Genomic DNA, 68475 nt, shown 5'->3' on the forward strand with positions numbered 1-68475 from the left:
ATCTGGTTTGGTCAAGAAGACATGATCCAGAGTCAAGTAGACCAGTGAAAGTATCCAAATAGAAAATGAGATGAGGGTGGATACCATTGCAGTTTTTGTGCAGTCCCACACTGGGCAGGCCATGGTGAAATACTTCTCTGCAGAAATCAGTAGCATGAAAACCAAACTGGAGGTCAGATCAGTGTGCGCTATTAAAAATTCTGCTTATGATTAAGACAGTTGTGGTCCTGACCTGAATGACATCTGACAGGAGCAGTTTTATGGCAAAGATAAAAACTTAAATACAAAATGCATATTGGGAATTATGTTATGTGTTATTGTATGCATATTTAGCTGTGGAGCAGGAATAAATTCTGGAAATCAAACTCAACAAAAGACCATACACGGTAGCTGTTAGTGGTCACAACGGAAGGGCAAGTGAATATCTGCTGCGTTTTCTTTCCTCCACTTGTCTACAGCTAGATATCATGTTGGTATTAAAAACACACACGAGGAGGATTAGATTATTAGTCAGTGTGATATATTATGATATATAATTTCTTCTTGTCTGTAATTGTCTGTACAACCAAATTCCCCCCTGTGGGACAATTAAATGATTATTCTATTCTATCTATTCTAATGAAGCTCGTTAATGACAGTTCTCTGCTTTGTTGCAACCTCTGGTAGTGAAAGGCCACACCTGTACGGCTTACATTTTATAACAATGACAGTGCTGCACATGCTGCAAATATTTCATTTTTCTAGTTCAACAACTGCAGGCATTCACTGTTCCAGTGTCTTGAATGATACAAAGTTGAAAAATAGAAACATCAAATTTCATTTGCTTCACATTGCCTTGTGTTGCTCACATCACTTCCTGTTATCTAGATTGCATTATACCTTAGTTTGTAAAGGGAGCGCAGTACTCAGTGTTAAGGGGAAGATATTTGTTTTTATTGTTGTTAGGGGCCCAATTGAGCACCGTCCTGACACCTTTACATTCATACCACTCTCCAAAAAGAAGGAAAATGGGATAATGGTGGTCTGGCTGGACCTCGTAAATACCTACATGTCCTTACTCAAATAAAGGTAAAGAGACAGTGAGTGCTACCATAGTTCAGGGATTATGCTTGACTACTCTAACAACCTCATTCTGATCCTCTTGCCTTGTCATTGAGACTTACGTTAAAAAAGTGAGTTTTGGATGCACCATTTTACTCTTAAGAGTCTAGTGAATAAAGAGCCCTTTATGATCCATCCATCCATCCATCCATCCTAACCACTTTTCCAGGGCGCTGAAAATTATCCTACCTGGCAGTGGATGAAAAGCAGGGTACACCCCAATGGGCCACCAGTCTATCACAAGGCTAACCCACTAGATAGACAACCATTCAGGCTCACATTCACACCTACAGCCAGTTTCAAACCACAAACCAGTGAAGGAAAAGTGTTTGCAGCCTGAGAGACACACTATCCATCCCGGCAACCATGCAGCCTGGCAAGCCGCAGCAGAGAACCCAAACTTATTAGGGGAGGTTTAAGGCCTCTGCTGCTCAGAACCTACTACATGCTGGATATCACTGAGGCCAGAATTTGTTTTAACCATGGGTCCAGAGAATAGTCGCAGTTATGGTAGCACCACATGGGCACGAGCATTATCACCCGTCTGATGGTTTTAAGACCCAAAACATCCTATGATTTTAGGAAACATTACTGATTGAAGAGTCCTGGATATTGTACTTTCAAATTACTCATACTGTTAAGTCAGTTAATAAATAACAAAATAGTTTTTTTTTTGTTATTTATTAACTCTTAGCTTCATGCCTAATTCTATGAAGTTACATTGTCATTAAAAAACAATAACATTTGAATATTTCAGGAGCTAATTGGCTTTTGTATCTGACTGTGGCTTGTGTTTCTTGAATGGATGTGGCAGGTCTTTGAAATTTTGAACCTTTATTATAATGGAAAAAAATGGATGTCATCAGCTCTTGTAAGTGCACATTTCTTAGAGGTGTCTGTTAAAGCATGAAAATTACAGTAAGATCTCAATAAAGGAAGCTTCCTCCACATTTTTAGATTTTTCATCAGAGATGCCAGGAGAAAAATTGCAAAAATGTTCCCTTGACAAAAGTTCTGTGATTATTTGCTTTTCTGTGTACAACCTTGTGCACCGCATCTTTGTGCCGAAATCCAACCCAATCCATTTCTATACTGAATATTCTGAAGGTCGTGTTTTTAATTGTAAAAAAGGCTTGGGGAAGAAAAGAAGAAAAAAAAAACCCCAAGGTCTTCTTTCTCATGTCTGTGCATGGAAATGTTGGCAGAAATAAAACAAAATTACTTTGTGTAAAGCTGAAGACCTGTGTTTAAGAGCAAATAACGCACATATATTTGTATTCCTTAAGACAAAAAGAAAAATTAAATATAGAGGTAAATACCTCGCCCTTCTGAGCTTGCTGCATATATTGTTTGTTTTGTCCCCAGTATCACTGACTGAATGGTTCACGTTGATAGTTTTAATTGTGATGGGAAAATACAGTAGTATGCATGCATGCATGTTTCAACAAAAAAAAACAAACCTCTGTTATAAGTTCACTGGCCCGACAAAATCAGGTAAAGCAAAGCTCTGCTTCTGAATGACAAAAAACAAACGTATGGAAAGCGTTGGACATGTGGGACACACATGGTGTAGGACAGCTAGAGAGGAAACGCTTTATGTGACGCTGACATGTTTTAAAATGTGCAGGGACATGATGTAAACTCTAACCCTAAATCTTGTGTCTTCAGAGTTACCTAATCAATTCCCCTGCCCCACTCCCCCCACCTTTGCCCTTCCTCCCATCTCAGGATCAGCTGACCTCTCTGAGTGCAGTGAATCTGTTGGGATTAGCCTCCAATCGGCAGTCTGATCGCACACAACTCACGCACTCACAGATGGCTTTAGTCTGCAAACACTAGGAAGCTAACGGGTAAGGAATGACACTTCTGTGTTTTTTTTTTAGTAATTTCTAATGATACATAGTTGTTAGTTAAAACATTAAAGTTTTGGGGGAAATACAGAAAAGAAGAGCACGTGTAAAGGAAACTAAGCCAGCCATCTGTGTCAGATGATCTCCTGATCCCTCCACTGCAACAGCTTCAGTCTAAGTGCAGTTAATGCTCGTCTACAGTCAGTGTTACAACACCTTTGCTACTATTTTAAAGAAAAGGAACCACTATATATTATACCTAGGTTTATTAGATAATTGCTTTGTTTCATTTGATAATGTTTTAAATATCTGATAGTATATATTATTGTAAAAAAATGAAGAAGAAGAAGAAGAAGAAGAAGAAGGTTTTTTTTTGGTATTCTATGTCATTTCTAGCACTTTTAGTTGTGCTGATATATTCCCTGACAAAAGTGGATGAGGCCTTTCTGATATTTTTGTACACTTTCAGCATGTTTTCTCAGTAAAACCGCTTACTTTCTGAAGTATCTATTCATAGAGCACAGTAGGCAAAAGCCCAGTAGACAGGATTACTGGTCTGAGTGCACAGTTGGAGTGAAACAAGCATTCCCAGCTTGTCACCATTCCAGCGCTGCCTGTGTGTGGTTCTGTCTTGTGTTAGTCTTTCTTATACATCACACAAACATGTTAGTATGTACAGTTGTTGATATTTGTACGTTTTGTGTGTTTGCCGCTTAATCAATGTGCTTATTTGTTTTCGTCCTGTTGTATGAAACCAGTGTTTATAGTATCCTTGTTACGATGGCCTCCATGGATGAAGAGCTGACCTGTTCTGTGTGCCGAGACACCTTCAGCCAATCCCAGCCCCTGCCCTGTGGTCACAGCTTCTGTCCTGCCTGTGTCCGGGAGGCTTGGAGCAGCCAGGGTGAAGGAAAAGGTCGCTTCACCTGTCCCCAGTGTCAGGAGGAGCACGGTGAAGTGCTGTGCGACTGCTGCCCTCCCGAGGCAGAGAAAGGACAACCGCCGTTGGCAGTTAAGACCTGCCTGAGGTGTGAAGTGTCGCTTTGTGCCGAACATCTCCGGCCTCATCTTGAGAGACCGGTGTTTAGCACCCACCTTTTGGTGAATCCGCTGGGCGATCTGTCCCAGCGAAGGTGCCCTGCGCACACAGAGCTGTTCCGCTACTACTGTGCTGATGAGAGAGTGTACGTGTGTGGCGACTGTCTGCTGGAAGGAGGCCACGCTCAGCACAAAGTGAAAGCACTGAGGCACGTGGAGGATGATCTGAAGGTGTGCTGGATGGATAATCAATTAATGTATGTTTTTATGTTAACGTGTGGTTGCTGTAATACCTACTGGGTGATTTTTGCAGGTCATCCTTCAGACACTGCTTATAAAAGCAGAGGAAAAACTGAAAGATGGAGAGCTAATCCTCAAAGAGCGTGAGAACATCGATTCCACCATGGCAGTGAGTACACATATTTATCTGTGCAAAGGAAATCTAATGACTCATAAAGCTGTTCGTACCAAAATCACAAGTCATGTGGTTTGATTGCGTCTCAATCACTGATCTGCCAGCGATCCAGTATTCTGTCCTCATTGGTTCCAGGATTCTCTGAGGCAGGATGATGCCCAGGTGGAGCAGCTGGGCTCAGACCTGCAAGTCCAGGTCAACAAGCTGGTGGTGGCACTGAGAGACATCACCAAGAAGGAGAGGCAGCAGGTCATGGATCGTGTGCATGAAGACTGCTCCAAAGTGAGGGACCACATGCACCACACCCTAAGAATCCAGCACTATCTGGCCTTACTGCTGTCAGAGACAGACCCTTTCCTGCTCATCTGGGTGAGTGTAGCATTAAGTTTTTCCAGAACTAGGTCATGCAAACGAAACTAAATTATAGCTTAAGACAGGATGCACCAGTTTTCAGTAACGATCCAGTCCAATCTCTGATTGGGAGATTAACTGTTGTGCGACTGCAGAATATCATTTTTAGCCAAGGAAATCCACCACTGTAGTCCTGACTGGAATATGCTGCAATACCGTACACATATACACAGTGGCCAGAGAGTGAAGCTTTACGGCAGATCACACATTTGGCATGGCTACATATTAGGGCAATTTGAAAATGCAAAAATGTAGAAATGTAGGAATTTATAGAAAAAAAATCTACCTGAGCACATCCACATTCACACAGACAGCTGCTTTTCATTCTGTTGGTGCATTTTTCTCAGCTGTCCTTGACTTTTCTTTTCGCAGGCCTTTCAGTCAGATGACACAAAGTAAGTCCAGAACAAACCAGTCAGACTGAATTAGGACTCGTCCTGAGCTGTGTTATGTTGACGTGTGTTTGGGTTGTCATGTTAGGGAGTGTTATTACAGTGGAAGCTCGAGAGAAAAGAGAGATAGAGAAACAATGAAAAACACAAAATAATAAAGGCGTTATTTCATTTGTGCTTTTGATTTGTAGGTTATTAGCTGAGCTGAACAGTCAACTTTACATCCCTGATCCCATCAGCGCAGACAGGAAGCACATTCTGGAGGACATCGAGCACAAGTACCGCGAGTTCATCACTGCTACCCTCCGCTGTCTCAGTGACCTCAAGAGGGAACTCTGTGAGTGGAATGAATGCGTGACACTTACCTGCCCCGCTAATGATTTTAAAGGAATAGCTAGACATTTTGGGGAATGAAGCTTGTTAGCTTTCTTGTTGAACTTCAGAACTTAACCCACATGTCGGAGGTGCTCTGTTAGACTGAGATCTGGTGACTGTAGAGGCCATTTGAATTCCAGTGTAATGTTCAAGAAACCAGTTTGAGATGATCTGAGTTCTGAGTGACATGGTACATCATCCTGCTGTAAGAAGACATCAAAAATTAAATGGCATTTAAATAATGCTCTGTTGGTCTTAAGGTGAGGCTCCAGAGTGCAGTCATTTACATATTCAACTTAGAAGTGAAAGGTCAGATAGATAGATAGATAGATAGATAGATAGATAGATAGATAGATAGATAGATAGATAGATAGATAGATAGATAGATAGATAGATAGATAGATAGATAGATAGATACATAGGACCGACCAATGGCATCTTTGGTATGATGGACCGTAAGCAGTCTTCTATGTATGTAACTATGTAACACCTCTGTAGCGACCGTGGCTCAGGGAAGCGCATCTGTAACCGGAAGGTCGCTGGTTCGATCCCTGGGCTCTCTGTCGTTGTGTCCTTGGGCAAGACACTTCACCTACTGCCTACTGGTGTTGGCCACAGGGCAGCTGTGGCTACAACCATAGCTTGCCTCCACCAGTGTGTGAATGTGAGAGTGAATGAATAGTGGTATTGTAAAGCGCTTTGGGTGCCTTGAAAAGCGCTATATAAATCCAATCCATTATTATTATACGACCTGATTTTTCTTGACATTGTTTGGAGTTCATGTTTGATAAAACCTAAAGAATGTGTTTGTGGGTGTTTTCATTAACACGTAGATGTCATTAGCAAATTTTTCTCAGTTGGTTTCTATGGTTCACTGGAGGACACACTTGCCGACACTCAGAGACTGACAGCTTGAGCAAACAAAACAAAAGCTTTAATAAGATGCTGCTGGTAACTTACAAGAGTCTACGCAAATTCAAAAGCAGCAGACAACAAAATCCCAAATAAGGACACAAAATCTAAGCTGGCACTAAAAACAGGAAGACAAACATAGTGATCAACAAAGGCGGGGAACAGAGGAGCACAGACAAATACAAAGGTAGAGACATGAAGCTGAATACACCAGCAATCTGTTTAACAAACTCTGAGTCTAACGCTGACCTCTAATCCTGGGAAGAGAAACTCAGTTTTGAGTCCAGAATAGCAAATCAGAGTCAGTTCAACTCTAAATATGTTTGCCTTGAGCTAAATAAAGAAAGCATCATCAATGGAGTTAAAACCATGATGAACCATCTATGAATGTGTTGAATAAATAGCAGATGATGTTTATGTTAAAAAGTATGAGTTTAATGACCTGAATTTTCTTCTTTGGGTTATGAAGTTGGAAACATCATGTTTGTAGCGTTTAAGTTTAAATATATTTATTCAGATGTAACGCAGTGGGGACAAAATGAAGGTGACAGCAATTGAGGATGTAGGTGTGGCTGAAAAGCATATATTTATAAATCTCTGTTTTGCATTTTAAAAGTTCTGTTTTGCTCCATAGAAATGGGCAAACAAGTTTAAGTACTACGAGGAAAGTAACTAAGATTTATCTCTCTCCTTGCAGTAACCAGTCCCTTGAGTCTGGACACAAACGCAGCTCATCCTCTGTTGAGCATCTCAGATGACCTGCGCTCAGTTACACGAGTTAAAAACCGCCTGCCCTGCGCTGCTCATCCCGAACGTTTCGACCACTGGCCGCAGGTCCTCACCGTCCAGACCTTCTCCTCTGGGACTCACTACTGGGAGCTGGAAGCCGAGGGATTCTGGGATGTGGGCATCTGCTACCGAAGTATTGGACGGAAGGGCAAAGAAGGCAATGCATTTGGGAACAACAAGGTACAAGTGTGCCGCAGAGCCAGAGTGGTTAATCACACTCGTTCCAGTGTTAGATTTTGTGTTTTCTTTGCTAACTAATAGAATGAGCAGGAGCCTCTGTTTGATGCCTGTCCCTGACATCTCTCAGTCTGTTTGGCATCAGTGAAAAAGATGATTTTTTCCTCATCATTCATTCAGTCAGAGTAAAACAGTAAATTTGCCCTTGAAAAGTGAACCTTCTTTCTATTTTCCTCTGGTGCACTAAAGCAGTTCAACAATTGTATTCCAGTTCTATTCTTTCCTAGTCTATTCTTATGTGTACGTTTAATTTTATGTTTAGGTTTTTTACTAATATCACTGCCCTGATTTAACCGTCAGTGATCAAAGCACATTTTGCAGAAGGATGAGAACATTTACAGTGATACCTTCCTTGTCAACCACATGCAATTTAAGATATAGCCAATACTTCCTTGGAACGCTGCAGTGATTTTTGCTCAACTTAAAATATAAATCAGTTACTAAAATTATCGCCAGATCAATTTCCCCCACATCAGTAATTGTTTGATAGTAAAGTTTCAGCTGAAATGAAAACATCTTCCTTGATTAAACCCCTTGTAGGTTTCATGGAGCTTGACACAGCAGCACGATAAAAAGCTAGCTGCCTGGCACAACCGCAGGAAGACCCGCCTCACATACCAAATGACTGGGAACCGCGTTGCTGTAGCCGTGGACTACAGCTCAGGCACCATCACCTACTCAGAGGTGGGACCGTCTAACAACCTGATCCACCTCCACACTTTCTCCACCACCTTTACTCAGCCGGTGTGCCTGGGCTTTGGACTCTACAAAGCTGAGCTCAACAGTCGGATCACTATTGTTAAAGTCTGATGTGATGAAAAGGACAGCTAGGAGGATGATGATGATGAACTCTGTGCTGTTTTGGCCATTCCAAAATAAAGTGCTGTTGTTTTTTCCCCGTCTGTGTAACTTACGCAAACCTCTGTTGGAGTCTTTGCCATGAGCTGCTGTTTCTCTGCTTCCTGCTCTAAAACAGAGCTTTACCTCTTCCTTACCAAAGAGACAAAATTGTGTCTTCTAAAGCTGCGATCAGCTGGCATGTGAAAACATTTCCAGAAGACACCCAAAGGGAATTTGATACTTCCCTAAACACTACGGTAGATGGAAAGGCTCATTTTAAAGGGGACCAATTATGTTCATTTCCAGTGTTGGGCAAGTTACTTTGAAAAAGTAATTAATTATAGTTACTAGTTACTTCAAAAAAGTAACTGAGTTAGTAAATGAGTTACAATATTCTAAAAGTAATTAGTTACTTTAGTTACATTGTTCAGCACCTTGATTCCACAGCAATTAGAAATAAGGATGGCCTTTGTTTATAAAGTAATGTAGTTATAGAAAAGCTGGAAATTTGTTTGGCTGATATTAATAAGATAAACTTGAACCTTTTTCTCACTCCAGCCTTTCTTAAACATCTCTGAAGCTCTACCTCTGTTTTGTGATTTCCTGTCTGTATCTAGGAGTGTCTAGACATTAAGTGCATGATCAAAGAAAAGCACAAAAGCAGCATCTTTATGGATCAAACGGTGCTGCGGATCGAGGAATCCAGCTCTATTTACCACATGCATAAAGACCTGGAAATAAATCTCGCTGTCTTGAAGATGGTGAAGGATCTTCTGATTCTTGTGAGGAGATCAATGTTTTGTTTGGGAATTACAGGGGGGGGAAGGGGAGAAAACTGCCACTCACTTGCTAACTTTGCTCTTTGAAGCTGCTCACACTTATTTATCTTTTATATTACTGTAAACGTGAGTGGGCGGATGCAGCATAAAGGGTGAGAACGAAGCAGATGGAAAGGAGGGAGAGAGAGAGAGAGAGAGAAGGGAAGGAACAGGGAGACAGAGAGATCAGAGCAGTCTCTATCTTGGTTGTGATCAGCCATGCTGTGAATTAATGTGACAGAGGAGCGGGACAACAAGGATATTTCAGTCCTTCAGATATGGAATACACGATCCTTTGCATGGGAACAGGTGATCCTCTGTTTATTACTTTTATTATTCTCATAATCTCATAATTTTGTAGTCAGATCATGTTTAGTCACTGTTGATGAATAGCACAATGAATTATGTAATTCCTTGAATGAGGAAATATGTTGCATTTGTCTCTGAATAACTTTGTTGAAGCTTAGAAGGAAATGTTTTCACCCTGTTGCTGATTTTGCACAGATAAATGGATGTTATTTCAAAAATGCTACACTTTGAAATGGCATTGGAGGCGTGGGGGGAGGGGGGGGGGGGGGGGGGGGCATTTTACTCATTTCAGTGAGCCGAACCAACAGAAAGTCTTTCGAACCTGCAGAGAAGATGAATGTGTGTACGTGCGGCTGCAGCGTGTGTGAGTGTGCGCAACAAGAGGCACAAGTGGGAGAAACAGCGAGCGTGTGTGGCAGACAGATGGTCACTCAGTGGAGTTGTTCCCCATCTCTCTCTCTCTGATTCCCTTCTGGGTCCTACATCCTCCCCGCTTGTCACCTCTCCAAAGTCTTACCTCATCTTTTTTTTCCCTCTCTTCCACACCTTTTCCGTCCTCGTCTTCAACCGTTAAGCCCGGACTTGGATCTTCACTCACCGTGCCGCCCCTTATCTTTTCTCTGTCTCTCCCTCTCTTCCCCTCCTCAGCTACATCTCTGCTTATTTTTTGCTGACGACATCAACTTGAAAATATCGAGAGATTTTTTTTTTTGAGTGTCATTCTGGACCCTGTTGACACAGCATAAAGGACACTGAAGAGATTTGGGGATTTGTGTGGGGGTCAAAAAGGGGGAAACTCGAAAGAAAAGACTGACAGACATGACCAGCAAACCAATCTGAGTCAAAACTGCCTGGAAAACATAGACTAAATTAAAAAAACAAACAGGTTTTCTTTCTCTTTCTGTTCTGATATAGAGTGTTTCTTTAGCCGTAGCATGTTTATTTATTTTGCAGATTGCCCAGAGTGACTATTGTCCTTAGAAATTAGAAATATTTGACTTTAAAAAATAAAATCTCAGGTTCAGTCATGCACCTCGGGTCAGTCCACCCTGACATCCTGCTCCTCCTGGGCATGCTCCTGTTGTGGGGACCTTTGGGATCCAGGGGCCAGAATGACACAGAGCCCATCATCCTTGAGGGGAAATGTTTGGTAGTGTGTGACTCCACGCCTTCGTCCGAGCCCGCCGGAAACGCCCTGGGCATGTCGGTGCGCTCTGGCTCGGGTCGGGTGGCCTTCTCTGCCAGCCGCCAGACCAACCACGAGCCGACAGACATGAGCAACCGCACCATGATCATCTACTTTGATAATGTGAGTTATCAGATATCTATGTTTATTATGCCCATTTGTAGCATACTGTGGCAAATTGTGACAGGTTTATTTTTTACAGTACAGAATGGGCAAATTAACACACATAAAAGGCTCTGTGCTATCATTTTGTAGTCAGGTGTCTTCTCCCATTGGGTGTGATAATGAGCTGATTGCTACCTGATTGAACCTGTAGTGAAGCCACATGATGAAAACATGGTTGGATTATGCTGCACAAGCTGCATGTCCATGGACATTTTAGAGGGAGGGATGTATGAAAATAGGTCTCAGTAGTTTGGAAGTAAGCAATCTGAACAGATGAAAAGAATGACCCATGTCGTGACTTTATCATCCCCCGTCTTTTTCCTGCTGTCTGTTCAGATTTTGGTTAACGTGGGCACTCATTTTGACCAAGAAAGTAGTGTGTTCCTGGCACCAAGGAGGGGGGTGTACAGCTTCAACTTCCATGTGGTGAAGGCCTACAATAGACAAACTATTCAGGTACGCCCACTCGACTCTGAGACTCATAGCTGTCGTTCCAGTGGATCACTCTCTTAATCTCGCTGGTTCCCATCTCTTAGGTTAGCCTGATGGTGAACGGCTGGCCAATGATTTCGGCATTCGCCGGGGACCAGGACGTGACCAGAGAAGCAGCCACCAATGCCGGCCTGGTGATTATGGAGAAGGGCGACAAGGCCTACCTCAGACTGGAGAGAGGCAACCTGATGGGAGGCTGGAAGTACTCCACATTCTCAGGCTTCCTGGTTTTCCCCTTGTGAGAAAGATAGAGGGTTGAAGCGCCGCAAAGTGAGAATGATTGAGAGAAAAAAGGGGAAGAGGTGGTGGGAGAAAAGAAAGGCTTCAATCTGTAACCTTATATAGTGCATGAAAAGATGGCTTTTATGCAAAAATGAGATGATTGTTCAAATGGACCAAAAAGAAAATGAGAGTAGATGGCAAACATAATTTCTCTGAGGAATTCATTTGCTCTGTTTTGTTTTTTGTTTAATGTCTAAATGCTTGTTATAGGAGATACTTTGTGGCAAAATTCTAAAGTAGCCATTTAAAACATGGGCTTCTGTGCTAGAGTACCTAAAAGCTTCTGTTCTTAAGTGTTTCAACACTGCTGTGCTCCACATGCCATCCTGTCTATGTTTAAAAAAAAATCTCTTTATTCTAGTGTGCTGTATGACTGCTGTTCCTCTATATGCCTGTTAGTATAATGCAACAAATGTTTATTTACAAAGAAATTTCTATCAAAGACCAAATAAAATAGTCTAAATCTGGCTCAGTATTTCACTTTGAGTATGCGAGCGGGATTGATTTCAGACAATATCTGATGAATCACCAAGACTGTGACTGTTTAATCTGCTTATACAAGGCAGTATTTCTCATCCCTTCCATTGTACCCTACCCAGTGCCATGGCAGCTGTTTGTAAATATAGATCCCACCAGCAGAGTTGGCATTGGCATGGACCGAAGGGACCAGCGTGGGACCCGGTATGAAGTGTGGTGTACGGTGGATGCTCCTTACAGGGCCGCAGACAGATGGAGGCTCTGTCGAACAGGCAGGTTCATCTCTGCAGGGCTGCCGTGGATAAAGTGTGGTGTGCTGTCACATGTAGTCACTTACGCTTCCGTGGTTCATGCCCACCATCTTCCTCTCTCTCTCTCTCTCTCTGACTTCCTTTGTCATTTTCATCCTTCCCTTACCAGAATGATACATTTATGAAATTAGGATGACGAGTAAAAAATTCATAAAAATGGAAAAAGCCTAGATATGAATTCACGCTGTCATATTAATGCTCCCAAAGAAGAATATCTTATTAAATTAACCTCAAGTCCTGGGCAGGAAATGATGGCCTTTCTAAATAAATCTCAGAAAACACAATGAAATCTTGCAGTGTTCGCGCAAATGTTAAAATGTTTTTCTTTTTTATACTTTACGCCTAAGTGCCACTGTACTGATTGGTTCACTCTTCAGCCACGTAGAGTGGGTAACCTCCGTTTTGCCCCGAGCCCCACAAGGACCTGCAAATACAACAAACTTCAAAGCCATTGGCAGTTTATTTACTTCAAGATTTGCTCCACTCAAATACAATCGTATCTGACAGGGTGTGGCATTCCTGTGATCTGACCTCAGAGGGCCCTATGTAGAAATCTAAGTATGAGATTATTTAAGATTAGTTTACACTTATATGGTCTAATTAATTTGTGATTAAGGAAACTGTCCCCCCCCCCCCCCCCAATAAAAAAAAAGAAAAAAATGAACCTGGGGCAATAAGAGCCCTTTTCTGTCCCAGTGCCCTGAAACTGCATACATAACAGACTGAAAGCTAGTAATTATATTTTAATGTTAGGCCACTAGAGGGCACCAAAGCCTAATTAAAAAAAACTGAATCGCTTATGAAAGCGCCAGACCATTACATTAATACCCAGAGGAAGCTAATATTAATGTTCCAGGTGTACCAGTAACCTTGGGAAATATATAATACGCCCTCGTCGTCTGGTTATATACATCTAGAAACTAATAGACCGATATGACAACAGGTCTTCATTCATTTAATGATGTAGGCTGATTTCTGGGCTATGGCCAGTGTAATAAACCGCTGAAAAAATTGATGGTGTGCCATTCAGAAACAGGTCTTTTGGCCGTGCAGTCCATGAACACTTCAGTTTATTAAAACAATATCTATTTATCTATCAGCCAACTCTAAAACTGCTGCGCTTCCTATTTCGAGCATCTACAACAACGAGACAGCAATGTTGAAGATCACCGAGCCAAACGATCTCAACTAGGCCGCATTTAGTGTTACTTCAACCAAACTATGACTCTCATCCCGCCCGGTAGCGGCAGTACGTCTGATGGACAGCTAGTCGAGCCAATGAAATTGCCGTATGCTGCCGGCTTGGGAGGAGGCTAACCAATGATCGTTTCACGGCACCAGAGGGGCACGCTTTCTGAGCTTTCTCTGGCAAGAATGTTAGTTCCTGCTCTCTCCTGGCCGTTTCCTGTAATCGTACAGTGTTGTGAGACTCAGAAAGCCATGTGTGTCGACGCAAAGGTAAATTTAGCACCCTGAAATTATTACTGTGAGAGTTGGGGCAGTAGATATGATGGTTATTTTCACGTATTTTTGCCGAAAATAGACGCAGGCCAGCCGAAACAGCAATGCGGCCTAACCTGTGTCTGAACGTTGACGGGCAATGGTTATTGTGGCACGTTGCTTTGGTTTGGTCCGGTTTGTTGACGATATTGAAGGAGTCCGGTGGACTGAATGGTTGATAGTAAATGACTGGAAAGCGAACTGACGGCGAAGAGGACACAATTCATCGTGTTTTTGAGTCTAAATGTGTTTACGGTGCCACACACGCCTTTGTAACAGGCACATTTTTGTAGCGGTAGAAGCTAATGCTAGCCGACGGTTTTGGGAGAAAGACTGCAATACGACCTGAGAGGAAAGCATCCCGTCTTTCCAGCATCACTGACCTAATCGTATGACTTCACTGCTCGTTATTCTCATTCACTAAATGTTATCCGCGTACTTTCTCTTTATATGTTAACACTTAAGCCGACGAGCACTGTTTTTGTGTGTTTTCAAAGCTTTTAATTTCACTTTGAAAGCGTTTCTGGACGGTGTGGCCACGAGTTGGAGGATGAATTCAAAAACTATACTTTTAATGTTTCGTCTCTAGTTTACAAGCTGCTACATCCTTCTAGCATTATTTTATTTTATTTTTTATGCGGCCCATTAACTGTATTAACCGGATAATTTCCACCACAGCCACTAAGATAAATAAAAGCGTGTTTACATAAAGTGATCCTTGTTTTAGTAAACTGTTCATGTCCTTTTAACCCTTAAGACATTTCCACTGATTATGATCTTTATAGCCACCAGAAAACCAAAATAAAAAGTACAATGATTACATTTCTTTGCTTCTCCCTTCCTTAACTTAAGCACTCTTGTACTAACCATTAGAGCTGTCACTTCACAGTTTGATGTACAGGTCTGAGAGACGTTATGCTGTAATAGTGGAGCATTTCTTTGAACAAAGTCAGTAAGAAAATTGTGTCTAACTGTTGTTTCCTTTCCCTTCACAGCTGATTATCTAAAAATTGAGAAGAACTGGACAACAACTATTTAGCTTCCATCTCGGAGTCTTTTTAACATTGTGCCCATCTCCCTGTGTGGAGTGGGCAAGATGGCAGATCCCATTATGGACCTCTTTGAGGACACACCCCTGTTTAACTTGGATGCCCTACCGGACGACTCCTTTTCTCAGGGTTCCTCGGACCCGGTTGAGGAAGCATTCAAGCTCGCTCTGGGCCAGGTGGATCCAACACCAGAGTCTGAGCTCGCGTCTAACACGAGCCTCGGTGTTCCTGTAGAAGCTCCAGCCGTTCCGGATCCAGCCCCTGTTCAAGTCCCCACACAGCAGCCAGTGCAAGTGGCAACTCCTCAGACCATTTCCATAGCTGTAGCGCCTCCTGTGACCCCTGCCCCTACTCCTACTGATACTGTGAATCAGATACAGGCCCAGACCACCATACCAATTGCCAGCAATGCCAGTGGGGCCACCAGTAGCACTGTCCTGTTGAGCTCGCCGCTGACTGTTTCTAGCTCTCCAGCTACAACCACCGCCACCACCCAGCAGCTCACACAGATAACCCACCAGCTTACTCCCCAGCAGTTAGCTGCCATTACACAACAGGCTGGTGGCAAAATTGTCATTCTCAAAGGTCCCCAGGGTCAAGCACAGGTGCTACAGACTGTATCAGGAGCCACGGGTCAGGCTGGTGGAAAGGTCATCCGTGTAGTGTCTGGCACACCACTCAAACCTGGCATGTCCATCCTGCAGGGAGGAACAGTATTGAATCAGGCAGGCCCAGGACAAACACAAGTGAAGGTGGGTGGTGCAGGAGTGCAGAGGCTGCTGCAGTCTCCTAATGGACCAGTGAAACAGGTGTTGCTCACGTCCATGCCCCAGCAGGTGCAGCAGACACAAGGCCAGCCAGTTCAAGTGCAGATTCCAGCAACAGCACAGATAACTCAACCCCAGGCTGCCCAGATCCAGGTCCAGGCACAGGGCCAAGTGCAGCTCCAAAACCAAGCTGCTCAGATCCAAGTTCAACCCCAGGCAGCTCAGATCCAGGTCCAGGCACAGGGCCAAGTGCAGCTCCAGCCAGCTATGCAGGCCCAGACGCAGGTAAGCAGACCACAAAGTGTCAGCAGGTGACATTTGTTATACCATCAGGATAACTGCTGATTTCATGTTTTTTAATTAGTTCAGTTATAAATGTCCTTCTGCATTTCTCATTCTAGGGTGGAGAAGCAAAACGCATCACCTTGGTTCTTCAGCAGCCATCCCAGGCTGGCTCTGCAACTCAAGCAGGTCAAGCTCTTGCAGCCCAACAGCAGGTCACCCAAGTCCAGCAGGTTCAGACGGCACAAGGAGGCCAACCTCAGCAGACCCAGGCCCCAACTAAACTGGTTCTGGGGCAGCTCCCCGGGGGAAAACTGGTGCTCCAGGGGAGCCAGCTAGCAGCCCTGACCCAGGCACGAGCAGCAGGCCAGGCTGGAGGGCAGCCCAAAGTTCTCACAATTCAGCTACAGGTGCAACAACAGCCCAATCAGCAAGGTGGTGTAAAGGTGAGAAACGAGTGCTGTAGGAGTTGGAGGTCTCGGCTTGTTTAACAGTGTTAATAAGTTACGTTGAGTTTTGATGGCGTGTTTTTGGGAAAATCATTCAAATTGCTCTTAATTTCTGTTGTTTCAAGTAAGTGGGGCCTTGAAAGTCTTGTTGTTGTTGTTCCCTTGCCCATTATCTTGAATACCGGTCTGCTTTTAATTTCCACCATTCACAAGTACTATAGTTCTGAAATCTGTGAAAGTTTGCTCCTCCTCAGAGGTGTCACTGTGTAACTAATATTTTAGTTCAACATGTGTACCAGAGTACACAGTGCTTCAGATGTACAAATGTAATATTCTGTGTAATATGAGGTGACATGGCAAAACACCTTGGCTTTGGCAATGTCTTTTAGCCAGGATAGATCAGACCAGATTAATCACCATCTTGGCTCCACTGACCGGTATCAGTTAGTATTCAGAGGTAGTTTCTCTGATCAGCTGAAGAGCATTGATTGTTTTGAAACGCACTTTGTGGTATGTGATGTGGAGGGACTGGCAAGCTTGGAGATAAAGGACGGTGCATTTTAAATATATTGACATTCTCCCCGTGTCTTTGTTACGTGATATTTAATGGCTTCAGGTTGAAAAACCAGCAAATTTAGGTCTTTTAATAGGAATGTTAAGTTTATTATTACTCCAAATAATCAGATTAGACACACGTGTGTCTAATCTGTGTCTAATTAATGTGTTCGTCTTTCTGTCAAGTTAATAACAATTTTACATGGTCATTGTGGGGTTTTTATGTTTGTTTGTTTTTTTTGTTTGTTTTTTTTTAAAAACAGTTTAAAGCAACATGACAACAACATTTTGAAATACCTTTGCTCTGTGTGTGTGTGTGTGTCTGTGTGGGGGGGGCAGTGTGAACGATAACTACAGTAGCAACCCAACAGGCAAACCATGAAACTGGAAGGACTCATGCTAGTTTATTTCAAGCATTTGAACTTTCACAATAAGACAGAGCAAACTGTCTACTAGTAAACTGATAACATAAAGACATTGTTTATTTATTTTTATTTTTCAGGCGTGTGTGCGTGTATTTATGATGTAGCCCACTCAAAGTCTGTATGGGTGGGAACACCACCTAGTTTAAAGCAAATTTTGGAGTCAGAAGGAAGTCTCATCCATGTGCTAGAGGTTGCTTTTACAAGTCGTATGCCATCCAGTTTTAAAAACTTGTTAATACAACTTATTCTCGGAAACTTGCATTTAAAAAAAAAAAAAAAAAAAAATCTTGTTCATTTTTAGGAAGTCCCTCAGACAAGGCTTGTTATGTTTTTTTTGATTTGTTTTTTAAACTAATACTCTTTTTTTTTTTTAATCAATCTGATCAATCTGTAACTTGATGTGTCTCTTTCATGTGCGCAGTACCAGCTGGTTTCAGGAGCTGGGAATACCGGCAGCCCTCAGGTGTTGCAAATATCCCAAGGCCAAGGAGGGCAGCGAGTGGCAGTACCACTCAAAATGCTTCTGCAGCCACAGGTAGACCTCTAATCTGCAGATTTTATTTATTCTCTACATTAGAGTGGGGCTTTTAATGTGAACTGAGAGAAATTACAGGGAAGAATGTATTGTAATTTTGTAAAAATGTTATGTATTTTTAACCTTCTCTTTAACTCAGACAAGCGCAGCCTCGTCCGCTGGCGGCACCGTCTCTGTTGTGAAGGTCATCAACACTTCAGCAGCAGGACCGTCTTCTACAACTACCACTCCATCCCAGGCCATCCGCATTACCAAGGCGCCCGGAGAGCCTGCCTCTGTGCGGCGAGTGGAGATTCTCTGCAAGCAAGAGAAAGCTAACCGTATAGTGGCTGAGGCTATAGCTCGGGCCAAAGCTCGTGGTGAGAAGAACCTACCCAGAGTCCTTAACCAGGATGAGCTTCCAGCTACGCAGTCTTCCCCAGAAATGGGGGGTACCGTGACGGTGGTGTCTAGTGCTAAGAAGAAAACCAGCAGTGGAGGAAGTAAGAAGAAAAGCCCTGTATCTGGAGGAACGGCACCCAAAACCGCAGGAGGGCCTGACAAAAAGGGAAAAGTCAAGGCACCAGGAGGAACAACTATAGTGGCAGGAGGCACAGTAATACCCAGTGCTGCGAACAAGAGCAAAAGCAAAGCTAAGGCGAAGTAAGCAAATGAAGATGTCTCATTTAAATGCACAGCTTATTTCTGTACATTTAGAAATGCAGCTTTGAAGAAAACCATATTTAACCCCCCCCTCCTCCATCCTACAGTACTATCACTCTTGTTGGAGCAAAGAAAAGAAAGAGAAATGCGTCCTCAGACCACTCTGACGGGGAGTTGAGTCCTGCATCACCTGCTGCGCTGGAGGATGACATGATTACGGTACAAGCACATGCATGCTCATAAAATCATACAAGTAGACGCAACAAATAGTGTTGAGCCATCCTTTCTTTTCTTTTCTTTTTTTTTTTTTTTTTGTCCCGCTGTGAACACTTCATAATCGTACTGTTTGTTGGTAGCAATAGTTGACAGTACATTGCTCTGATTTGATGTCTTTGTGATAATAATTGCGACATAAAATAAACAGAAGATTAAGAGTATGTGGAGTACTTCCACAGTAAAGACTTGTCCTAATAAAACCACCTGGTAGTTGCAGATGAGTAGCTTCCCTTCCTGTCTCAGGTGGTTGACACACATCCAGTTATGTGCTGGGACGTCCCAGTTATGAACCGATTTGGAAAAAGGGGGCATATAAGTCAAGATGCCACAGAAATATAATGAATTCTAAATAAAAACTGTCTAATAACACTCGGCTCCTGCTGCACAGAATACACACGTTTAAATCGCGCCCCTCTCTCCTCAGAAGAGACGCTCCAATCGTGTGGTGAAGAGAAAGAAGTACACTGAGGATCTAGATATCAAGATAACGGATGATGAGGACGAGCAGGAAGACGTAGATGTTACTACAACCGCGGCAGCTGTGGCTTCCATCAGCAGTGGGGCACCAGTGCAGCTTAAACAGGAAGTGGAGCTGGATGGTGATGGATTGCCCAGTATGCAGTTCTTTGTGGTGAGTGTGGAACAATGTCATTTCTTCTTATTGTCACAATGAGACGGATGCTGGTTGTGTGTATTTTGGGGTGTTTGTTTTTATTCACATTTGTGTGGCTATTTGTGATGTTCGTAGTGTAAGTTTCTGACACGTATTTATTTTACAGGAAAATCCAAGTGAAGAAGATGCTGCCATTGTAGACAAAATTCTCTCCATGAGATTAACCAAGAAGGAAGTATGTTCACTTAATTAATTATAATCATTAAATTACTTAATATAATTTAAGTTGTTGCGGGCGTAATGGCTTCAAATTTGCTCTCTTTTATTTTTAAGGTGTTTCCAGGCCAGTATACAAATATAGAAGAATTCTTTGTGAAATACAAAAACTAGTAAGTTGCAGTGTCTCTCTGAGCATCTTTGACTCTGGCACGTGACACTTTTTTGTTTGTTTGTTTGTTTATTGCTTGAGGGGATGGGTGAGTGAGTAAAAATGAGTACAACTGCACACTCATGTTTTCAGTTCATACTTGCACTGCGAGTGGGCCACTTTGGAGCAGCTGGAGAAAGACAAGAGGATCCATCAAAAGATTAAGAGGTTCAAGACCAAGCAAGCTCAGATGAGGCACTTGTTCCAGGAGGTGAGCGGGAAGCACACGCTGAAACCTGTCAGTTCGGGTGTATCTCAGTTAGATGCACTCGGTTATGCTGTTTGTGGCTAATGCTATTGTTTTCTTTAGGACGAGGAGCCTTTTAATCCAGACTATGTGGAGGTGGACAGGATCCTGGATGTGTCCCACAGTGTGGACAAGGACAACGGCGAGGTGAGAGATGAGGCATTAACCTTTGGCTATGTGGCCTAATTTACATGGTTCTTTTGACCTCCCTTTGCAAAATTGCAAATTGCTTGTGTTAATTCCCATTCTCTCTCGTCCTGTCAGCCTGTTATCTACTACTTGGTGAAGTGGTGCTCTCTGCCATATGAAGATGCTACTTGGGAGCTGAAGGAGGATGTGGACGAAGGCAAGGTTGAAGAATTCAGCAAGATCCAAAACAGACAACCTCGCCTTAAGAGAGCGGTGAGCAGTCATGTAAAAGATATAGTAATGTATCTGTGTGTATTTATGTTGTGACATCTGATAGTACAACCCTGTATTCTTTTCAACACAACATTACAGTGATGACCAAAGCCACTGATGTGAAATTATCAGGCCATAAGTCCAGAAATACTATTGGTGACTGTAAATTTGGAAGAGCACGTGATTGTGAAGATGCTGGCTTGGATGAAGATGTGTATCCAGCATCCGTGTTTTAAAATCCCAAACTACCCTTAAATTAAACAATGGTGGGAGGAAGCTGTAACTTTAAGTTTGTCCCTGTGTTTCTCTGTTAAATGTTTAACGTAAACAGTTTAGAGAGACACTTTGTGTGTAACAGAAGCAAACTGACACAACCCCCAGTGCACAAATCAAACATGTTCAGTGCAGGTTACCATTCACTGAACCAAACTTTAGAAAATCCTCAGTTGTTCCAACAGAACTAATCTGCTCTGCATCAAGATGCAAAAATGCTTCTTTGAGTTTCTTTTTTTTTTTTTTTTTACTTTTGTCTCCTTCCTTCCTTCAAAACTTGGCTTAATGGAAAAAATGAGAACTTACGTAAGGGAACAACGATGTTTCTTGTGAGTTTTTCATCTATTTTTTTCTCTTCTATTTAGGCACGGCCTCCTGCCAGTTCTTGGAAAAAGTTGGAGGAGACCAGAGAGTACAAGAATGGTAACACACTCAGAGAGTACCAGCTGGAAGGAGTCAACTGGCTGCTCTTTAACTGGTACAACAGGTATTTATCCCACACACTCTTTTGCTTAACACCATGGTCAGAAACATATTTTAACCTTCAAACTAGTTTCAGACAGTGTGAACATACCACCGCATTTTGCACTCAAATGATGTTTCTTTATTTTAGGCAGAACTGTATCCTGGCAGATGAGATGGGTCTGGGGAAGACCATCCAGTCTATTGCACTCCTATCTGAGGTTTATGCTGCTGGTGTCCAGGGCCCCTTTCTGGTCATTGCTCCCCTCTCCACCATCACCAACTGGGAGCGGGAGTTCTCTACGTGGACCAACATGAATGCCATCGTCTATCACGGCAGCCTGGCCAGCCGACAGATGATACAGCAGTATGAGATGTACTGCAAAGATGAGAAGGTAAAGTTATTGGTTATGATCGCCAGCGATTTGTTTTGTGTGTTTTTTGTAATGTGTTCATAACATGTATAATGAAAATCATGATTTTGTGTGCAGGAGCATTTAATCCCGGGTGCGTACAAGTTCGATGCTCTCATCACAACCTTTGAGATGGTGCTATCTGACTGCCCAGAGTTGAGGGAGATCGCCTGGCGTTGCGTCATCATTGACGAGGCTCACCGTCTCAAAAATCGTAATTGCAAGCTTTTGGATAGCTTAAAGATGCTGGACCTGGTGAGTGGACCACAGCTAATGTTGCTGAATAACAGGAATACTGACATAATGGTGTCCAGCACAGTTTTAATTGAATTAAAATTGTTTTCATTTACACAGAAGTGCACCCCAAATGGTTTTAAAAAACTTTCAGACTTCAGCTAATCCGTTTTTTTGGGATCTTGTTCCTTCTGCATCGTCCCTGATTTATCACCACACGGTTTTACACTCGCCCTTCTTTTTCTTCCATCTCACATTTTGTGTCTTGTGGTTCTTTCAGGAACACAAAGTGTTGTTGACTGGCACTCCCCTCCAGAACACTGTGGAGGAGCTCTTTAGTCTGCTTCATTTCCTGGAGCCTGCCCAGTTCCCCTCTGAAACTGAATTTCTCAGAGACTTTGGAGACTTGAAAACAGAGGAACAGGTGCGACATGCCTAAATATTGGCGTTAGCATCGATAACCCTATTCTGTTTGTCGTCGTTACATATATGCATCTGCTCCCTTGCCCGCTATTGAGCTGATTATTTGTTTTGGTCCTTTAGGTTCAGAAGCTACAAGCAATCTTGAAACCCATGATGCTTCGAAGGCTCAAGGAGGATGTAGAGAAGAACTTGGCACCCAAACAGGAGACCATCATTGAGGTTAGATGGAATAAAATCCTAATGCAAGACCTTTTCTTTTCACCCCCCCCCCCCCCCCCCCCCCCCCCCCCAAAAAAAAACAAAAACAAGGATCTCAATTGATGATTGCCATAACATCACTGGTGAGCTTAAAGGGAGAAAAAACATAACGTGCAATTGTTTTCTCTCAGGTTGAACTGACAGATATCCAGAAGAAGTACTACCGGGCCATTCTGGAGAGAAACTTCAGTTTCCTCAGTTTAGGAGCAAGCAGTAACAGCAATGTCCCCAACCTGCTCAACACTATGATGGAGCTCCGCAAGTGCTGCAACCACCCCTACCTCATCAATGGTATTACATGACTCTTAACGAGTTTTTTTTTCCCTCTAGTGGAGACAGCTTGTTTATCAGAGTTTATCCTCTGGCATTGATAAACAACATTAGGTCGAAGTTTTTTGTACCTCTTTGTACCTTTGGTACACTCAGGCTCACAGACCTAAATTGTGCCATGTAGTTCATATAATCATTTGATATTTGGCAGATGTTATTAGCATGTGATGTTTCTAAAATACAGCGGCAGCACTGCAGGTTTTGCCAGCAGGTACCATATTTATTTAAAACCAATATGTTCTCGTTGTTATGTTCAGGTGCAGAGGAGAAGATCGTAGCGGAGTTGCGGGAGGTGTACGACCCCCTGGCCCCTGACTTCCATTTGCAGGCTCTGATTCGGTCGGCTGGAAAGCTGGTGCTACTGGACAAGCTGCTGCCTCGCCTCAAGGCTGGTGGCCACAAAGTGCTCATCTTCTCCCAGATGGTGCGCTGCTTAGACATTCTGGAGGACTACCTCATCAACAAGAGGTATGATAACCGCAGTGTATATGTTGCAGTTTTTCTAAAATGATAAATAAATGTCAAATGCATGCTAAGTCAGCGATCATTAAAAATCTTTTTGAAATATTTTTTAGTGCTTGCAGAATGCTGTGTGGTAGGTTAATGTAACTTGCTTTTACAGATACCTTTATGAGCGAATTGATGGTAGAGTGCGTGGGAACTTGCGACAGGCTGCCATCGATCGTTTCAGCAAACCTGACTCAGACCGCTTTGTCTTCCTGCTGTGTACCCGCGCTGGTGGCCTGGGTATTAACCTAACTGCTGCTGACACTTGTGTTATATTTGACTCTGACTGGAACCCTCAAAATGACCTGCAGGTACAAGACATAAAGTGGCATGAATATAACCAAAAGATCAAACAATCTTAAAATATTTGGTGCTTACTTTTAAGCAAACTGTTCAAACTTTGTACTTTCTCCTCATTTTGTGCAAGTTCTGCTCTCTTGACCCCTTTGTTTGTTTGTTTGTTTGTTTTTTTTAATTTGTTTTTTAAATGGCTATTTTAGGCCCAAGCCCGATGTCATCGTATTGGCCAGTCAAAGGCTGTCAAGGTCTACCGACTCATCACTAGAAATTCCTATGAGCGGGAGATGCTTGATAAAGCAAGTCTGAAGCTAGGTCTAGACCGTGCAGTCCTGCAAAGCATGAGTGGCAACAAAGACAGCAACGTCAATGGGGTAAGAAAAGTCACAGACTCAGACTGCCGTGCCACATTATTGATCAGTTGTAGTATATTTTGTTTTTTTCAAAACTAGCCTTTTGAAATCCAGTCTGGGTAATTTGTAAATGTCATTCGATGCCTTTCGACAGATCCAGCAGTTCTCCAAGAAGGAGATAGAAGATCTGCTTAGGAAGGGGGCTTATGCTGCCATCATGGATGAGAACGACGAGGGTAGTCGGTTCTGTGAGGAAGATATTGACCAGATCCTTCAGCGAAGAGCCACTACCATCACCATTGAGAGCGAGGGAAAAGGTTCCACTTTCTCCAAAGCCAGCTTTGTGGCCTCTGAGAACCGTACTGACATCGCCCTCGATGACCCTGAGTTCTGGCAGAAGTGGGCCAAGAAAGCAGACATAGACATGGACACAATCAATAGGAAGGTAAAGCTATGCTGTTTTATTTTTTTTGGTAAAGAAATTCATATGAGAATTGTAGAGCTAAATGGTGTCAATTTGTATTAGATTTATTTAAAAGCACCTATCCTCTCATACACCAAGTTTGAGTTGTTTATTGCGTTCATCTTAAAATAACGTGTTTCTCTTCACAGAACACTCTTGTGATCGACACTCCAAGAGTTCGTAAGCAGACCCGTCAGTTCTCCAGTCTACGAGGTGAAGGTGGAGACCTGTCCGATCTAGACAGTGATGAAGAGTACCCACCTTCCAATTCCAGACACTCACGTGCTTCTCGGCGGTCTGACCGCCACAGCGGAGGTGGTTACGGCCGCACTGACTGTTTCCGGGTGGAGAAACACCTTCTCGTCTATGGGTGCGAAGAGTGCATTTCCTGTATAAATATATTTTTTTCTTTTTAATTGGGTTTTGTCCTTTATTTTCACTCTTTTACCTGTGTTCGTCTTTTTTAGTTGGGGTCGCTGGAGGGACATCTTATCCCATGCCAGGTGTAAGCGGCGTCTGAGCGAGCGTGATGTGGAGACGATCTGTCGCGTTATTCTGGTCTTCTGTCTGCTTCACTATCGTGGAGACGAGAACATCAAGAGTTTCATCTGGGAGCTCATCACGCCGCCAGAGAATGGGCGTGAACCACAAACGCTACTCAACCACTCAGGTATGGAGCTGCACTTAGCATTCCCATTTATCCCTCATACAGTTAGGTGCATATATATTTGACCACTGACACAGGTTTTGTTTTTGTTTTTTACCCATTTATTGAAACATATTCCAGTTATAGTATATAATGGACATAATGTGTAGACTCAACTTTCATTTGAGGGTATCCACAAGGGTTTAGGAGTTTAGCTCCTTAACATGTGCCCTCTTTTTAAAGGGACAAAAAGTAATTGGACAATTGACTCAAAGACTGTTTCATGAGCAGGTTTGGGCAACTCCTTCATTAAATCATTATCAATAAAAGGCCTGGAGTTGATTTGAGGTGTGGCGCTTGCATTTGGAAGATTTTGCTGTGAATAGACAACATGAAGTCAAAGAAGCTCTCCGTGCAGGAGAAATGAACTATCCTAAAGCTGCTGGGGGAAAAAAACCCATCAGAGACGTTGACACAATATTACAAATAGAAAATTCTAGTTTGGTGCATCCTGAGAAAGAAAGAAGGCGCTGGTGTAGCCGAATGAATTCTGAGGTGTTCAAAGACTTACTGTCCGCTCAAATCCAGCTAAATGCTGTCAAATTAATTGTTTGGTATTTTATAATATAAGTGGGCAATTACCCAAAACATACAGCCAAAGTAACCCAGGAGTTTATTAAAGCAAAGAAGTGGAATATTCTCGAATGTACAAGTCACTCACCTGGCCTCAACCCAATTGAACATACATTTCACTTGCTGAAGACTAAACTTGAGACAGAAAGCAAACAAACAGCAACTGAAAGCTGCTTCAGTAAAGGCCTGGTGGAGTATTGAAACAGAGGAAACCCAGCATCTGGTCATGTCCATGAGTTCAAGACTTCAGGCTGTCATTGCCAACAAAGCGTTTTCAACCAATTATTAGAAATGAGCATTTTATTTCCAATTATTTAATTTGCCCATTACTTTTTACTGAAATGAAGGGATTGTGTTATTAAAAAAGTGCTTTAGCTCCTCACATTTTTATGCAATCTTTTTGTTCACTGAATTAAAGCTAAACTACAACTCAGATGCACTTCACCTGCATCTGAGTTGTTTCATCATTGTTGTAATGAACAGAACCAAATTTAGAACAAAGTTCTCTGTAAGAAATATTTATGGACCTAACTGTGGTTCCTAGCTTGTTAAAGAGCAAATCTGTTAATCTGTGTAAAAGCTGAAGAGCAGTATTTATTCTTTTTTTGTGTCTAGGCCTTTCTATTCCTGTCCCAAGAGGCAGAAAGGGCAAGAGGGTAAAAGCCCAGAGTACATTTGATGTTCAGAAGGTCGAGTGGATCCGCAAGTACAACCCTGATACCCTGCTGCTTGACGACAGCTACCGCAAGCACCTCAAGCATCAGTGCAACAAGTTAGTGAACCAGTCAGCTGTGTGTATGTATATTTGTATAGATTATTCACCATGGATATAAACCTCTATTCTCCCATGTCAGGGTGTTGCTGAGGGTGCGTATGCTATACTACCTGAAACAGGAAGTTATTGGTGAACATTCTGATTCTGTCCTGAAAGGAGCTGATATCAGGTATCTAATATATATAGACAAGTGCGCACACAAACAGCAGCCAGTCCTGGCCATATACCATACATTGTTTTCTTCTTCTTCACAGGGATGTTGATATCTGGATGCCTGAGATGGAGCAGCAAGAGGTGCCCGCAGGATGGTGGGACTCTGACGCAGACCGCTCACTGCTGGCTGGTGTATTCAAGCACGGTGGGTTCAGTGTGAGGATCTTATTGTGGTTTAAAGACAGGCTCAGTTCTTGCTCTGTGGTGGTGGTCTAAGATTTAGCGTTTAACAGCCTCGACTTTTCCCTGCTCTTAGGTTATGAGATGTACACCACCATGCGCGCTGATCCTTGCCTCTGTTTCCTGGAGAGAGTCGGCCGGCCTGACGACAAGGCCATTGATGCCGAGCAGCACACTGGTGATGCTGAACTGGGAGACGAGTGAGTGTCGTTGGCAAACTGGGCCAATTTTAGAAGTTATTTGCTTATAGATTTGTAGCAGATTTTCAAATTAACTGTGAGCTTTTACAGTTTCACATTTCTGTCAGTTTTGAAAGTTTCAAATGTCTGTTTAAGTTAAATTAGATTACTGTGTAATTGCATTGTTTACTTTTTCTTTCTTTTCTTTTCTTTTTTTAAATGCAGGGGTGACTACGATAAGTACTCGGAAGACCCAGAATTTAAGCCTGCATCAAGACACACCAAAGATCTTTTTGAGGAGGTACATATCAGACTCATCACATTTGGATGTGGCAGCACTGTTCTAATGTCATAGATTTGGATGATAGCACTAACAAATTTTTATTTTGTCCTCCAGTCCATGAATGTGGACGAGGAGATTTCTGTGGAAGATAAGGCACCTCCACCAGTGATCATAGAAAATTCAGCTAGCCATAGCGGTGTCTGCGAATGGCCCTCAAGCTCATCGCTCACAGCACGGCTGCGGCGGTTGATCACAGCTTACCAGCGCAGCTACAGACAAGAGCAGCTGAAGATTGAAGCCGAAGCGAAGGGTGACCGCAGGCGCAGGCGGTGCGAACAGGCCAGCAAGCTGAAGGAGATTGCACGGCAGGAGCGACAGCAAAGGTATACTGCTGCTATATTACTGTCTCAACACACAGTAGTAAAAGCTTTAATCCCACCAAATCACTATTTTGTAAATCTTAAGATTTTGGAAATATTACCTTTTACAGGTGAAATGCTGAGTTACCATGTCACATTATAAACACGTAAAGAGATTTAAGTATTTTCCATTTTAGTTCAGAATCAGTTATACAAAATACCATCCTCATCCTGACCCCTTTCTCTTCTGTTTCTTCCAGGTGGACACGTAGGGAAGAATGTGATTTCTACCGCGTGGTGTCAACTTTCGGTGTGGAGAAGATCAAAAAGGAGCCCGGTCTTCCTGAAGGAGGAGAGCCAGAATTTGACTGGACCCGTTTCCGTACTTTTGCCCGTCTAGATAAAAAAACCGATGAGAGCCTCAGTCGATACTTCCGTTCCTTTGTCGCCATGTGCCGGAGGGTGTGCCACCTGCGTCCAGGCCGTGAAGGTAATTACTAATTGATTGATGCTTGGCTTCTTCTTTTTTTCCCCCCCTCCCTGTATGTTGTAGTCAGTGTCCTACCATATCTACCACATGATTTAACATATTTCACGCTCACCTTATTCAGATCCAGCAGAGGTTACCCAGACTGTGGCTCCCATCACTGAAGAACGCGCTTCCCGTACTCTTTACCGTATCAGCCTCCTGCGTCGCCTTCGTGAGCGAGTCCTCCCCCACCCCTGCCTGGAGGAACGTCTCGCTCTGGCTCCATCCACCTCCGAGCTCCCTGCTTGGTGGAATATTCCAGAGCACGATCGCCAGCTAATGCTGGGCGCATCACTGCACGGCGTCAGCCGCACTGAGCTCTCCATCTTCGCAGACCCACAGTTCACTTTCAGCCAGGCCCGTGATGAGTTCATCCAGAACCAGCAGGCCCCACCTCCTCCACCTCCCCCTCCCCCTCCTCCCCCTCCACCACCCCAGGCACCACCCATCATGACACTCAGCCAGCCCAAGACTGAGGAGCACATGCTTGGGGTGAAAGAGGAGGGAACCGATGAGAATATTGGGTTGCTCGCAGGTGAAATCGCCGCTGGATTGCAGAGTACGCCCTTGAGTCACCATGACGCCAAAATGCGAGGTCAGGGCTGGAGCTTCAAGAGGAGCAAGGTGCGGGGAGAAAAAACGGAAGGGGGAAGGAAGGGGGAGGGAGCGTCTGACTCGGATTCAGACTCTGATTCGGGCTCGTCGTCCTCAGATCGATCGAGTAGCAGCGATGATAGTGGAGAGAGTGAGGCGGAGGTAGAAGGAGGTGAGCTGGTAGTTAAAAGAAAAAATGCTGAGTGGGGCGGGAGATAGAAATGACCTGTGTGCTAAGTTACTCTTTTCAATCTATACAGGAATGAAGGTGTGCGATGTGGATGAAGATAATAGTTTACTCTCAATGACTACGTCTCAGGATGGCATTCCTCCTCCTGATCCCCTCAGAGTTGACTGGCCCAAGGTAATTTATGCCCGCTTAATCCATACATGTGTGGGGTTTTGTCACGGTAAAAGACTCACTCATGGGATTATTTTTGTTTCAGGACCGTGTGTTGATCAACCGCCTGGACAGTTTGTGCACCCTCGTGCTGACCGGTCAGTGGCCCTCAGGCCGGCGTTACGTGTCTGAGGCTCAGCTCAACCCGAACTCGGAGCTGGTGGGAGATGAGATGGCTTACACACGGGTGATGCGTAAACCCCCCATCATGCCTGCCGTCCCAGGGGCAGATGGAGAAGATGGCGAATTTACTGTAAAACTCCTCAAGGTGAGAATAAGGTTGAGACATTAGAATTGTTGTAGGGATACACTGGCAAATTCTGTTCAGCTTACCTGAACAAGTCTGTTGACTGTTAATGCAAGTTGCTAAAATATTGTTGACTGTGATGTGTAGTCTGTGGTTAAAAATACAAACCACCTCCTCTCACTCTGCCAGGAGGAGGGCCTGAAGCTCACATTCTCCAAGCAGGCCTTGATGCCCAATGGGTCAGGAGGAGAAGCCAGTGGCCGGAAGAAGCGCAAGGACCAAGAGGTACAAGAGTCAGGTTTACATGTTCCTCTGCAACAGAAACCAAGCAGTGTTTGATATCACTTGATAATCTTATCATCATATCTCTTCCTTTCTTTTTAGTTTTCTGACATGGATGGACTCCACGATCCGTTGGAGCGGATGCCTCGTCGCAGGGACCCGCCCACGTGGCTGAAGGAAAACCCAGATTATGAAGTGGAGGGAGACATGCTGGAGGTAAATTCATGACTCTTATTCATGTCCTGGTTCATAAACAAAGCGAAACGGGTACGGGACTATGTTTCATCATATCTTGTTTCTTCAGCTTCTTGTGAACCGGAGCAAGAGGAAGAGAAGGAGGAGGGCAGATAAAGCCATCACAGGCAACGAGAAGGTCAAACTCATTAACATGAGGACAGGGAAGAAGGTGGGGCGCAGTTGCACACAAGCGTAGACTGGTGATGTTTACGTTTAGGCTTTATGATGCCCCTCGCTAACAAGCATTCAAATGTTTCTCTGTAGGTTGGAGCCGCTTTCTGTCCAATGTTGCAAGACCTGAGAGAATATCTGGAGGAGAATCCCGACAACGCTGTAGCACCGGAGTGGTCCGAAACTGTTCGGAATTCTGTATGTATTAAAGATGCTATAATTTTACATGACTCTTGTGATTAGATTACATCTTTATTGATAATTCTAATACTTCATTGGGTCGACGTCATTATTAATTATTCATAACAAAGTAGGGCGCAATTGTGACGCTGCAATTGCAAAGAGGCACCAATGGAGGTGGAAAGCTCTGTGCTCATTGTGCCAATTTATGAAGATGAATTCAGTCATTTTGTTAGAGTAATAACAAATGTAACCTATGAAGAGCACTGCAAGTGAGCAAACCAGAGAGTGCGAGTCATCTACTAGCATCACAGGCACAGCTTGTCGGAAATAAAGCAGTCTAAGGCTAAAGCATGCACATTTGATTTTGCTGACCACCTTCAGGACAAAGCCAAAGCTTTTGCACCACACTCGCAGCTGTGGACATGCAGCAGTGTTGTGCTTAAAATGATCTTGATGCTATAATTAAGCACAAATGACGGCGTCAGATGACGACCCAGATGGCAGTAAATTGCCTCTCACAACAGTTGTATGATAAATTTCAATGAATCAGATGATTTTTCACTCTGATTTTTGTGCCGACTCAATGAATTATTCATATTAATTCAGATAATATTGATTCTTTGCTTTTTCTCACAGGGCTTTCTGCCGGAGACCCTGTTCCACCGACTGCTAACAGAGCACTCGGAGATCCCGAAGAAAAGCCGTCGCCGTCATCATCACCACCACCACCATCACCACCACCACCACCATCACCACACTCCAGAGCCTACCCCCGAAGACCCCAACCTGGACGGAGTTGAAGAGGAGACTCTGGTGTCAGATGGAGCCTACATGATGGACGAGGAGGACCTGGAGTCCTCTCATCACTTCCTCACCAGTCCAGACTTTGATGTTAAAATGGAAGGAGGAGACAGCCTTTCCCAGGGGGACTATGACAGCTCTGATCAGGAAGCGCTATTGGACGATGTTATCATAGCACAGAAAGACTCTGACTCCTCATCAAGCTCAGAGGATTGACTGAACCCTCCTCTCCAAACACATCTGACTTAGTCCCCTTTTCCAAAACAAATCATGTTATTCCTAATCATTTATTTTTATCATTATGTATCAAATTATGGATGAATTTGTTTCGGGGTTTATTTGTTGCTACATCTTTTCATTTGTTTTACATAGGATTTTTTTTTTTCCATGTGAGGAGCAGATTTGCACCCTTCAATTTATTTTTTTGTTTGTTTGTTTTTGTTTTTTCCCCCCCACAATCGTGTCCAGTCCTTATTCTCCTCAATCTTCCTCTCTAACCTCTGATAAAACGGCAAAAAGCTGAGCTTTCTTACCTGTCAACTGGTCCTTGTCCTCTACTTCCTTCTAAAACCTACGAATTCCCATCACATTCCCAGCCGTGACCAAAAGGGGACCCCTGCTGTACAGATACACTTTTCTTATCTAAGAACCTCAAAGCTGGTCCTCTAGCGCTACATGAAACTGGACGTGTACTGAGCAGAGCCAGATCCCACAATCTCCCCTGGATCTCGTTCTGTCCAGACGAGTCTGTGAACTTTAAAGGGGATCCAGTTTATGGATGTACTGTTAGTGTTTTCACTCTATGGGAGGGTTAGGGGTAGAGAGGGAGGGAGGGAGAGGGGAAAGTGGCGCTATTAGTTACTGAAACGTAATAGGAGGATGGGTGTATTGTACAATGTAGAGCTGGTCAATTGTGTACTATGGTGCAAAGATGACGGCATTGAGTTACTATTCTTGTTTTATGACCTGACTGTATCTGTGATATGAATAACAGCAATCTACAGTGAAAGCACGTTTGTGTGTGTTATTGCGATTTCCACTCAGCTGAAGCAATAAGGAAGTTTGCTGTCTGTACACATAATGTCCTCCTGTTTAATAGTCATGCCCTGATTACAGCAGACGATGATGTATAAGAGCTCCAATTATTCCCGTTTTCCCTGAACCGAGATATGTTATGCAGTTATTAAGCTATATTGGAAACTAAAGTAGTATTTATTGTGAAGTTTACTCTGTCTCGAGTTCTCTGAGGCTAAATGTGTGAAAATAATGATGTAACACGGATGTGCGAACACTATATTTGGTGCAACTTGAGCTTAGTGTGTTTTTAGGATACAGGTGTTCCTGAGGATTGGGCTGCGATTTAAGGTTTACATAACAGAGCAGCGTGAGGAAATCCTTAAGTTGGGACAGGAAGCCTGAGAAATAACTCTGATTTGATAAAATTGGTTCATTAAAATCCTTCGCTAAAAGGGGAATAATTACATTCAGTAAATGCTGATAGTGGTGGAAAGAGAGATTAATGGTTAAGTTGTGTTTTTTTTTTTTTTTTTTTTTGTTTGTTTGTTTTTTGGTCCCCGTAGCGTGATCGTACATACTATTCACTGGTGGAAGGGAAGAGTTGATACAGCGTGGTATCGTAATATTGTATCAATACGGTAATGTTTTGTAAAATACATTAAAATACTCTGGGAACATTACAAACGAGGCCTCATGTCGCCTGATAGGATGCAACTTTTATGCAAACGGTCACAGTGTGACTTGCACTGGCTACTGTCACACTCAGATTGTTAAAGGATTGCACATAATTACTGTTTGATTTGATAAATGCAGACTGATTGCCAACGTGTTGCCATCAGTCTGAATGAGTCTTTGTCAACAAGGACAACTCAAGGGAACTCAACTCACTGGTTATATTTCTATAAAACAGGAAGGTTGCTGAGTACAAATGTAGTGGTTAAATGTGAATTTCTGTCTATTTAGACAACAACTGTAATATTTCCTTGATTTCTCACAGTTAATTGTTGTATTATCAGAAACAGATTGCATGTAATTGCCGCTCTAACTGCAGGCTGACTCTGGCTTATGGCAACGTTTATGGCCGGTTTTAGTGACAGTGTTGGAACATTTGACAGTCAAAAAAATAACTGAAATTTATCCTAGTGGATAAAATAGATATTGACAAAGTTTAACTTTGAGGACATAATTTGCAATTTCAAAAAAAGTGATAGATTGCAATATATGTTAGCGCAACACTTGGCATATTGCAAAATGTTAACAACTGCGATATTGTATCCTGAGTTACATGTTGTGATATCATATTGTGGGCTGTCTGGTGATTCCCACCTCTATGACTCACACCACCATAAAAGAACTTGGAATCAAGCAAATATCCAAATTTGATTAGCTGCTTTAAGGACATATTTTTTGCATATAGAAATCACATAAGTTTAGCCAACGTCAGTAATGTTTAAAGTGGTTAATGGGGATCTTTCAAGTTGTTGCTGCTGACTTTGAGAAAAACTACAAAATAGGTGAGGGGTGATTAAAACTTCCTGCATTTCTCAAATTGCTGTTACTGTCCATTATGTTGGGATATGTACCATAGTTTTATAAGTAGGCTAGAATTGAGAAGTATATTGATATTCACAAAGAATTAAAGATGAGCAATAGCACCAAGACAGTAAATGTAGGTTTTGTGTTTAGAGCAGACAATTGCATCTCTAAAAATAAGATTGGGAAACATGGATTTGTTTTAGACAGATTTTACATTTGTGATGACTTCAGTCTGAATTGGTCTTTTTCTAAATTTGTAAAGAAAGGTGAAATACAGACATGAAGTAAAGGCCTCATGAATATTACAACCGAGCCAATAAAATGAAAGCAAACAAGCACTGAACTAGTTAATGAAGGGGATCACTGGTTGTTTGGAAGTGACTTTTGAACTAATTTTAAATCACTACATGTAATACCTAAAAAATACTACCTTATAATAATCCTGATATATCATTTTTATATTGGAATAGTCTGATTAGGGACATCGGGTGTGAGGTATGGTTAAAGACTCATTGGACATTTGAGTGCTTTCCTCTAGACCAAAAAAATCTATACGCAGAACAAAAAAAGCGAAACACCTGTTCTTTCGTTTTCTAAACAAGCTCATGTGGTATTCGTTCATAGCTGTCAGATTGCAACAAAACAAAACACAGGCACCGCTACACGTGACAGTTACAATTTTTCCCACGGCCCGTGAATCTAGCACGACATACTGCTGTCGGTTAGGAGGGGGCGCTAGTCACAGCAGTAGCAGTAGGTCTCCGGTGTTTGAATGGGTGTGTTTTGGGCCTCCGGTAAACTCTGCCTTGCGAGGCTATAATATAACACATAATATTTAACTAATATGCGAGTTCTTGGTTCCTACGAACCTTGAATCACTCCCCTTATCCTAGTTTCTCCCGAGCTTCACGACGAAGGTACATCTCTTCGAACTCAACGTGATGGTAGTCAGCAGTGTTTAGCTAGCTAGCGGCTAGCACCTTTAGTTACTACACGCGTAGCTGCTCTAAATTGGTGTGAGTTTAAAAGAAATATCCCATTTTAAACAAATTGAACAGTGTGTGGGGTAGTTTTACCTAATAATTTATTTCACAATGGATCTCAATTTCTACTCTGAGCTCTCGGATGGTTGTGCTCAAAATGTTGACTCAGAGTTTTTGGACTCCCAAGCATATGGTGGATACTCCCAAGGAAATAAGGTAACTTACCGACACCGGTGTTTTTATGAACGGTCTCTTAGACTAACGGTATCGAACCGGCAGTTTAGAGCTAACTATCTGTCGGGGTTTTTTTGGCTTGTGTGTTTTTTAAGTTTTCGGAAGGCAGTGACAGTTATCTCACCATCAGTGGAGCAGGACACCCCTTTTTGTCTTCAGAGGTGAGTGGGTTGCATGAAACTGCATGATGGTACAGTGTCACACGTTTTGGTTATACCGAACCTTCGTCAGTCCATTAGTTACTAACTCATTACCTCTTCTCCTGCACATACAGCAGACATTTCATACTCCTAGTCTGGGGGATGAAGTTTTCGAGATCCCCCCGATTTCCCTTGATCCAGATCCATCACTGGGTATCAGTGATGCGGTGGCCCACTTTGAGCTGTCAGATGGGTCAGAGGGAACCGGGGGACCTTCGGGCTCCCGTAGCCTTGTTAGCAACCTTGTGGTAGAAGCCAATGACCCTTCCTTTGCTTCCACCTTTGTAAACTCTGGCTCTCAAGGCCTGGAGCAGCAGAGCCTCGGGGGAATGGGCCAGTCAGGAGGAGGAGCCCTGCTGAGTTCTTCAGCCCTGGTAAGTACCTCACCTGTGGACTCGCACACACGATACTGTTTGTTGAGTGCTGTAAAGGTTTATTTACAGTTTGTATTTTGTGTCTCCACAGGAACTGGGCAACTCTGGTGGTTCTCATTTCAGCAGTTCTTCCCCCATGACCATTGATGTTCAGCTCTGTGACATTGGTCATAGTCTTTTGGGAAGTGGTCACCTTACTACTATTAACCAGTCTGAGCTTTCATTGGGCCTGGGAGGTGAAAACATTGGCCACCCTTCAGAGGCGCCCAAGCAGCCTCTGTCAGCAACACCATCCCCAGCAGGTTCCTTACAGGACGAGGACATGGATGACTTCAAGGTAATAAGAAACACCTGGATCGTTTTTCAACGTATTATTGGAACTGTAGTTTAGATTACAAACTATTTGCATATTAGTTATAATCCAACTTTTACGGTGAAGTAAACATATAAAATTTTGTGTTTATCTTAACACAAAATCAAACAAGGTAACTTGAGTAAACACTGCGTCCAGTTTAAAAGAACAAAAAGTGTCCCATTAATAAGTCCTAATAAACAAAAAGATGTTGAGATAATTGGTTGCAGCTAGAATAAAAACACCCAGGCCTGCCTAGCACTTGATTAATCTGTTTCCAGAAGCAGATGTTGCTAGTAGCACTCCGGGATAAGAAGGTGGTGCAAAATATGATCTTGGCCTGTTGGTAACATAAACAATCATAATCAGTACTGCTCCAGGACCATTCTTGGAATGAACCGATCACCTTTTAATGATGCTATGGCTTCACAACTTTGCAAAAAGACCGTACGTAAGAGACGTTCATCTGCCAGAGAGGCTTGTTATGTCCTCCTGAGAGCCCAATCATTTATCTCCTCGGTTTTTTGGTCTATATCTTTTGACTTATTTCAGCCCCAATTTAAGTCCTGATAGAGGACATCCTGGGCTTTCCATTGGTATCTCATATGTTTGGGGGGCCTCTTTCACACCGGAACAATACCTACAGTTAGTTTCTGACCTGAGAAGAGCAGCTCAGACTGACAGACTCTCCAATGTGGCTTCAATAATCATGCAAAGAAGAGTAACAATGTCAGACTGATCTGTAGTTATTGAAAGCATTTGATTGCTGTTGTTGATGCTTAATGTGCCACATTTTGCTCATAAGTTTGGGGGCTGGCAATTACTCCTTAGCTTCAGTGATTTTTTTTTCTTGATATACATTTATTGCTTAATTTCTTTGAACATCTGACACCGTACATATAGTAAGAGTTACATGAAGAAAATAGAAGAAATTGAGAGAAGGTGGAAAACTTTACCTGCACTGTGAATAACAGTCACTGCTGTGTTGGAGATGATGAAGCTAATGCCTGCTCTCCCATCTCTCCAACTGAATCTCTCCCTTCTCAGAAGAGTGTTCTGGTGGACTCTCCATTGTCTCTCTCCTCTTCCTCTGGTCTCCCCAACATTTCGTCTCACCTGGCTCTTCCATCATCCATTTCTCCTGCTACAGCCCGGAGGGGTGGGGGTAAACCTGCCACACTAGCATCAGCGAATGTGGTTGCTGGAGCGAAAAAAGGAAGGAAGAAGAAAGACCCCAATGAGCCCCAAAAGCCGGTTTCAGCGTACGCACTCTTCTTCAGAGACACCCAGGCAGCGATTAAAGGCCAGAACCCCAATGCTTCTTTCGGGGAGGTGTCGAAGATCGTGGCCTCCATGTGGGACAGCCTGGCTGAGGAACAGAAACAGGTGTGTGCGTATAGTTATGCCTTCACTGACAAACAAAGATCAAATATGTAGAATCCCCCTTTTAAAATGATTCCTTTTTAGCATTTCAGCATTTATTATAATAATTTAGAAAAAAATGCATCAATATAACACAAGCAAACTTCTTTTTCTTTTTTATAAGGTGTACAAGAGAAAGACAGAAGCAGCCAAAAAAGAGTATTTGAAAGCGCTTGCAGCTTACAGAGCCAACCAGCTCTCACAGGTAACGTCATGTTGTCTCTGAAAGAAAACCAGTCCATTGCTGTGCTTCTTGGGACTTACTTCTCTCGTGTATTTAATATGGCCTCATTCTAGCCTGTTACAGAGGAGATGGAAACTGCCCCCTCGCCACCTCCACCTGTGGTTAACTCGACTCCTGCTGCCCTTCCCTCTGCCGGTCACCAGGGAACCCGTGTGCCAAACAGCACCATGGAAGAGAACACCATTACTAACATCTGTGCCTCCAACATCATCCTGGACGTCCCAGAGGTGACCACACGTTCCCGCACAGGGGCAAACAAAGTTTCTGCTCCAGCAGCTTCAGTCGCTCCGACCCAGACCATCACCAAGATCATAATCCCCAAGCACATTCTGCAGGGAGGCGGGCAGGTGGTGACCGTGTTGCCTGGAGGGGTCCGTGCCTTGCAGCCTACCCTCGTGGTATCGAACGCCTCGCGTCAGCCGCCTCCATTGCTGCAGATGCAGAATGCCCCGCCTCCACCTCGGCTCCAGCAGATGGCACCAGCGCCCCCACCTTTACAGGCCAAACCCCGCGAGGGAACACCAGGCCACCCTGTGTCCATCACAGCTACACCGCCTCCTCCACTTCAGATAAAAATAGTTCCTGCCCCCATTCAGGGCAAACAGGCGCTGCCAATTATTGTCCCTAGCACAGCAGCCTCATCATCTACTGAAACCACATCTGCCCAGGCTCCACCTGTCGTGTCACTGCTGCAAGAGGACGATTCTGCTGAGACGTCAGGCCATGCAGACGACGATGACGACGACGATGTTACAGAAGTGCTGCCTTCAGAAGAGGTAAAGCTAGATCTTTTTAAGGTTCAGTAAACTTGGGGTTTATCCTCTTTTACAGGTGTTAGCACATCTGACTAATTTGTGTTGATTTAATTAACAGGTATGTTTCAGTTTTTTAAGGGTATAATATCCCTTCAGTGAGTATAGTTCATTCCAATGAAGAACAAATACTGTAATTAATGTTTTAATATCAAATATTCTAACAATCATTTATTCTGCCTATTGTTTTGCCTACAAGTTTCAGCAGACAGCAGAGATTTCATCATAGGTTTTTGCCCTTTTTTACTCTGATTAAATATCCATTATTATTATTATTATTATTATTATTATTACAAATTGATGGAAATACCCAACAAAACGCAGACGAAAAACAAAACAAAACGAATTCCAAAAATAATTAAAACTCCACAGAGTGTTTCACACAGAAATTGAGTTGGACATATTTTTAAATGAATGAATAAAAAATGTAAATAATGGAGCGTTCCCCCCCATATTTGGAGAAGAACAGTGGAAGACTCTTCAACAACTGTTTGCTGATTTTCACCTCCTCTGTAATACAGCATACACAACTTGGGGAAAGTACAAATTCCTGTTTGATGTATCAGTCTATGCAGATTTGCATTGCTTGAGTAATTTCATAAAATTGGTCGGGGGGTGTGTATGTATCTACATCAAATGTATGAAGCAAGAAAAAACGATAACTCTAAATATGTCTTATATTTTATATTTCTTAAAGTAGCCACCCTTTGCTTTGTTGACAAACCCTTGGCCTTCTCTCAATGAGTTTCATGATGTAGTCACCTGAGATGGTTTTCACTTCACAGGTGATCCTTATCAGGGTTCATTTGTGGAGTTTCTTGCCTTCTTAATGGGGTTGAGACCATCAGTTGTGTTGTGCAGAAGTCAGTTTAGTACACAGCTGACAGCACTATTTGACAACTGTTAGAATTTATATTATGGCAAAAAAACAACCAGCTAAGTAAAGAGAAACGACAGTACACCATTACTTTTAGAACTGAAGGTCAGTCAGTCTGGAAAATTGCTAAAACTATGAACGGGTCTCCAAGTTCAGGCACAAAAACCATCAAGCGCTATGACAAAACTGGCTCACATGAGGACCGTCCCAGGAAAGGAATAGCAAGAGTCACCTCTGCTGCTGAGGATAAATTAATCTGAGTCACCAGCCAGTGAAGTTAACATCACCTCAGATTAGAGCCCAGATAAATGCAGCACAGAGCTCCAGTAGCAGACACATCTCTACATCAACTGTTCAGAGGAGACTGCGCAAATCAGGCCTTTATGATCAGACAGCTGCTAAGAAACCACTATTAAGGAAAAGCAACAAGCAGACGAGATTTGTTTGGGCCAAGAAACACAAGGGATGGGCATTAGACCAGTGGAAATCTGTGCTTTGGTCTGATGAGTCCAAATCTGAGATCATTGGTTCTGCCCATGATACAGAAAAGGTGAATGGATGGTCTCCATGCTTCATGAAGCTTTGCTGGCGACTTTGTTGGGGATTTATTCAAAACTAGACCAGCATGGCTACCACAGCATCGTATGTGTTCATTCATAGTTTTTGAGGCCTTCAGAGAGAATCTACAATGTAAATAGTCATGAAAAGAAAGAAAAAACATTAAATGAGAACATGTGTCCAAACTTTTGACTGGTAGTGTATATCAGCGAGTTTGCTGACTTTGACACAAGAGTTTTCTTAATAAAACTAACAAAATTAAAGATATATTCTCACTTCTGATTTTAACATATTGTAACATGGAGAAAAAACAGCTGCGGCAAACCTAGACTTGTGTAAAATCTGCTGATTTTAATCCCTTTTTTCTTCAGGAGATGGAGGTGAGTGCGTCGCGGGACACCGCTGCAGTGAAGACTGTGTGCGTAAGGGCAGGCTGCAACAACCCAGCAGTAGAGAGTGAAGACTGGGACAAAGAATACTGCAGTAATGAATGTGTGGCCACTCACTGCAGGTGTGTAGAGGTGAAAGCTGAAGTTGTTTTGTTTTCAGCAACATGTAGAGAAACTTTCTTTTACATGATATTTTCTGTCTTTCAGAGATGTATTTAAGGCGTGGTGCTCCATAAAGAATCAGAACATGGGAACAGTGAAGTAACACAGCTGCTGCTGTCCATCACATCAACAGACTTCTTCGTTTTCGCAAGGAATGTGTTGATAGCTGTAGGGTGGATGCAGAACTGGTGCGTTAGAGAAATACATTTCATGATTAGAACATAGGTCTGACAGTTGTTTTTCAGGACAGCTGGTATTGCTGTAATGGAACAGCCCAGTAGTGTTAACCTTGTTACTAAAGGCATGTATGCAGTGTAGATAAATGTGTAATGATATGAGTATGTGTGCCATTTTTAGTGAGGCACCAAGGGGCCTTACGGCAGCTAGTGTGAGATATGGTCAAGACAATAATATTCTCTCTCTTAGTTTCTAGTTGTTTATTACAAGTTGTTGACGATCAAAAGAGGACAAAAACAACTCGTTCGGTGCTCACTGATTTTCTACATCAAGGTTTAAAATCAATGGTTTGGCATTTTTAAGTGTTAATTCCTTTTGTATGAAGAGAGAGAAACTGTAACTGAATGGAATCTTGTTTTGTTAGCAGAAAACGTTTGTATCACTGTAATAACCTGTTTTGTACGGAGGCCTGCCAGACTGATTGTTGCCTTTTTTTTTTCTTCAAAAATAATCAGACAGTTGTTCAAGAATGCTCAACCTCCATGTTTTGTTAATAAATGAGACAAATCGCTCAAACTTCTGTTTCTGTCCATATTTTCCCCCAATGCCAGCTTACAAAGGCTTTTTAACTCTCCTGCTTGTAAATTACACACCATGGCTGCAGGGCAGGAGGAAAAGAGGAAGACCTCAGAGGAGCTTCGTGAATGTGGTGTGGCAGGTAAGGATGCTAGGGAAAGGGTGAGATGGAGGCAGGTGATCTGCTGTGGCGACCCCTAAAGGGAGCAGGCAAAAATACACGGCTGACTTAGACACACATGCAGTTTTTGGTGCTGTTGCCCTAACTTGACTGTTCTAGCTTGTGTTGGCAAATCTTTAGTGAATTTATTGAATTTTCACTCTGATCTAATTGTGCCAAGACAAAACTACACTTTGGCTTTCACAGTTATCCTGTCATGGCTTTTATTCAGAAAAGGTTACAGATTCAGGTTGTTTTGGGCTAATTATTTTCTCAACAAAAGCTGCAAAACTCTTCATCGTGCATGTTCAGTCACGTCAAATGTGTCAGCTCACATTTGACGTGAAGAGAAGGAAGGCTGAGATCGAAACTTATGGATTTCTTGCAGTTGTCTAAGAAGTCATCTATTCTGGTTCCCCTATATCTCTCAGATATGGATCAAACTGCATTTTACAAGTAATCAGTTCAAAGGTTTTAAATCATATTCTTGCAGCTATTTTTGCTTTAATTTAGTGTATTTTTAAATATAGCAATAATCCAGTACTTAAATAAAACTGACGGGGTTAAGGTGCATATTTGTTGCAAAAGTGGCACGATGAATTGTCAGTTGTTAAAATTCTTACAATTTGTATATCTGGAAGCTATTCAAGACTTGTAACAAGATTTATATTAAAAATAAGTATCTACAACCAGAAAATCAAATATTTAACACACTTTGCATGTCATATAAAGCTTCACAATATAAAAATAAATTCCTGAGGTGTGATTTGGCTTTGAGGCATCTTCTCTTTGGTTCAGGCCACTGAACTGGAGGCAGTGTGCACACAGTGTTGTCTGAATGTTGGGACAGTGTGCGGTATTATTCAGGAAGCTTTGACAATGGACACTCGGCTGGGTGGATCCACGTGATGAAGCCCCAAACCCAGACACACTGGCTGACTCAGTTCAGCCTTGAATTCGTACAGCTGTGTGACGGTGGAATCTACAGCACTGAATGAGATGCTGCCCTCCTCGAAATTAACCACCACTGCTATTCGGCTGCTCTGCAAGGCACGAGATACAGGAGTTTTGGTTTTGTTATGGCAGGCAAACAGGTTCCCTTTGCCTTTGTGCACAAGACTCCAGGACTCTGTGTTGTTTCCGAAGGCGCTGGTTTTCTTGCACTTTCGTTGGATGCTCTTATAGGATACAGCAATGTCCCAGTGCCCCTCAGCCTCCACCTCCCAGACATGGACACCAGAGGAGAAGCACTGGGAGGAGAGGACCTGCGGGGCTTCATCGAAACGGCTGTTACTGTTGGGATAATCCAGCTTTGCATTCACTCTCTCAGCTGTTTTGAGATCAGCAGAGACTCCAAGGACGTGATTCACAGTGTTGAGGTCCAACATGAGAGCTCCTGACAAACAGACGCACAACTATAAGTACATTTACATACAGTGTTTTGTTGCTACACCAGTTTTAAAATAATAATAATAATAATAATAATAATAAGACATTTTATTTAGAAGTGCCTTTGAAAACACTCAAGGACACTTTACAGAACAAATAAGACAAAATCAAAGTGTATTAAGACTTTAAAGCAATTACCTTAGCTTTGTAGCTAAAGCTAGCTAACCATTAGGAGGTCACCAAATGACCTACCTGCGCTTTTCCTAATTCTCAATCTTGTTTTCCGTTCAATAAATGTTGCAGTCTTACTTTCAATCACTCAATCCCAATATTCTTGTTTCTCCTAATTCTGCCACACTCACAGTTGTCTCAACACAAGCAATACAGTGCAAATGTAAAAGTGAGGTCAGAGGTCAAATGTGACAGTTGTTGTGATTTTGCACCATATAAGTGAAACTGAATTGAATGACTTTAAATCATTATATGGTACTTTATATATCTTGAGAATACACACCACATTTTACACAGTTTCTAAGTTATAACACGTTTTGTCAGTTTTTATCCATTAAATCAGTTGACCCTGAAAACCTTGATGGATGTAAGCCAAACAAATTGTACACCCCTGCAAAGCTTTACCAGAATTCATTCAAAACTTTTCAAGCTATCAAGCTTAACAGACAGAATCACACACACGCAAATGCTACCAAAAAAATAACCTCATGCCAGTCCTACCTTGATCTTCCGTTTCTTTAGGTCTGTAGCTTTTCATGGGATGATAAACCAAACTTTCTATGGAGGGATACATAAATGTTATTCAGACTTCTGAGTGGAACAGAATTAGAGTTTAGTAATTATAGTTTACAAAAAAGCAGATAAAAGGTTTGTTCAGCCCTGCATTACCACACAGACATGAACGTTTTGACTTTAAGAAATACGGTATTCACTATCTTGCCAGGAGATGGATATGAAAGCTGCTGTGTGTCTGTATGATACATAAAAAAGGCTCCAAAGAACGTTAGCCTGGCTTAGTATAAAGACTGGAAGCAGGGGTAGCGTCTAGATTAGCACGCAGCAAACAATGCAGGGCTGACAAAGAAAGATTTGCACTGCATAACTCCATCAGTGAAATGGACACTTGAACCCTCCTTACCTGCGATCGTGGAATAGATGTCATGCACGCGGTTCTGTTGCTCGTCCAGCGCTTCTGTTAGCGTCTGGTTCTCCACAGAGAAGTTGTAGGCTGGTTGAAAGAAAGAAAAGGCAGACGTGAGTGAGTTTACACATAGACACAAAAGAAACACAAGAACAAGGGGCTCGGGGTTCTATTACCGTAATAGAGAACTATGAACCAGAGTAAGAGCAGGACTATGGTGACACCGTTGATGGAGTTCATTTTCTGTTTCTGGGTTCAAAGAAAAGGACATTAGCCACAGGAACAAACTGTAAACACCTTGAAATTAGATATTAAGATGTCAGGAAACAGGACTCACGTTATGATGAATGTCTTCTTGCAGTTTTCTTACAGTGTTGCTGGATTCTGTGATTTGATCCATGAGCGTTTTAAAGTGCTGGTCCATGTATTCCTGTTAAATGCACACACAATATTACCTTAAATTGCCTTAACATCTATAAATAGCAATCAGTCTTAGGCTGTGATTCAGATTTTCATTTTGTTTTACTCACATATTAAACAGATATATTTGCAGATATGAAGTTGTTAGTCTCATACATTCATTTTAGCAGTACAGCTGAAATGATCCTACCCCTAACCCTAGACTGGTTGCCCGTGACCAGGTGGATTTTAAGAGGTCAATGAATGACTCAAGATAACCTGATTGTGCAACATTGAGTCCAAGATGGTTATTAAACTCACGGTAAGTTGTCTCCGTAGGACAGTGGAGGTCTCAGTGGCCACGTTAAGCTGCTTGCCCTCCAGTGTGCAAATGCTGCAGATGTAGCGTCTGGATGACTTGCAGTAGTACCTCAGCACCTCATCCTCATGCTGTGGGCACCTCCTCTCTGCGAGGTCGCTCAGCGGTCCCACCAGAGGGTGCCCAGTGAACACTGGCAGCTCCTGGTGGTCCTTGACGTGCTCTTTGCACAGCGACACCTCACACTTCGTACATGTCTTGACAGCCAAGATGTTTTTCTCTGGGCAGTAGTCGCAGTACACACATTTTGTCTGCTTTTCCTGGGGAGAAAATGTCAGATATTGACATGAAGAATGATGTATTGCAGTCCCGCAGAGTTGTTTACACTTTTTAAGACTGCCAAACAGATTTGAGATTTTAAAAAGTGCATCTAGTGGGCACCCTGGTCCTCCTGCTCAGCCTGAAGTCCTCTGCGATGCTGGCCAGCGCGTAGCTCTTCTGCACAGTAACAACCTGACCAAAATGCGCCCTGCAGTCTGGGCACTTGAATGGGACGTCTGAGGAGTGATCCATCAGGCCTTCCAGGCACGTCATACACATGCTGTGTCCACAGGGCAGCTGCCGAGGATCCTTGAATATGTCCTGGCACACTGGACACATGAGCATCTCCTCCATCCGGCTTTCCTCTGCATCTTCCATCTCTGAAAATAAAAAATACGAGTGACAGCGACCGTGGAAAGAGCAAGAAGGAAGGCGTGACATGCAAACTTTTTCCAGCGTCACACTACTGTGGGTCTAAACACTTCCTGTTGAGTTTGTTTTGAATAAACCATCAACCTCAGCATGAAGGCACTCGAAGATTTAATCCCTACCTCGTTATCCAAAAGGTGTCGGAGGCTTGTCGGTATTATTCGTTTTCTGTCTTCGCTACATACATTGCTAAAAGTGAAAGCACCTCGGTGTTATGTTTCATACTTCCTGGTGGGCGGGGCTTACGTGGACTATTCGTTACGTGTTTCCGGTTGCGTCAACGTAGCCTTATTTTTTTTAAAATACCGAGTCACACTCTGTTAATATCGGTGCTAGATTTTAAACTGTCAGTCAAAGATTTCCAGGTACTGTGCGTACTTATCCCTAACTTACCATTGTGTTTTTACACTTTTCAGATAATTAACCCAGTCAAACTAAAAGCGTCAGTCAGTTGTGCTGACTCAGTTAATTACCGACATGTCCATGAGCTCAGTTACACTTAGAAAAAAAGCACGAACAAGAAAATAAAGAAAATGGTACATTTTACTAACTAAACCCGCTGAATGAACTGAAATAGTGGTCATTTCACGTTACCTCTAACTGATTAATAAAAGGGAGTATATAATACTGAAGGACAGGGTCCTGGTGCTTTCTTTGAAAGCCATGTCCTTCCTCCACTTTGTTCTGCTCGTCCAGTTTTTATGTCAGCGCTTGTCCTCCGCTGTCAGGAAAACTTCAGTTGTTTTCAGAGGAACTCTGTAGAGAACATGCCGGTTAAACACGCAGATAACCTCTCCGAGTAATAACCCTGTGACCTAAAAGTGTCTTATAACTGAGATAAGATGCGGTGGAAAAAGAAATTTCCCACTTCCTAATTTTTTTTATTTTTTTATTTTTTCTGAGAAGCAAACTCAGTGACAATAAGTCTGGAAAGGGTTACAAAGCTGTTTCTAATGCTTTGGGACTCCAGTGAATCAGGGTGAGAGACATTATCCACAAATGGAGAAAACTTGGAACAGTGGTGGCCTTCCAAAATTACTCCAAAAACACATCAATGACTTTTCCAGGTGGTCACAAAAAACACAAAAAGAACTGCAAACCTCACTTTCATTGAGCTCCATTCTATTCTATTTATGTACTGCCAAATCACAGGTCACCTTAAGGCACTTTATATTGTAAGGTAAAGACCCTCAGATAATAGAGACCTCAACAATAAAAAACAAACAAACCCTAAGAGCAGGCACTTGGCAACAGTGGGAAAGAAAAACTCAAATTTAACAGGAAGAAACCTCCAGCAGATCCAGGCTCAGGGAGGGGCGTCCATGTGTCATGACTGATTGTGGGTGATGAGAGAATTACAGTGTCAGTGCAGGTCAGTGTTCACAATGCAATAATAAGAAACAGACTCGGCAAAAATGGCATCTATTGGAGAGCTCCAAGGAGAAAACCACTGCTGACTAAAAAGAACACAAAGGATCGTCTTACATCTGTCAACAGCAAAATATTCTGTGGACTGACAAGAGTTTTTGGAAGGTTTAAGTCCTTTTACATCTAGCATAAAACCAGCACAGGACATCATAAAGATAACATCATACCAAACATGGTGGTGGTAGGTCTGGGGCTGCTTAATGGAACAATGAATTCTGCTCTCTACCAGGAAAACACATCAGCAAGTCCACCTCTGAATGACCCAAATATTAAAAAGCATCAGTTTGCAGGCTGTTCATACTCAAAACTCCTCCAATGTGGCTGAATTAAATTAATTATACAAACAAGAGTTCCTCCACTGCCACCTAAAAACCTTATATCCTGCTATCACAAAGGCTTGATTGCAGTTCTTGCTGCCAAGAGTGGCACAACTAGTTATTAGGTTTATGGGGAAATTAGTTTTTCATAAAGTGGGTTTAAATAGCTGTCTTTCCCAATAATAAATGAAATCAGCATTAAAAGCTGCATTTTGTATTTACATTGGTTTGAATGCTTTGATCTTCACACACAAAATAAACTTCTTTTTAAATTTTTTTTTTTATTGATACAAGAGACAAATGTTCATCAGAAAAAGTTATTAAAAACACTGAAAACAAGATGTTATTCAATGCACATGTAGTTAAAAAAACAACAACTCGTCTCTTAAATGAAGACGAGAGCGTATTTGTTACGTTTTAACTTATAAAGTCACCATGAAACATACAGGTCATGGAAAGCAAGACATCTACAGACGGCGAATAATCGTAACGTGCTACAAAGTCAAAGAGTCAGTAATAAGTGACATAAGTGTTAATTAAAACAAAAACAAAGACTTGAAAAACAAATCTATAAAAGGTAAGAGTGTATAAAAGCACATCATTTAACATGAAATGTTGAGAGGTGGAGAACCGTAGGCTTTCCAATACAGACAACCACCAGATATCTCAGGTCTACCCATTAATGCTGTGTTTCAAGACATTTATAACATCTCCATCTCCAAGGAGCACCAGAGCATTTGTAAGCTGGTTAACTGTGCAGTGGTGGGTGGGTTTCCCTGCAATTTGATTGTGCGTTTCTCAGGAGGTTTAATGCCAGAACATGTGTAGTAGTACTCTCGCAGTCTTGCAGCCCCATTAATAACCCACAATCACAAAAACTATGGCATGAACTAAACACACAAATTACAGCAGAAAAAAAAATACAAAAAATTAGTAGTACAACACCCCCCCCCCCAAAAAAAAAAAGTCAGTCATTCAGGTTATTGGTCGTCATAGGAGGTGGGACAGAAGAAAAAAAGAAGGCAGCTGGACTTCTTTAAGTTTGGAAAGATGCTTTGGTTTCAAAAACAAGAAGGTGGAGAGCCTCAGGTAAACCATAATGGGGTTATTGGCCCTGGGAGGTGGTTTCACCCTTAATGTCCCACGTCAGCGACAACCCCCACTATGGTGTCAATACCCGGGACATCTTCTTGGATGAGAAACGTCTTTCCAAACCTAAAGAAGTCCAGCTGCCTTCTTTTCTCAAGCTCCTAAGATCCAATTACAACCCCAGTTATTTTAGGACAACTCCAAATAAACAATCAACATAAGCAATCTTATGACTTTCACTTCTCTTCTTTAAGTTTCTCGGGACAGCTTCTGTTTATAGTGTCTTCAGTGTGAGGTAGACATCCGTGTGGCTGCTCACGGCTGTTCCTACAGCTTTAAGCCGGCGATCGTTCTGAATGAAGGAACGAAGAGCTCACAGTGGCTCACTTTGTGCTTCTCTAGATTCCTCATGATCCTGAACGTCTTGCCGCACGTGGCACAGCTGAAAGGCTTCTCTCCGGAGTGAAACCTCAAGTGCGCTTTTAGGTTGTCTCGCAGCCGAAAGCTTTTACCGCACTGCGTGCAGGTGTGCGGCCTCTCCCCCGTGTGGAACCTCGAGTGGCGGCGGAGACTCTTTCGCAGGGCGAACGTTTTAGAGCACGCAGAACACGAGTACGGCTTTTCTCCGGTGTGGAAGCGCTTGTGCCGCCGGAGGATCTTTCTCCGGCTGAATGTTTTCCCGCAGATGCTGCAAGAGTATCCATCTCGGGAGCGACTGATGACTGTTTGGAGGCGCCAAATGTCATTTGCGCATCTGGTGAAGCAGCACAGGCGATGGCCAGTGTGAAGACCTTGATGACGTCGGAGATCTTTTGGCACAGGCCAACCGTTTTTGAGGTCAATGCTGTGAGCTTTGGCAGCGTCGCCCTGAATCTCTGATTCAGGCATCGTGAGAACATTTACCAGCTGCACTGCGCAGGGACGCAGCAGCTTTGGATCTGGAGATGTGAGTTTCAATTTCATCTGGAGATGGTTCTTTGCTTCCTTCTGAGCATGGACCCACTCCCACACTCCACTGTGTGCAGGAGTCGCAGCGCCATCAGATGGGGATGGACTGTAGGCAGTGCCTTTAGCTGTGCTGACACTGGCCTGCTGAGGCTCGGCTTGAGCAGGCTTCTCCGATTGATCAACTTTAGGTGTTGGAGACTCCAGCTTAAGGATCAGCGGGCAAACAAACTTCACCTTCTCCCCAGAAGCAGAGTTGTTCGTGTCAGGCTGAATTACAAGAGGCTTCTGATCAGCTGACGTCTCTGTCCGTGTCTCTGTGGAGACTGAAACAGATCACATGCATCTTTAATGACACTGAACATTTTCACCATCCTTTCATGAAGCTTCCCAAACCCCTTCACTCTCTTACAAAATGGCTCTGCATCTCTCAGTGGATGCTATGCATGTAAAATAATAGAAGAGGAGCCATCAAATAACAGGGGCAGATACGGTATTTAAAACACTGTCATTACACGCGTCCTTTGTATGTTAAATAATCCGGTCGCCCCACGGTCGCCCCATAATTTATTATGGGGCGACCGTGGCTCAAGGGGTTGGGAAGCGTATCTGTAACCGGAAGGTCGCCGGTTCAATCCCCGGGCTCTCTGTCCTGGTCGTTGTGTCCTTGGGCAAGACACTTTACCCTACCGCCTACTGGTGTTGGCCAGAGGGCACGATATGGCAGCCTCGCTTCTGTCAGTCTGCCCCAGGGCAGCTGTGGCTACAACCGTAGCTTGCCTCCACCAGTGTGTGAATGCGAGAGTGAATGAATAGTGGCATTGTAAAGCACTTTGGGTGCCTTGAAAAGCGCTATATAAATCCAATCCATTATTATTATTATTAATCCCCACAACTGAAGAATTTGACATTATTTAAAACCATAAAATGTAAAAATGCTCACAAAATGCAACAGCGTGACACTGGCACTCAAACTTTGCAGTCTGTGATCTAAGCTCTACCCCGTCCAAATTCTTGCACCCACATGAGTGAGTGCACGATGTGCTTCATGGGAGTGTAATGATGGAAGCACAACGTTCTGAAATTTAACAAACTTTAACCACGGTAATTATTAAAGACAGGCGACAGAGTGCGGTGAGTGACGAGCGGAGCTAGTGTTCTTGCTAATTCATGTAGCTGTGAAGTGAAATGGTCAAGTATCGCTGCTGTTAGCACGACACGGCAGCAACACAACAAAGTGTTTCCAAGTGTTAGCACAGCACACTCTCATGATACACTGTTGTATTACTGTAGGGTCTGCCTTACAATATAAAGCACCTTGAGGAGACTGTTGTTGTGATTTGGCGCTGTATAAATAAAATTGAGTCAAACTTTTGTATTGCTACTCTGTGTATAAAAAAAGCATTCAGCCTAAGCCTACTTGCTCCACCACATTATTTAACTATCGTGTGGTGCAAAAAATCGATATTTGCAAGAATAATGCCGCATTACAACTTGCGTGCGATACACATCCTGCATCATAGAGGAACACACAGGTTTCTCAATGTTGCGGTTTACTGGTCTGAGGGAGCAAAAAGCCAGAGCTTTACTGATGACACTTAACATCAGACAGAAATCCAGGTACTCGTCATAGTATTTATCTGGTATGTGTTAGAGATGGACCGATCCGATATTACGTATCGGTATCGGTCCGATACTGACCCAAATTACTGGATCGGATATCGGCGAGAAATAAAAAATGTAATCCGATCCATTAAATATCAAAAAAGCACCTCACAAAACTTGCTACACGGCGTAACTCGGCTCATAACCGTAGCACGTTGCAGCAGTATGCATCACGTGATAGAGCGGTTGTGTGTATTTGTAGCCTCACCAGCATTTCATCTCCGAGGAAGTTATCCCAGAGAGAAGTAAAGCAAGTGTGTAAGTTCATCTCTGAATGTCTGTAAAGCATTTCCGCGTTAAGCTTAACAACCGATATATAGAGCAACTGCCTCTCTCTCTCCTGCTGCTACTTCAATCGTGAAACTGCTTAATGATCAGCTGATCGGCTTTTCTGTCGCGAATCCGTCTCTCTTCTTTGTTTTTGGCCCACTTTGCACCAGAAAGAGGAAACCAGCGGCTGAACAACAGCAGAACGTTTAAGCTTGATAAGCTGTTGTTAGAATTTATTTAATATTACTTTCTACACCAGGATCTTTTTCTACGTAGCTGACGGCTGGTAACTGTGCAGGGGCGGATCTAGCATAGTGTAGCCAGGGGGGCCGATAGGGCATGAACAGGGAAAAGGGGGCACAAAGACATACTTTTCTTTCTTATTCTCATTTAAAATGTCTAGCTTTTAATAAATAATTATCTGACTCTTACACTCAAAGTTTTAATCTGATGTAAAATATATAGAAGTCCATTACTGTATATAGTAACTGTTAAGTCTAATATACCCTAGTAAGCTATAGTACTTTTTCCTTTGGGAAAGTATCATCTGTGAATTCTGCAATTCTGTTGAAGAAAGATGTTGAATCTATTTAATTATTCTTGAAAAATAATTTATTTCTGTGCATTTTCCCCCCTGCATCAAATTAAATTTGATTACATCGATTAAGCATCATGAGGTGGAGGCTGGTTCCCTATTTCTTTTTGCTGGGAGTTTGCAACCCTATTAGTTAGGTTGTTTAATATTTTTGCTAAGTACTCTTTAAAATACCAGAATAGGGAGGATGGTGCAGGTTTAAGTTTATTAGATTGATCAGTGTTGCTGAACTATGAAATATTTTGGGCGCAGTGTATTTTTTTACATACAGGTATAACAGAATAGCTTTAGTGTTGTTATTTATTTAAACTTGAGTATAAACTTATACAAAATGCAGCAAGATATTAAAAAAACGTTTTATTGATTAAAAAACACTATATCGGATTCATATCGGTATCGGCAGATATCCAAATTTATGATATCGGTATCGGACATAAAAAAGTGGTATCGTGCCATCTCTAGTAAGTGTATATATGTACCTGCAGGTACTGTCCATTGGAAAGTAGCATCAAAGCAACTCTCCTATTATGCATGGGAGAGTTGCTATGATGTGTGGAGGGAATATGAAAGAAGTTACAAAAAATAACTTTAATAACTTAATCCCATTGCTTATGATGAATGGATCATTTCCAAACAGAACTGTACACAGGGTAGATCAGAATAATGCCCATTCTACTTTGCATCATTTATTTATGAATTATTTTACAGCATTTTCGGGTCCTCGCACATTCAGAAGCTAGCCCCATGTCCCTTTCAAGATAAAAGAAAACAACAAAAAACAAAACAAAACAAATGAGTTATGCAACCAGATCAATTGTACGCTGACTCCATGTTGGTCCTGGAGCATTCTATTTAATCTGTGCATAATGTGTTCATGCTTCCACTGTGTCAGTATAACACAAAGTTCTTACCATGCAAATCAACTTCTGTCTGAACACCACAGTCAGATGGAGACTCTGCTCCAAGGACGCTCAACTCCACCGTATCCACAACCTGATCAAAGAAGGAACAAGACACATTTGAATGCATGCATCATGACAAGTGCAATGCATACCGCACCTGAAGCATCGCAGTAATAAAAAACGGGCAACAGAGAAAAGCAGACCAGGCTTCATAAAGTGCCTGTTCTTCATTCCACAGGTGATTTACAGCCCCTGTAAATTCTTACTGACCGGATCCTTCAGGGATGACCACTCGGGGTCAGCAGGCCCATTATCGTCAGCCAAGAGGATTTCTGGCGGAATGAGGCAACCCTCCATCACCACCTCCTTGCACTCCCTCACATAATCGCTATCCGAGACAAAAGTGAGCCCTACGGAGTAGAGGAGGGGGAGGGTTAACGCTGGCAACTACACTTCAGCTTCGTGCAAGATTGTTTGGTGATATGCAAACATGCATCAAACTATTTCTTTATCGGCGTCACAGAACTCTGTTGGAATAACTTTCAAACGTGTTTTTATTTATTTTTTACTGGATCTTAAAGCCCCACTCGTGCACCAGGAGCTGCAGCAGAACTGTGAACACAAACAGGAAGTAACGACGTTTAAAGCCTCAGAAACACGAACCATGAAGCAGCGACGGCTCCTCCGCGCTGTCGCCCACTTGCACTCCGATGCTCCGTTTTGTGTCCCCGCTCGATAAAACATCCGAGGTTTCACTTCCCTTCCCGTCCTCACCGCGGCCCAGGTCCACCTCGGATGCTCGGTATCTGCTCTCGAACAGTTTGATCAACTCCACCGAGGCCGCTTTAACCAGCGAGCCTAGCACCGACTCCACCTGCGCCTGGAGGCTCACGGCGACCGTCGACATGCTGCCTGTTCCTGCCGTGCAGAAGTTCACACCGTAAAGGAAATTAAAATTTAGAAGAAGTATTTATTTACCAACCGTATAGCCACATGGTTTGCAGAGGGAAGAGGCGTGTCTACTAGTGGGGGAGGAGTGGCCAAAGGGATGGCCTTCCTCTTCTTTCAGTTTGCTAATTGGCAGCCGGCAAAGACCTTTAAGGTGCATTACCGCCACCTTGTGGATTAGCGTGGTTATTGTCGAAGCCCCACTTCTATAATCTATGTTAGAGTTTTTCCCAATTGTTTACTCACTACTATGTAGGAATACAAAGTAGGAGTACATTTCCCACATACTGTTTTTTTAAGTGTGTTTTTAAAAAGTAGGAATCGTGCTTGCAGTGTAGCAGAATTGGTTCAGGGGATTAGTGCATCAGTTACATGTCGTAGCCATTGTGTTTGAAGTACAAGTACAGTAATAGGGCTTTGGAGTTGACGTCACGCCGCAGTATTTTACAGTATTTTACAGTATTTTACAGTATACTGTTTTTATTGCAGAGCTGAAAGCTTACCAACATGAGGTGGTCTCCTGAACAGGAGACTGAAATGATAAACATGGTTTCTAGAAAAAAACCTCATAACAAATATAAAGAAAAATAATAGAAGACAACAACATATTTCAAAATATTGATAGGGTCAGCTTATCAACACTGGACCATCTCTTGCACAGAAATAATCTGAGGATGAACCAGGGTGCCATTTGAACGCAATTCAGAAAGAGTCAAAGAATTGCGATGCAACTATATGCAAGTAAGTCCCACACAATCCCACAATTGATGCATACTCTCAACACTGTATAAATTACAGTACTGTACAGTAATCATACTCTGAACAAAAAAAAAGGTGTACAGCAAGTCATTATGATGACTGGTAGAAGAATGGTCATAGTGTTTTACATTAAACACATCAGTGTTCAATTGGTTCTAATAAATGTCTGTTCATGTGATGGTTTGTGTGTGTCATTTGAAAACAAAATGCCATTTTGACAAGAAATTATATCGTTTTGAATGTAGCATTTCATTTACAGGAGAATTGAAGGGTTTTGCCCGTTTTGTGTGTGTGTTTTTTTATTTGTGTGTAGAGCTCTGAGAATACGAGGCATTCTTTCAGGAAAGTGTGTAAACAATTGGGGAAAACTGTAATATGCAATTTCCCCTAAAAATATCGGAGCATCTGCCTTTTTTGCGGATGTAATGTGAAAATACTGCAATCTTCCCCTGGTATATCTATTCTGTATTCCTATATCTGTATTCCTCTCATTCTTTATAATTCTATATTAAATGTTACTAATTTTCCCTAATTATCCTTTTCTGTTTTTTGTGTCCATGTGCAGTTTCATTTTTATTTTGAATCTCAACATTGCCTTACTTGTTAATATGATATGCATATACTGTTTCCATGAGCTAAGCTCAGACAAAAGAGAGGTGATTGACAGATAATGGTCAGTTTTGATAACCAAAATTTTACTTAGTTAAATAAAACTTAGAAAGAAAGAATTCTGGAACAGCTTTGTCAGTACATCACGTCTCAAAACTTCATCCTGGATTATGTCCAACCTTCTTGCTTCTTCTTTTTGATGGTGTTTAGTAAAGTGACTATCCATAATCAGCTTCTGATCAGCTCTAATATATACATTGACCCATGCTTTAAAACTCCTCATGTTCTGACCTGATTCTGCTTCTGTGGGATGTGACAAAATAAGCCTGGTCCAAAGGATTCACTGCACTTTAGTGACCTTAACATTGATTGGTAGGTGGTTATAACATTGTGGCTTAGAGCTTGTAGTTTTAAAGTGGCTCTCCATGGTGTTCCTGTAAGAGGAATTTCAGAAATAAACTGAAATCAGAGTTTTATTACAGCTTTTAGACACACCCAGGACTCTCATATAAACAAAAATGTAATTTTTCTGTCTCACCTTTATCCCTCCCACTAGTCAAAACAGGATACACAGGGTGTATGCTCTTAAAGACCTTGTGCCCTTGCACAAACAGGTAGGCTGGAGTATGAAAATATTATGGCAATGTTTCTGGTTCGCTGCCACAGCGTAATTAGTGCTCATCATAAACATAATTCACTCTGGTTTTATCTTTTAGTACAGCCACCATCCCAGAGTAACGCTATGTTTTCATTCTTGAAGGAAAGCTTTTTCAAGTTCACACTGACTCTGCACAGAAGCACACAGGAAATACAAAACAGAAGGGGGCAAAATAGAGTCCATCAATATATTTTAACTTATCAAGTCTACCTCTTCATCACTGGAGATATCTTTTCAGTAGCTTGACCTCTAATATTCCCACAGGGAATCAAGCTGAAAATCCTCAAAGAAAATTTAATCCCCTAAACCCTTTGAATTCCCCCAAAATATTTTTCTATCCCACCTCTGTAAATCACTACCTTATCGTGGTGGAGGAGTTTGTGTGTCCCAGGGATCCCAGGGGCTGTGTCCTGGTCCTGGGTGAGGGACCAGACAAGGAGTGATTCAGAAGACCCCCATGAGTAGAACATCAAAGGAACAGTTCATGCCGCCTGGGATAGGGTTTATGGGGGCCCCGCCCTGGAGCTGGGCCTGGGGAGGGTGCCCGAGGGTATGCATCTCCCTTTTTCGGGCTGTGGATCCATCCTCCTGCGGGTGTTGGGCACCCGCAGGAGGATGGAGGCGGCGTAGGGGTCGGGTGCATTGTCTGGTGGGCGGTGGCCAGAAGCGGAGGCCCTGGCAGAGCGATCCCCAGGTACCAAGACTAGCAATTGGGACATGGAATGTCACTTTTCTGGTGGGGAAGGAGCCCGAGTTAGTGCGTGAGGTCGAGAGGTACCCACTAGATATAGTTGGGGTCACCTCAATACACTGCTTGGGCTCTGGAACCAGTCTCCTGAAGAGTGGAGGGACTCTATCTCACTCTGGAGGGGCTGGGTATCCTAGTATCAGCTCGGCTTACTGACTGTACACTGTGGTTTGTTCCCTAGGATTAGGATTTGTTCCCTGTGCCTTTGGGGTCGGGGAATGGGTCCTGACTGTCATCTGCGCTTATGCTCCGAGTGACCGTTCAGAGTACCCAGCCTTCTTGGAGTCCCCAGTCAGGGTGCTTGAGGGTGCTCCGCCTGGGGACTCTGTTGTCCTACTGGGAGACTTCAATGCTCATGTGGGCAATGACAGTGAGAGCTGGAGGGGTGTGATTGGAAGGAACGACCTCTCGGATCTGAACACGAGATCAGGGGTGGTACCTCTGGATTGGTAGACCGGGTGGTGGTTACCAGCTTTAAGAAGGGAGACTGGAGTGTGTGTTCCAACTATACAGGGATCACAATCCTCAGCCTCCCTGGGAAAGTCTCAGCCAGGGTGCTGGAGAGGAGAGTCCATCCATTAGTCAAACCTTGGATACAGGAGGAACAATGCGGTTTTCGTCCTGGTTGTGGAACAATGGACCACCTCTTTGTCCTCTCAAGGATACTTGAGGGTGCATGGGAGATTGCCCGACCAGTCTACATGTGTTTTGTGGACTTGAAGAAGATATTCGACCGTGTCCCTCGGAGTGTCCTGTGGGAGGTGCTTCGGTAGTATGGGGTGTCTGGCCCATTGCTACGGGCCATTCGATCCGTTCAAAGGCAGAAATGAGCTTCCTCCGAAGGGTGGCTGGCCTCTCCCTTAGAGATAGGGTGAGAGGTTCGGCCATCGAGGAAGGGCTCAGAGTAGAGCCGCTGCTCCTCCACATCAAAAGGAGCCAATTGAGGTGGTTCGGGCATCTGATAAGGATGCCTCCTGGGCGCCTCCTGAGTGAGGTGTTCTGGGCATGTCCCACCACCAGTGTGTCCTGGGCAGACCCAGGGTACACTGGTGAGATTATATCTCTCGGCTGGACAAGCTGGAGGAGGTGGCTGACTAGAGGGAGGTCTAGTATCATCATGGCAAATTTTCTGCCCCTTGGTACCAGCTGAGAATCATTTAAACACGACAACCTACCTGAGTATTGGTGGTAACCATATTATGACCACAGTGTACTCATCTGAAGGTTGCTTCGAGAATAATGTGCCATGTCACAAAGCTCAGGTCATTTCAAACTGGTTCTTTGAACATGACAGTGAGTTCATTGTACTCAAATGGCCACAGTCACTACATTTCAGTCCAGTAGAGCACCTCTGCAATGTAGAGGAGTGGTAGATTTGGATCATGGATGTGCAGTCAACAAATCTGCAGCAACTGCATGATGCTATCATGGCAACATTGAATTGTACCTAATGAAGTGGCAAGTATCAAAACTGTATCTTCTTTAGTAATATTTTAACACTGTAGCTTTAAGTGCTGAAAGTGATTTCTTTGTACCTATTTAGTCTAAGCACACTTGATGAGATGAAGAACTCCTCAGATTGTTTTCATGATGAGGATGAGAATTCATGACTTGCTATCGTGTATATTTCACACATGCACACACACATACACATCTTTAAAAACTATACAGTAGTGAGGTTTCCGTCCAAGCTGTCATTTATTTAAGACTTCACAGTACGTTAAATTCCTCTTGTTACAAAAATAGAATATGGCTGTTGTCATAATTCATCATCGTAGAAAACATCCATATGATGTACAGCACATTCAGTGTACAGCATTACATTGATTTTACAGAGTAGGCTGGTGATATTCAAGACCTGTAACAAAAGCTTGTTAGCACCCTAGGATCTGACCTCAGTCGTTTCGGTTGTGGGGAAAACAAGAAACTAAGTGAACATAAATAATACACATTCAGACGGCAACAGACTCCACAGATGGATTCAGACATAATGCATAAAACAATGCAACCCTTCCAGTATTAGGAAAATAAACACTTTAATAGTATAAAAATCAATAGAAGTAGATTGCAAGGTTTCAAATCATTTTTTTTTATTTTTACATGTGGGGATAAAGGCACTGTGGCATCTTAGTACTTTGTTACATGGAGGATTAGAGGATATGGAGGTGAGAGGGTCAAATGATTACTGGAATAATGTTCTGATGTGATGCAGAGGGAGGGTGATGAGAAGATGAGATATCAACATGATAACTGGTTTCAAGAAAGGATGATATGACAGAGTTAGTGACGCTGAGTCTTGAAACTGCATTGGTCAGACTTGAAAAGTAATTTATGACTTAATTGTTTAATAATCATCATCGTCGTCGTCGTCATCGTCATCGTCATCGTCATCATCATCGTCGTCGTCGTCGTCATCATCATCGTCGTCATCATCGTCATCGTCGTCGTCATCGTCATCATCGTCGTCATCATCGTCGTCGTCGTCGTCATCGTCGTCGTCGTCATCGTCGTCGTCGTCATCGTCATCATCGTCATCGTCGTCGTCATCGTCGTCGTCGTCATCGTCATCGTCATCGTCGTCATCGTCATCGTCATCGTCATCGTCATCATCGTCATCATCATCATCATCATCATCATCAGGATCGATTTCACCTGACAGAACATCCTCGAGCCAGTCCTCCAGCTCATCTGCAGAGGGCAGGTCCTCACCGTCATCCATGTCCAGCCACACGCTGTCAGCCTGGGAGCAAAAAACCAACAATAACTGCTCTGTTGTGGATTCTCTGAAAAGGTGAAAGTCTGCGAACCACTGGTTTTATGGTCCAATGGAACGCTGTTGTTCAGGGCACCTTTAAAGACACAATGAGCCTAAACTTGAATGAACCATGGCCATATGCATCCCTTTTTTCTGTCAAGTGTAAGCTGTTACATTAGTGGATGTGGCTGGGCGTGGTTTGTGGTGCGGCTGCAGGGGAGGCTGACACACCAGAGCTCCATCAGTTCATCACGCCTCCCCTGCATGACATGTGCCGGGACCTGAGGGTGGGGTTGTTGTGTGTGTGTGGGACACAACTGAAAAGCTGTGGCCATGTGCAGAAAGACCCACCAACCAAATAAAAAACGTGTACTGAGTGAACTATGTGGTCAGGTCCAGCATTGGTGTGCCACAGTGGACACTAACAATAAAAATGACCGTTGTAATCCATGTAAGCCAAAATCCCAGCTTCATACTGCTCCAAACCCTCAGTTTCAGACATTTCTTTCTAGTCTTGGCTCTGTGTGATGTCAAAGAGAGGATTTTCTTATTTGGTTATCTGAGACAGATACCACTGGCTCTGACCACAACCCCTCCCACTGGCTCTCAGGTCTTTCTCTTTGTGAGAGCCAAACAAAGCAAGTTTAGGTTGGTGGCCTTAATGCCAAGTGCAGCTTATTTGATACGTGAGCTTTTGAAAATTTTTGAGACTTCTTCATCATCATTGTAATTTTCTCCCACAAAACGTTAATAAACATTATAAAGCAATAAGTTGATACATTTTTTTTAATGTCAAAAGGTTTAATAAATACTAACTTTTCCAAAAATGAAACTAAAATAGCTTTTATCAGATACACCATTAACTGAGAAAGTTCATAGTTAAAGTGTATCTGACATAAGGATGATCTAGAGTCTAAGAATAAAAATATTAAATTGAAAATGAACAAATTTAATAATTAATAACTCATCTCTCCTCATTGGTCATGGCAGATGGCTGTCCTTCCCCTAGCCTGGTGGTGTTGGAAGTTTCTTCCTGTTAAAAGGGAGTTTTTTCTTCCCACTGTTGCCAAGTGCTTGCTCATAGGGGGTGGTTTGATGGGGTTTTCTCTATATTACTGTAGGGTCGTTAACTTACAATATAAAGCACCTTTAATAATAGGCGACAGTTATTGTGATTTGGTGCTGTATAAAGAAATCTGAATTCAATCTGAATTGAATTGAACTATAAACAGAATGTATAACAGTACATCAGAGGAACAATACAAAGAAATGTTTTGAATTTGGTAATAAGGTCATACTCAAAATATTACTTACATCATCAGCTTCAACAACACCAATCTGTGGGTGTGACAGGTCAATTCCAAAAGTCTTTTCCCAGTGTGGCAGGAGCTGCAGGGGAAAGTAAGAAAAAGATTAGTTGCTGTTATCAACCCAACTGCTGTCAGTAAAACTGTGCAGAGTGCCTCACAGCCTCTTGTTTCTAAAGAGCATATTACACTGCTTCATATTGTTACCAGAGGGAAGTCATCAGGGTCGATCCAGACAATGCTGAGGTCGGGGTTGTCAGTGTTATCCTCGGCAACTTGCTTTAGAATCTCCAGGAACTCGAAACCGTCTGAGTAGTGGAAAAGTACATCGCAGTCTAAGCTAAACAGGTATCTAAATAACAAAAACTAAACAGCATTACAGGATGATCAGAAACAACTGTCATTACAGATGCTCATAGATATGTTTTTATACTTCATTTAAGATTCCTTTACCTGGGTCAGACTCCTCTGCAAAGGCAATAATATGTTCACCATCAACATCATCTTCCTGTGGGAAAAAAGGCCGGAATTTCAGGGAAACTGTAAAACAGTAGGTTGCAATCTAATTAAAATATATTTAGGAAATATAATTCAAGTTTATAATTTCTCACCCAGATCTCGTACATGTTGTGGGGCTGCAGCTTCCTCAGGGTTGGTCTAACAAGCAAAGATTACTCAAATCTTAATGCTCTTTACTTGGAACTCAGATCATGAAGCTTGTACCTCTCAAGATCCTTCTAATGTGGCAAAAATAGGACTTACTTGTCGTGATCTTCAATGAATTTCACCAGTTCCTTCTCAGAGTAAGGTTTTCCTGGGACAACAACTGGTTCATCCATAAATGGTTCATAGAAGTCCACCTCATTGAGCTTCAGGTCCAGAGCCTTGGCGACCTGTAAGACAGGGCCAAAGAACTCAAAGCCTCATCTGACCATAAAGGATATATTAATGGTGTATTATTTATTATTTGTTTTTGCTTAAGAAAAAAGAAAAGTGTTATTAACTTTGTTTTTTTTTTTGTATATTTGTGTTTAGTAAGTTAGCCAAGGTTTGTGACTAATTGCAGGGTTGATGTTTCAATCCATATGTTAAAATGTACTTGAGCAAAACACTGCAAGCCTAAGTCACGCCATTTAGCAGTTCAGCTAGTACCTTACTCTGCACTTTTCACCACCACTGATCTGTGAGTGTACAATGGGTGGAAGAGAAACAACAGTGTAAAATGCTTTACTTAACATATACTTAACATCTTAGTGGAAGATCTGTCTGATATTTAGATATAAGAAAGATCACTTAGGCCTCACTAACTTGAATGAATTGATTAAGGATACCTTGGAAAGGCTCGCCCCCTGATTCAATGGCTTCACAAATACTGGTAATCACACAGTGTTTTTATTTCTTGCGTGATGATCACATGATGGATAAATAATAATGTAACCATAACTTTAATCTTCAAAACGATGCAATTTAAGATGCATCTAAAATTCTTTCATCCATCCATCCATCTTCATCCGCTTTATCCGGGGCTGGGTCGCGGGGGCAGCAGCTTAAGCAGAGAAGCCCAGACCTCCCTCTCCCCAGCCACCTCCTCCAGCTTATCCAGGGGAACACCAAGGCGTTCCCAGGCCAGCCGAGAGATATAATCTCCCCAGCGTGTCCTGGGTCTGCCCTGGGGCCTCCTCCTGGTGGGACATGCCCGGAACACCTCACCCAGGAGGCGCCTAGGAGGCATCCTTGTCAGATGCCCGAACCACCTCAGCTGGCTCCTTTCGATGTGGAGGAGCAACGGCTCTACTCTGAGCCCCTCCCGTATGGCTGAACTTCTCACCCTATCACTAAGGGAGAGGCCAGCCACCCTTCGGAGGAAGCTCATTTCTGCCGCTTGTATCCACGATCTTGTTCTTTCGGTCACTACCCACACCTCGTGGCCATAGGTGAGGGTAGGGACATAGATCGACTGGTAAATTGAGAGCTTCGCTTTTACATTCAGCTCCCTCTTCACCACGACGGACTGGTGCAGCATCCGCATCACTGCAGCTGCATCCCCAATCCGTCTGTCGATCTCCGGCTCCCTTCTCCCATCACTCGCGAACAAGACCCCGAGATACGTAAACTCCTCCACTTGGGGCAGGAACTCATCCCCGACCCGGAGTGGGCACTCCACCCTTTTCCGGCTGAGAACCATGGCCTCAGATTTGGAGGTGCTGATCCTCATTCCCGCTGCTTCACACTCGGCTGCGAACCGTTCCAGTGCGAGCTGGAGGCCTTCACCCGATGAAGCCAACAGAACCACATAATCCGTGAAAAGCAGAGATGAGATTCTGAGGCCACCGAAGTGAAAGCCCTCCGCCACTTGGCTGCGCCATAAAAATTATGAACAGAATCGGTGACAAATCGGAGAGGGGCTGAGCTGTCAACTGATCACCACCTGGTGGTGAGATGGATCAGGTGGCGGGGGAGGACGCTGGACAGACCTGGTGCACCTAAACGTGTAGTGAGGGTGTGCTGGGAACGTCTAGCAGAGGCCCCAGTCCGCGAGATCTTCAACGCACACCTCCGGCAGAGCTTCAACAGCATTCCGAGGGAGACTGGGGACATTGAGTCCGAATGGACCATGTTCAGCATCTCCATTGCTGAAGCTGCTGCATTGAGCTGCGGCCGCAAGGTGGTTGGTGCCTGCCGTGGTGGTAATCCCCGAACCAAATGGTGGACACCAGAGGTGAAGGGAGCCACCAGGCTGAAGAAGGAGTCCTATCGGGCTTGGTCAGCCTGTGTGACTCCGGAGGCAGCTGACAGGTATCGACAGGCCAAGCGGAATGCGGCTCGGGCAGTGGCTGAAGCAAAAACTCGGGTGTGGGAGGAGTTCGGAGAGGCCATGGAAAAAGACTTTCGGACTACCTCGAAGAGATTCTGGCAAACCGTCAGGCATCTCAGGAGGGGAAAGCGGTGCTCTACCTGCACTGTGTATAGTGCTGGCGGAGCGCTGCTGACTTCGACTGAGAAAATTGTCAGGCGGTGGAAGGAATACTTCGAGGACCTCCTTAATCCCACTGACACGTCTTCCGAGGAGGAAGCGGAGTCTGGGGATGAGGGGGATGACCCGCCAATTTCCAGAGGTGAGGTCACTGAGGCAGTTAAACAACTCCTTGGTTAAACAACTCCTTGGTGGCAGAGCCCCTGGTGTTGATGAGGTCCGCCCCGAGTTCCTGAAGGCTCTGGACGTTGTAGGGCTGTCCTGGTTGACACGCCTCTACAATGTTGCGTGGAGATCAGGGGCAGTACCCCTGCACTGGCAGACCGGGGTGGTGGTCCCCATCTTTAAGAAGGGGGACTGGAGGGTGTGTTCCAACTACAGGGGGATCACACTCCTCAGCCTCCCTGGGAAAGTCTATGCCAGGGTGCTGGAGAGGAGAGTTCGTCCGTTAGTCGAACCTCGGATACAGGAGGAACAATGCGGTTTTCGTCCTGGTTGCGGAACACTGGACCAGCTCTTTATCCTCTGAAGGATACTTGAGGGCGCATGGGAGTTTGCCCAACCAGTGTACATGTGTTTTGTGGACTTGGAGAAGGCATTCGACCGTGTCCCTCGGGGTGTCCTGTGGGAGGTGTTGCGGGAGTATGGGGTGTCTGGCCCATTGCTACGGGCCATTCGATCCCTATACAACCGTCGCAAGAGCTTGGTTCGCATTGCCGGCAATAAGTCGGACTTGTTCCCGGTGGGTGATGGGCTCCGCCAGGGCTGCCCTTTGCCATCTAAAATTCTTTTTTTTTTTTTTTGCCTGTCCCATTTGGTTCTTTAGCCATCAGAATTGTTGTCTGAAGACCAATAAGGATACCCAATGGATTTACTTTGCCAAATGGATCATCACGGCCTTGCCGTATTGGTCCATTTGATCGATCTTTGTTGTTATTATTTATTTTATTTTATTTTCAGTTGTTACAGACGGGACAGACATGTATTCAAAAGGTTTCCCCATGTAATGGTCTGCTAGAGGATGTAGAGAGCCATAGCCCCGTCCCCCAGGGCATGAAGCAGGCATGGAGGAGATCCAGGCCCCAGACATCCAGAGGCCCCAGAGTGCGAGAGCCCAAGGAGGACCACTGGAGGGGCATCCGTGCCACCCTCCTGGGGAGAGCTGAGGAGAGCCCCAGATGAGGGGTCACCCAGTAGCCACAGAGCAGAAGCCAGAGGGGGCTGCAGTGGCGTGCCCGCCGGCTCTGCCGGCAGCCAGCTGTGCCAGAGTGAACTGAGCCGCAGGCCCAGAGGCCGGAGGCCCGAGGGCCCCCTTTGCCCCAGAAGAGGCCTGACCAAGCAACAGGCACCAGGCTCCGCCAAGTAGTCACCGGGATTGAGCTGGTACATACCTGAGCGCCCAGCCCCAGACACCAAGAACCACCAACGCACCGACCCCTGAGGGCATCAGTTACCGGCAGGGAGTGTGGTGAGGGGAGATAGGCCTTTGGAGGGCCTGGGAGTTCCCAGAGAGGTGGAGTGTAAGATCTGACCTGACATATAGACACAGACAAACAGGCACACACAGACACAAACATGCATTCCCACCCTCATGCACACATATACAAATACTCAGCACTCACCCAACGTAGGGATAGACATACATGGACACTGTACACACAATCACACTCCCCAAACAAACTCTATACCCCGGGTCCAGGTACCCTCGCCCCTGGAGGGGGAAACAGCACCTAGACCCAGGAGATGTTACCCTTTCCCCTGGGGTGGAGGCAAGCAGACAGCCCCAGGCTCCGCAGCAGCAGGGAGGCCCCGCATCCCAGATCCCAATTGGACGGCCAACACCTCCTCCCAGCCCCCCTGCCCCGATGGCCAGCAGAGAACAGGGGTGTGTGAAGACCCCAAACCTCCCTCCTCTCGCTCATGTGTAGTGTTGCTGCGTGTTGTTCTAAGGTGCATTTAAAACACGGGAGAGCATGGTGCTGCTGCCAGAGAGCAGCAGGTGTTAGCACAGCCCCTCCCGAGAACCCTCAATGTCTACATGGATTTAAAATTAAGAGGTGGGCACCGGCGCCAGAGGTGGGGTTGAATACATATAGGGCCCACCCTCAAGGCCCTATATGCATGTGTTATGAGAGTGTGAGTAATGTGGATGTCTAAGTTGTGGAATAAAATTGAGGCACAGGTGGCCAGCAAGGGGGGGGGGGGGGGGGGACGGCACGCCCACACCCCAATGCCCTACTTGTGTGGGTGGGTGTGTTGGAGCGGGAAGAGGGAGGCAGCCGGGGATGGGGAGGAAAAAAAGGGAGGAGCAATCTAAAATTCTTGTTTAAAATATTTTTCAGATTTTTTTTTAGGAAGCTTTTGTATTTATGGTTGCACATAAAAACTGGATACATAAAATATGGAGTGCCTCAGAGTTCAATCTTGGGCCCTCTGCCACTTTTTAAAAAAAAAAAAATTTCAGCTAATTAAAACACGCAAGCAAATATACAGCTTCCAAGAAATTCATTTTAATGTTTCTATGTTTGAGTTAAATTTTTGAGTCTGATCATCCTTACAAAAACAATCCCCATATCCGTAGTGCTCAAAAGACTTTAGCTTTACCAGTTGTGCTGAAAGCGGAAACTAGACTAATCACATAGTAGCCTCAAGTAACTTACTTTGATTACTCACCTTGGGATTGAATGTGGCATAGAACAGGATGTGTGGATGGAACTCTTCAGCAGCATCAGCAAAAGCCTCAAAATCTGAAATTTAAAGGCATCCATCAAGTTGTTTCAGTAGATTGCTATATGTATGAAATATCTAAGAATGTAGATTTCTTGTTCTCATCATTACTGGTGTTTTTGTGTGCTCACTTAAATCAAATAGTAGCAACTGCAATGAAAACATTCTGATAATTATCCTAGAGTTAGGATGCTGTTTGGATGTGGAATTATCTAAAAACAATACAGGCTATCATGACATTACAGTATCACAGGATTCTTACGTTCTGACTTGTGACTCTTAAAGTAGCCCACCAATTTGATGTCCTCTTCGATGTTTTTAAAGCCTTTTAGTTCCTTACTATTGTCAATTATTTCCACAGGGTCCTCGAGAACCTGTGGAAAAGGAGAAAAGGGAGAGACAACAGAGACGACAGAGAGGAGAATAAACTGGAATAAAGCTCTGTGGGTCATCTTCAAAGGAAGCAAAATAAGTATTTAGAGTTTTTATTGCTAAAATAAGGCAGGCTATTAACTGGGAGATTATATCCTCACGAACATCATAGATGAACTCCACAAGAGTGTCAGCTGCAAGCTCGCCATCATATTCTATGACTTCATCGTCTGTGAAGACGAAGATGCTGTCAGACTCGTCAAGGCCTAAGGGGAAAGAACATTTTGTGTTTAATCATGCGGCTTTTGGACAGGTTAGCTCAGATTATATTTTAGCTAACTTCTGTTACAGTAACTTAACTGTGATAGTTTGGCTAGTCTGACTTTTGCACAATAAGCCATGTACCAACTGCCTGCAGCTGTATTTACCTAATTTCTTTGCAACAGCCTTGTCGTGCTTTGCATCAATGAGACCAACTCCAATATCTTCATCTTCAAACTCATCCAGGACCTGGGCTGCAAGCTGTAAAACATTGCACATAAATAATTAAACAATTTATTAGTTCAACACAAAAAAGGGTGGGGTGGTGGGATAGTGTGTTTTACTCATTTGGAAGGCTACACTATTACACCCCTACACTATTATTTACACCTTTTGACAAAGTTGTCTCACTCAGTAGTTTCATTACCATAAAAGCCTGCTTTTCAGAGCGCCGCTTATGCACTTTCTAAATCTGTATGAAACTTGAACCTTGTGACTGACAGTTGGGTCCACCAATGACAGCATCACACTTGCAGCTCAGCTGCATTGAGGAAGTTGTTTGAGAGCTGTCTCAGTGCATTTGAAGGGTAAACAGTGCACACAAACTCTCGCAGACACACACACGCACATACATGCACACTGGTGTCAGAAATCTTGAGCAGCTGCTTTACTGGCATAAATAGTTAGCTCAACCAGGCTGTCCTGCAGTTTGTTGTGCAGATAATTCTCTGAATTTCTTTTAACCTGACTGGAGTTTTGGATGAGTGGGGCACAGTGAAATTGTTTAAATTTTGCAGCTTAGTTTTAAGTTACACATCATACAGACTTATTCCCTTCATTGCACTATACCTTTTTTGCAGACTGTGCCCTTTTGGCATTTACACAGACTAAAATAAAACTTCTTACAGGCAAATGGATTAATGCTTCATGGTTGTATATATCACATTTACTTTGTGGCATATATTTACAGGCTATATTTAGTCTATAAACATATTTAGCCTCCCCAAAAAATATATGTGTATACATTTTTTTGGTAGTACCTAGTAGTGAATTTCACCAAATGTCCATTTGAATAAAGCACATTATTTTTACCCAGATAAATTGTTTTTGCAAATGTCTTTCAGTTAAAGTATGTAAAGCAAAAGCAAACCATGTCTGCCTGCTCCTCCTAATCTGAAACATGCAAAGTTGTTTTTGGAGCTTGGGTGTTCTGAATGTGTATTTGATGTGACATGGATGAGATCATTTGCTCAGAGTAATTGAACCTCCCCAACTACATGTAAAGTTAAACCAGCAGGCTCAGTATCTGGGGTGGGATTTCATAGCTTCATGTCTGCGTGCACTGCAGCTGTACATTTCTTTCAGTTTTTGTTCTTGGCTGAGATGTTACGAACTGTAGTGATATTCAGCTGGTGCAGCACCTGACTGTATCTGCTCATTTTGATGAGCAGAGTAACAAAGAAAGACATGTACACCTTCATGTGTGCCATTCAGTGTCTAAGTGTAAAAGCACCTGCATTCTCCAGACAGATTGCAGGTGCTTTTACACTTAATTATCACCATCACAATGTCATGTTTCATTTGACTTTCACTAACCCCCACAGGGCTCCTTGACCTCTGAAATGTTTGCACCTTTTGCAGTTGCCTCTTACTATAAATAAAGCTTCATTAAATGTAAATCATAATACATTCAGAAGGAGAAACACAAGCCATTGGAGCTCAACCCACCACAAAAGCAGCTCAGGATAAATATAGCACCAGAAGCCGCA

At 43.3% G+C, this 68475-nt stretch overlaps 7 protein-coding genes across 10 annotated transcripts in view; 4 read left to right on the forward strand and 3 right to left on the reverse strand.

The window, feature by feature from the left end:
• The first annotated feature begins 2834 nt into the window (after nt 1-2834).
• Nucleotides 2835-8415, forward strand: trim110 (tripartite motif containing 110). 2 transcript variants are annotated; one of them, XM_084912961.1, is made up of 8 exons: nt 2835-2951; nt 3710-4220; nt 4303-4398; nt 4540-4773; nt 5188-5210; nt 5399-5544; nt 7192-7463; nt 8061-8415. In XM_084912961.1, the coding sequence occupies exons 2-8, from the start codon at nt 3732-3734 to the stop codon at nt 8328-8330; spliced, it is 1530 nt and encodes a 509-aa protein (XP_084769087.1). In that variant the 5' UTR covers nt 2835-2951; nt 3710-3731; the 3' UTR covers nt 8331-8415. The 2 variants fall into 2 exon arrangements, with proteins under 2 accessions (XP_084769087.1, XP_084769088.1); XM_084912962.1 differs by lacking the exon at nt 2835-2951 and adding an exon at nt 3270-3616.
• Nucleotides 8416-9328: 913 nt separating this feature from the next.
• Nucleotides 9329-12079, forward strand: cbln12 (cerebellin 12). 2 transcript variants are annotated; one of them, XM_084912963.1, is made up of 4 exons: nt 9329-9487; nt 10507-10796; nt 11175-11294; nt 11375-12079. In XM_084912963.1, exons 1-4 carry the CDS (start codon nt 9457-9459, stop codon nt 11570-11572), a joined length of 639 nt encoding a protein of 212 aa, XP_084769089.1. In that variant the 5' UTR covers nt 9329-9456; the 3' UTR covers nt 11573-12079. The 2 variants fall into 2 exon arrangements, with proteins under 2 accessions (XP_084769089.1, XP_084769090.1); XM_084912964.1 differs by having other exon boundaries at nt 9330-9487; nt 10136-10796.
• A 1653-nt stretch (nt 12080-13732) lies between these two features.
• On the forward strand, nt 13733-32303 carry chd8 (chromodomain helicase DNA binding protein 8). The gene is made up of 39 exons (XM_084911858.1): nt 13733-13858; nt 14896-16001; nt 16118-16444; nt 17849-17962; nt 18102-18604; nt 18712-18823; nt 19305-19511; nt 19660-19728; nt 19827-19882; nt 20014-20131; nt 20231-20314; nt 20432-20569; nt 21208-21329; nt 21456-21699; nt 21796-21972; nt 22232-22375; nt 22495-22593; nt 22764-22923; nt 23220-23430; nt 23585-23780; nt 23970-24140; nt 24274-24564; nt 24732-24952; nt 25050-25252; nt 26477-26633; nt 26716-26805; nt 26891-26994; nt 27106-27229; nt 27434-27509; nt 27606-27874; nt 28111-28340; nt 28462-29145; nt 29234-29337; nt 29420-29641; nt 29810-29905; nt 30005-30118; nt 30207-30308; nt 30404-30508; nt 31130-32303. The coding sequence occupies exons 2-39, from the start codon at nt 14997-14999 to the stop codon at nt 31508-31510; spliced, it is 7830 nt and encodes a 2609-aa protein (XP_084767984.1). The 5' UTR covers nt 13733-13858; nt 14896-14996; the 3' UTR covers nt 31511-32303.
• A 2249-nt stretch (nt 32304-34552) lies between these two features.
• On the forward strand, nt 34553-41207 carry tox4a (TOX high mobility group box family member 4 a). 2 transcript variants are annotated; one of them, XM_084911859.1, is made up of 9 exons: nt 34553-35046; nt 35160-35225; nt 35339-35638; nt 35730-35975; nt 37038-37376; nt 37537-37617; nt 37710-38432; nt 40275-40414; nt 40500-41207. In XM_084911859.1, the coding sequence occupies exons 1-9, from the start codon at nt 34942-34944 to the stop codon at nt 40555-40557; spliced, it is 2058 nt and encodes a 685-aa protein (XP_084767985.1). In that variant the 5' UTR covers nt 34553-34941; the 3' UTR covers nt 40558-41207. The 2 variants fall into 2 exon arrangements, with proteins under 2 accessions (XP_084767985.1, XP_084767986.1); XM_084911860.1 differs by having other exon boundaries at nt 35342-35638.
• A 359-nt stretch (nt 41208-41566) lies between these two features.
• Nucleotides 41567-45617, reverse strand: LOC146367140 (E3 ubiquitin/ISG15 ligase TRIM25-like). The gene is made up of 8 exons (XM_084911861.1): nt 45500-45617; nt 45069-45328; nt 44630-44947; nt 44247-44339; nt 44086-44158; nt 43907-43996; nt 43489-43545; nt 41567-42763 (listed from the first exon to the last, which is right to left on the reverse strand). The coding sequence occupies exons 2-8, from the start codon at nt 45324-45326 to the stop codon at nt 42231-42233; spliced, it is 1422 nt and encodes a 473-aa protein (XP_084767987.1). The 5' UTR covers nt 45327-45328; nt 45500-45617; the 3' UTR covers nt 41567-42230.
• A 707-nt stretch (nt 45618-46324) lies between these two features.
• LOC146367141 (uncharacterized) lies at nt 46325-53627 on the reverse strand. Its single transcript, XM_084913261.1, has 4 exons — nt 53252-53627; nt 52859-52998; nt 52598-52679; nt 46325-49482 (listed from the first exon to the last, which is right to left on the reverse strand). The coding sequence occupies exons 1-4, from the start codon at nt 53493-53495 to the stop codon at nt 48539-48541; spliced, it is 1410 nt and encodes a 469-aa protein (XP_084769387.1). The 5' UTR covers nt 53496-53627; the 3' UTR covers nt 46325-48538.
• Nucleotides 53628-57996: 4369 nt separating this feature from the next.
• The window catches only part of casq1a (calsequestrin 1a), a 12344-nt gene continuing 1865 nt past the window's right edge, over nt 57997-68475 (reverse strand). Inside the window, exons 2-11 of the mRNA XM_084913456.1 lie at nt 66874-66967; nt 66611-66711; nt 66336-66447; nt 66020-66093; nt 61135-61265; nt 60984-61029; nt 60826-60880; nt 60580-60680; nt 60380-60454; nt 57997-59050 (exon numbers count right to left, since the gene is read on the reverse strand). Of these exons, the coding sequence (XP_084769582.1) occupies nt 58655-59050; nt 60380-60454; nt 60580-60680; nt 60826-60880; nt 60984-61029; nt 61135-61265; nt 66020-66093; nt 66336-66447; nt 66611-66711; nt 66874-66967 (1185 nt within the window). The 3' untranslated portion in view covers nt 57997-58654. The remainder of the gene's footprint in view (nt 59051-60379; nt 60455-60579; nt 60681-60825; nt 60881-60983; nt 61030-61134; nt 61266-66019; nt 66094-66335; nt 66448-66610; nt 66712-66873; nt 66968-68475) is intronic.

Source organism: Perissodus microlepis, chromosome 18 (genome assembly GCF_051167445.1).
Source record: "Perissodus microlepis isolate ML-2025 ecotype Zambia chromosome 18, ASM5116744v1, whole genome shotgun sequence".
NCBI lineage: Eukaryota > Metazoa > Chordata > Actinopteri > Cichliformes > Cichlidae > Perissodus > Perissodus microlepis.

Bases quoted from the DNA above. Each gene is read 5' to 3' on its own strand.
- trim110 (XM_084912961.1), top strand. From the start codon at position 3,732: ATGGCCTCCATGGATGAAGAGCTGACCTGTTCTGTGTGCCGAGACACC. The intron at 4,399-4,539 runs GTGAGTACACAT...CATTGGTTCCAG, and splicing joins ACATCGATTCCACCATGGCA to GATTCTCTGAGGCAGGATGA. The intron at 5,211-5,398 runs GTAAGTCCAGAA...TTTGATTTGTAG, and splicing joins TTTCAGTCAGATGACACAAA to GTTATTAGCTGAGCTGAACA.
- LOC146367140 (XM_084911861.1), bottom strand. From the start codon at position 45,326: ATGGAAGATGCAGAGGAAAGCCGGATGGAGGAGATGCTCATGTGTCCA. The intron at 44,948-45,068 runs GTGCCCACTAGA...TTTTCTCCCCAG, and splicing joins GGCTGAGCAGGAGGACCAGG to GAAAAGCAGACAAAATGTGT. The intron at 42,764-43,488 runs GTAGGACTGGCA...TCTGTTTGTCAG, and splicing joins TAAAGAAACGGAAGATCAAG to GAGCTCTCATGTTGGACCTC.
- cbln12 (XM_084912963.1), top strand. From the start codon at position 9,457: ATGGAATACACGATCCTTTGCATGGGAACAG. The intron at 9,488-10,506 runs GTGATCCTCTGT...ATAAAATCTCAG, and splicing joins GATCCTTTGCATGGGAACAG to GTTCAGTCATGCACCTCGGG. The intron at 11,295-11,374 runs GTACGCCCACTC...CCCATCTCTTAG, and splicing joins ACAATAGACAAACTATTCAG to GTTAGCCTGATGGTGAACGG.
- chd8 (XM_084911858.1), top strand. From the start codon at position 14,997: ATGGCAGATCCCATTATGGACCTCTTTGAGGACACACCCCTGTTTAAC. The intron at 20,315-20,431 runs GTGAGAGATGAG...TCGTCCTGTCAG, and splicing joins TGGACAAGGACAACGGCGAG to CCTGTTATCTACTACTTGGT. The intron at 29,338-29,419 runs GTAATTTATGCC...TTTTTGTTTCAG, and splicing joins TCAGAGTTGACTGGCCCAAG to GACCGTGTGTTGATCAACCG.
- tox4a (XM_084911859.1), top strand. From the start codon at position 34,942: ATGGATCTCAATTTCTACTCTGAGCTCTCGGATGGTTGTGCTCAAAAT. The intron at 35,047-35,159 runs GTAACTTACCGA...GTGTTTTTTAAG, and splicing joins GATACTCCCAAGGAAATAAG to TTTTCGGAAGGCAGTGACAG. The intron at 35,226-35,338 runs GTGAGTGGGTTG...CTGCACATACAG, and splicing joins ACCCCTTTTTGTCTTCAGAG to CAGACATTTCATACTCCTAG.
- LOC146367141 (XM_084913261.1), bottom strand. From the start codon at position 53,495: ATGTCGACGGTCGCCGTGAGCCTCCAGGCGCAGGTGGAGTCGGTGCTA. The intron at 52,680-52,858 runs GTCAGTAAGAAT...TTCTTTGATCAG, and splicing joins GGTCATCCCTGAAGGATCCG to GTTGTGGATACGGTGGAGTT. The intron at 49,483-52,597 runs GTAAGAACTTTG...GATCTGTTTCAG, and splicing joins GACAGAAGTTGATTTGCATG to TCTCCACAGAGACACGGACA.